This window comes from Durio zibethinus, chromosome 6 (assembly GCF_047325235.1).
Source record: "Durio zibethinus cultivar Kanyao isolate XHJ-2024 chromosome 6, ASM4732523v1, whole genome shotgun sequence".
Taxonomy (NCBI): Eukaryota; Viridiplantae; Streptophyta; class Magnoliopsida; order Malvales; family Malvaceae; genus Durio; species Durio zibethinus.
Genome location: NC_143167.1, coordinates 8291242 through 8357573, shown reverse-complemented (window position 1 = coordinate 8357573; position 66332 = coordinate 8291242). Strand labels below are relative to the sequence as shown.

The following is a 66332-nucleotide window of genomic DNA, read 5'->3' as shown; positions in this document are numbered from 1 at the left end:
CTTATATTAAATCTCGTTAACCTATTGGGTGATTTGCATCAAAGTAAATATTGTTAAACTATTGAAAGATTTTACTAATTATTTTCTTAAATAAAAACATATTAATGAATCCGATGATGGAGCTTCTTCTGAGTGAAACATTAGTCTCCATGAAACTTTTGAGATGAAAGAGTTATCTTAAATTGCTACCAAACTATTAGAGTAATGTTAAGATCAATTTTCAATATTAAATATTTTGACAAATCATAAATATTGTTAAGGCTTGGATAATTTAAAATCAAATTAGTACCATATTTTTTATAGGTGCTGTGAGGGTGTTATAATTTTTCTTACGCATAATCGTCTCCTAAACTTAAAATTTGATTTCGTGGACTAGAATTTATTATTTAAATATACCTAAGTCAATCTTAAGACTCCTCTTTAAATGTGATAGATTCTATTAGGTGATCAATCACACTCAAACAAAAAAGATTGTGATGATTCTATTAATCCATATCTAGCAGTAAGTCTATGGATTTATACGTAAAAACAGTTTGATGACTCTATTAAGGAAATAATGAGTCAAGCCAGTAAATGATTTATAGTTATCCAAGCCTACCTTAATAAATTCAAGATTTTTTTGCTTATATTTTATTTTTTTATTTACTTATTCATTTTTATATATTTGCCACTTATTTGCATGTGCATAACATAGACTCTACACCTGAGTTCTGTCCTTATAAGGAAATAAAATACCTATGCCTTCATTTAATTTCATATCTCTGTATGGGCTAATGAAATCCTCCTACTTAAATTAAACCATTTTCGCTTGTAGTGTATAATAGGCAAGGATTGGGATACATTACTAGTCTGTGATGGACAATGATGTAAAGAATAATTTGGGAACCTTTTAGAAGTGACCCTAGCTACATATAGTTAACCTTATGAGCTTAGCTTGTAGATAGAGCCATGTTCCTTTATCCTTCATAGTTAATCGAAAACTTAGAGTCATATTGTTGTTGTATTCTATTTGTTTTATAATGTTTATTCTTTATTTTATATCAAGATAATTAATCGATTTCTTTATTTTTTTTTCTTTTCTTACATATTCATAAACATAGATATAGATTGTATATTATTCATGCTTTAAAGATATATTCAACAAAAGCTTTCATGAAACCCATAGAATGTTAAGTTTGCGCTTTGTCTGTGTTCTTCAAGTGTAAGTTACCTATTGATGTGAAGGTGGAGTCAAAAAAGAGACAGTGAGAAGAAAGAGATTGTTTGTTATCTGGTTATATTTCTACCTTGCCTAATGAGATTCGATTGTTCCTTAAAATAGAATGATTTGAAAGACCTGGTAAACATATAGAATAATATGGTTCATTCAAGACAATAAGCATTTTGTCAAAAGTTTGGACATGTTGCACATTTCATGTTAGTGAAAGTTAAAAATTCACTCATTAAAGCTATGATACAATTTTGGGATCCCTTCTATCATTGTTTCATTTTCAATAAAGTTGATTTGATATCGACCATATAAGAGTATTCGATTTTGATGGGTATGCATATCTATTATCTAAATAGGGTATACGTGAAAAAGCAAAACCCAAGGTATCATAAAAGGTTAGCCCATATTTTGAGGATTAAAAAAGAGCTCATAGATTCATATGTTTAAGAGAAAGGGACATAAAGGTATTCCATGGGAATTTCTCTAAGATTTCATTGTTAAACACACTGATGATAACTAAGGAATTAGTGTGTTTGCTCTAGCAATATATAAAATAGTGATCTTTGTTTTAGTCTTAGGCTATATTGAGATAGATGTGATGAATTTATTTGAACAAATTGAAAAAGTATGTAATCTTTCACTGGTGATATTAACTAAAACCATCAATTCTTTGAATTTTTACAAACAGAATGATAAAGCACATTTTCTAGGTTGCACACCACTATTGTATTTATGAATAAAAAGCCATCTTGAATACAAGAAAAGTACTTTCTTCAAACTTTATTTTCGTAATCAAAATTCAATTAAGAAATTTTGTCAGAGTGAATAGCCAAAAGCAAAGACCTAAAAAAAATGAAAATATTTGCTGTAAAAACTCACAGTTTGTCAGGTAAAATGGTTAGTTTCATGGATGAATCGAGAAACCATGCTGTATCAATGTGGAGATGAGATAAGGGTTCCACTTTTAAGCTTATAAGAGTCAACAAGTTATGCACCGCTAATCGTGAAAAAATAATATAGAGCTGAACAATTAGTTTTTATAACACTCTGGCTCAACCAATTTAACTATTTATATGAAAAACCTAAAACATTTCAAAAAATTGATAGTATGATCAAGGCCTGGAAAAAGCCTAAGAGAGTGAACCCGAGATCATTTACTGATAAAGTCATTCATAGATATTTGGTATGGAGAGCCAAGAGAGGTAAGGAGGTTGTGTTTACATTCAAGGATCATTGTCAGTTAGTAAATCAATAATCGGATGAGGTACCTTCAAAGTTAGAATTTGCAAAGAAAGAATTTGAAGCTAAGAAAGATAAAATGAAACAAAAGATTCTAAGGTTTCAAAAAGAGAAAAGGTAATGGAAAGATAAAGCAGAAAAGTTTGAAATCCAAGTCCATGAGATTTTCAAGGAACATAATACGATAGTTGAGGATTTGGCTAAACTTCGTCAATAACACAAGGGATTAAAGGCTAAAAACAAGGCTCAAAAAGTTGTTAGGGAGTGTGATAATGCCGTTAAAGAATTGATGGAGCTGTAACAAGAGTATAAAAGACTATCCGTACAAGTGAAAGCTAAAGAAATAAACATTACTGATCTAACTTGTGAGAATGAAAAACTAAAAAGAGAATGTTCCCTAATGAAAGATGATTATGTAAAAGCTCAATAAGAAAATGAGATGCTTAAAATGTACATCTAGGCACTAAAGCAGAAATTAAATAAGTAAAAAGATCATATCATGGCACTTACAAATAAGCATAAAAAGTTACCTTATCATGTATGGTTTGACAAAAAAAAAAGGTTAGGAAGGTAAAGGTACATAGAGCATCTTGTAACCCAGGTAAGCAAGGCAATGATTAAGGTAGAAGAAATGGTGGAAGAGGCTGAAACATTAAAAACTTTTATCGCACCAATAAGAGAGCATAGGTAACATTTGTTAAACTTCATTGAGAAAGCCAAAGAACAATATGAGCAAAATATTTTTTACAAGTAAAGAATATTAGACTTGATGTAAAACAAACTTTTGTAAAATAAATGAAAATTCACATTTGTTGAAATCTTAAAAAGGATAAATTTTTTTCTTTTTTATTTTTCATGCATTGCATCTTTCATTCATAATTAATTCTTAATCATGTTAGTTTATAATGAGATCACTAATTTTAGATTATGTTACATAAGGTTCAAAGCCGTGTTGAGAGATTGAAAAAAACTCAAAAGAAAATCAAAAAAGAGCTAAGTAAGATCCTTGAAGCTTTGAATAAGCTAAATAATGGAAAAATAGTGGAGAAAGATGTTTCACATAAAGTTACTGACTCATTATATCCTCTAGGTTATGACCTGTACTAGGCCCAATCCACCCAAAGCTTTTCGTCGCAACAACCTACATTCCAAGCTATAATTATTCAAGAATGCCAACTGGCCCACCCAAAGAAATGTTCAAAATTACACTAATCTTGCTTTTATTAAAAAGATAGTTAAACCAATCCAAATTTCTAATCTAGATGAATCAAAGGAAATATTGAAGTTAAAAATGGTTGAAGACCCTAAAGTTGATCATGTGATGAATATACTCAATGAGAGATTGCAAGTTGTAGAAGGTATCGACTTTTATGGGTTTATAGATGTGTTGGGCTTTGCTTGATATTAGATGTGATGATACCCCCAAAGCTTAAAGTGAGAGAGTTTGAGAAGTATGATAGCACCAAATGTCCCATCACCTATGTCACGATGTACTATCGTAAAATGATAGCCTAATTCAGTAATAAAAAATTACACATACATGTATTTCAAAATAGTCTAATAAGATTTACTACAAGATAATATGTCCAATTAGATAGGACCTATATTCGAACATTGAAGGACTTGACTTATTCATTCATCAATCAATATCATCATATTATAGACATAGCTCATGATCACTTTTCTTTACAAAGTATGACAAATAATGCAACTGAGTCATTTAAAGAATATGCTTAAAATAACGGGATATGGTCCCTCAGGTTCAGCCACCATTGACAAAAAAAATAACAGTTCTGTTTGTGAGTACTCTCAAGTCAACTTACTATAAAAATATGATAGAAAATATGATTAAAAATTTTACTAATATGGTGATCTCGGGTGAGATCATTGAAAATGTCATAAAAATGATAACTTTGAAAGAGGAAAATCTTCAGTAGTTAAGATAGTGTCGAAGAAAAAAAGAGTGAAACTCAAGCTGTGAGTTTTGAAAGACAACAATTTAGAAATTATGCTATTTATCTATAACCTATCTACCTAACATACCATCACATCATAAATAATGCTTTAGCTTCCCCATACCCATCAATGTTTCAATTTGCTTATCCACCCTTTTATCAACCATTATTATAACCATCTGCCAACACTTACTACCCGAGTACTACTCCTAGAGTAAGACCTTCTATATGTCTATCTAACTTAACAAATGGTCTAAAAAAACCATGAAATAATAAGGAAAAGCCCACTTTTGACTCCATTCTTATGACCTATATAGAGTTATACCAAAAACTCTATAAAATCATTTGATTACTGCTCTCCGTATAAAACTACTGAAACCCTATTATCCTAAGTGGTACGATCCTACTGTTCATTGTGATTATCATTATAAAATTATGAGCTATTACACCAAAAATTACACTACCTTGAAATAAAGGTGCAAGGTCTGATAGAAAAAAGAGCTGGTTAATATAGATATCAGTGAAAAAATAACACTCAATGTTAATGGCAATCCATTACCAAATCATACAGTCAATGTTTTGAATGAAAATAAAAGATGTATGAGAAAAGAGTGAAAAAGATCAAAATGCCATTTAGTCAGCTATATAATATTTTATATGAAGCTGAGATGGTACAATTAGTGGACCCGTACACCTATCATGAGAGATGTGTTCCAAATCAAAAGTGTAAGTACCATAGTAGGGTTCCAGGTCATTCTATTGAGACTTGCAAACAATTTCATGAAAAAAATACAAAAATTAATGGATTAATATCAAATTGAGCTATATGAGGAAAGAGAAGCCTCAAAAGATGCAGAAATCTCTATGAATGACAAATCAAAATTGGCATCAAAATCGATAACTATATATTATGGCAAGAAGCCAAAGATAGTCATAAATAAACCTATCATGAAGTTGATGACTTTTAAAGTCTCGAGTCAATTTCTCTACGAGAATGAGAAGGTTGTACCATAGAGGTATGGTTGTGAAATGACAATCTAAGGGTAAGAGGAGACTACGCCCAAACTTGATGCCACCAACATAATCGGTATAGGGGGTACAATTAGAAGTGAAAGATGTTATATTCCAGAGATGCTGAAAAGGGCAAGAAAATATAAGATAATAGTGGTAAAAAAATAGGTTGAACCAAAGCTAATCCTAGAAAAGGATAACTTAAAGCCTATGTCTAAAAAAAAAAACTTATGAGTTTTTAAAGTTGACAAAATATAGTGAATATTCTATGGTGAAACAGTTAAATAAGATGTCGGTTAGAATCTTTTTATTGTCATTACTACTGAATTCAGAGTTGCACCATAATGCCTTATTGAAGGTGTTAAATTAAGCTTATATGACACATAATATGTCTGTAGAGTATGTGAATCATCTAGTAAAAAATTTGATGGTACTACACTACATAGCCTTTAGTGATTATGAGATCCCAACTGAAGAAAAAAGAAGCACGAAAGCTTTACACATTACTATCAAATGTAATAGCCACATTATAGCCAGGTGCTTATTGACAATGGCTCTACTATAAATGTTATACCCATGTCCAGATTAGCATAGTTATCCATTGATATGTCTTATATAAAAAGTAACCATATGGTCATCTGAGCATTTGATGAAACCAAGAGTAAAGTATTAAGAGATATTGAAATACCATTACAAATCGGGCCCTACACTTTTGATGTGAAGTTTTAGCTTATGGATATCTCTCCATCATATAATTGTTTGCTTGGCAGACCTTGAATTCACATGGTAGGTGTTATTCCCTCTTCCTTACATCACAAAGTCAAGTTCAATGTTGAAGGGTAACTTGTGATCGTGGCTAGAAAAAATGACTTACTAGTGACCCAACCCATAAATACTTCTTATGTGAAGGTAGTAGAAGAATCTTTGAAATGTTCTTATCAATCATTTGAACTTGTTAACACTGTGGGTGAAGAATCTAAAATATATTGACTAAAGTTCAGTAGAAACATGATTAGCCAGGTTGTTGATCAAGATTGGTATCTAAAAGTTGGGTTAGGTAAAAACTTATAAAGAATTAAAGAGTCTTCAACAATAATAGACAATAGTAACAGATTAGACCAGGGATATGAATTCAAAGAATAGGAAATGAATAAGTCTTCAACAATAATAGACAATAGTAACAGATTAGGCCGGGGATATGAATTCAAAGAATAGGAAATGAATAAGGTGTGGAATAATAGGATAAAAAGAAGAATATGAAGAAATATACCAATTATCGTACCACATCTATATAAAACTTTTAGGCTAAGAGTATATATGTATCCAAGGATAGAGAAAAATGTTAGAAACAAATTGAGCATGGAAGAAGCTTTCGCTGAGATGTCCATTTAGATGGTATGAGGAGAATTCCAAAATGAAGATGTGTTTGTTCATTCATATTTTCCTAGCTTTGAACTTACAAATTGGAGCATCATCAAAATGCCTACTATCTTTGATATCCTTTCAATGTAATTACAATTTTCAATTATTTATGTCTAAAAGCATTGGGATAATCTTTTATGTATGGGCCTCTTATTAATTATTATCTCAATAAAAGCATAGGGTTATGCATCTCTATTCTTTTCTCCTATTCAATTTCTATTTTTCCTTTTTAGTCAAAGCATTTTGAAATATTTTCCATTTCATTTCAAGTCCTAAAATGAATATAAAGATAATCATGATAATAATCATGGATTTAATTTTAAAAGTTCAATTAATGCTAATGAACTCGACACTGAATAAGACTCTGAAGAATATACTTTAACTTCAGATCAAATGAAATTGATTGAATATGAGAATAAATTCATTGAGCCTCATCAAGAAACTATTAAAATAATTAATTTAAGGGATAATAAGAACAAAAAAAAAGTTAAAGTTGGCATGCTGCTTCTATCTGCTAATAACAAAGGTTAGAGAATCTGCTTCAAGAATTTGTAGATGTGTTTGGTTGGTCTTATTAGGATATACCTGGGCTTAAAACTAAAATATTAGAACATATGCTACCTTTGAAGCTCGAATGTAGGCCTTTTTAGCAAAAGTTAAGAAAGATAAAGCTTGAAATGCTGTTAAAAATTAAAAAAAAATGGTAAAAAACAATTTGATGCAGGTTTTTTACAAGTGGTCAAATATCTTGAGTGGGTGGCTAATATTGTACATGTTCTTGAAAAAGATAAAAAAAAAAAAAGCACAAATGTGTATAGATTATCATAATTTGAACAGAGATAACCCCAAAGATAATTTTTTTCTACCTCATATTGATATATTGGTGGATAACATGGCTTGACATTCTGTGTTCTATTTTATGGATGGATTTTCAAGTTATAATCAAATAAATATGGCCCAAAATGACATAAAAAATCACTTTTATAACTATATGGGATACCTTTTATTACAAGGTCATACTTTTTAGATTAAAAAATGTTGCGACAACATATCAAAGGGCTATGGTAACACTTTTTCATGACATAATATATAAAGAGATCGAGGTGTATATGGATGACATGATCATAAAGTCCTCTGAAGGAAAAGACCATATAGCTAACCTTAGAAAATTATTTGAGAGATTAAAAAAATTTTAGCTCAAGCTAAATCCATTCAAATGTACATTCAGAGCCAACTTAGTTGCTAGGCTTCGTGGTTATTGAAAAGAGAATCAAAGTTGATCTAGACAAAATAAGAGCCATTTAGAATTTATCTCCTTTAAGTATGCCAAAAGAAGTTTGGGTTTTTTTAGGTAGATTGAACTATATTTCTAGCTTTATTCCCCTACTAACCTCCAAATGTGACCCTATTTTTAAACTTATTCGAAAGATCAATCTTGGTGAATGGAATGGAGAATGTTAAAAAGCTTTTGATAGAGTTAAGCAATACCTATCAAATCCTTCAATGCCAGTACCACATGTTCTGAAAAAACCATTAATTCTATATTTGATTGTACATAAAAAGTCAATGGTGTGTGTATTAAGGTAACAAGATGATTTCGATAGAAAAGAAAAAAATATCTACTACTTAAGTAAGAAGTTCACAAAATATGAGTTAAAGTTTTCATTATTGGAAAAAATGTGTTACGCTTTGGTTTAAACAGTAAAGAGACTCAGACAGTATATACTTTACTATACCATTTAGCTTATAGCTAAATTGGACCCAATCAAGTACATTTTTGAGAAATCATCATGATCAAAAAAGATTGCAATATGACAAGTAATACTCTCGAAGTATGACATTATGTATATGAGTCAAAAGGTAATTAAAAGAAATGCCATCTATTCCTTGCAGAACGTGCTTTTGAAAGCTACGAGTCAATGAAATTCAATTTTTTAAAAGAAGAGTTAATGGCCGTTTCAAAACTAGAGGAAGAAAAGAATGATAAGTCATGGATAATATACTTCGATAAGGCCGTTAATGCCTTACGACATGGAATTAGAGCAATTTTGATATCTTCTAAGGAGCTATTATCTTGTCATAGCAATGTTAAACTTTAATTGTACCAATAATATGACTAAATATAAGGTTTGTGTTATGGGTTTATAATCTACTTTAGATAGAAAAATAAAGCATTGAAGGTGTTTAGGGATTTAGCTTTAGTTATCTATCAATTGAAAGAAGAATAAGAGATAAGATATTCAAAGCTTATCATGTATCATAAATACATTTTAGAGTTGCACAAGCAGTTTGAAGTACTCTAATTTAAACATTTACCTCATGAAAAAAATTAAATTACGGATGTATTGGCCACTCTAGCTACGGCAATTCGAATTGATAACAATACTGAGGTTCAAGCCATCAAGTTAAATGTCAACGACATACCAGTATATTATGCCAATATGAAAGATGAAAAAGATGGAAAGTCTTAGTATCATGATATCTTACAATACTTAAGGGGTCAGCAATACCCAAATTAGGCAATAAAAAATGATAAGAGAGTCTTGAGAAAATTGACTATGGGGTTCTTATTAGACAGAAAGGTTCTTTACAAAAAAAGTATAGATTAACTGTTATTACAATGTGTAAATATAGCTTAGGCAAAAAAGATTATTGAATATGTGCATGATGGAGTGTGTGAAACACATGTAAACGGGTACATGATAGAAGTATTATAATGTCATATTTATGCTTATAAAATACATGTTTCGTCTATTACTTTACATGTTTTGACACCACTTTGGCCATTCTCTATATAGGGTATGGATGTCATTGGGTCTATTACTCCAAAAGCATCAAATAAGAATAGATTCATTTTCGTGATGATTAATTATTTTACAAAATGGGTTGAGGTAACTACTTATGCAAGTGTGACACGATTAGTAGTCAGTAAGTTTATCAAGAGAAAGATAATCTACAGATAGGGACTACCTGAGAGGATTATCTCAGATAATGCTAAGAATCTAAATAACAAAATGATGTAAAAAATATATGTTCAGATCAAAATTAAGCACCATAATTTAACAACATATCCCCCAAAGATAAATGGAGCAATAAAAGCTACGAATAAGAACATAAAAAAGATTTTGGAGAAAATGATTGAGACGTATAAAGATTAGTATGAGAAATTACCTTTTGCTTTATATGCTTATCAAACATCAATACGTACCTCTATGGGGCAATTATGTTTTTCTTGGTTTATGAGATTGAGGTTGTATTACCAGTAAAAGTAGAAATCTCATCTCTGAGAGTCTTATAAGAAGTAGGGTTAGAAAAAGCTGAATGGGTTTGAGATCACTATGAGCAATTGAATTTCATTTAAGAAAAAAGATTGACAACCTTGTGTCATGGTCAACGAGCATTAATCGTAACGAAGATAGATGGAGATAATCTTCTCAATCTCATAAATTCTGATACTGTAAAAGGTAATTTGCTTAAAAAAAAAGAGTTTAAATTAAAAATCTAAAAGGACAGTTTGAACTAAATTGGAGTTTATCTAAGTTAAAAACTTGAAATGACGACTTGGATATGGTGAGTACAACATTATTTAAGGATTGCAAAATCCAAAATGAAAATGAGTATACTTCAAGAAATTCTGAAGTGTTGAAGGCATGGTATGATTAAGTTTTTGAAAAGAATCTGAAACTCATTATTATGATTATTTAGATGTTTATCTTAAGGCATTATTATCCTAAACAATAACCCTTGTTTACCTTTACCATATCCAATTAACAGAATTGTCCTAAATGGTCATCATTTGTAACCTGATTTTTTTTCCAAATTAAAATGTTCATTATTTATATCTCACTTTCGATCTATGCGTTTTCTTTTTAAATGTTTTGCAATGAATAGGAGAAATGCATGATTTGCATTTTATATGTCATGACTTTGGGATAATGATTAGTAATTGACTAATATCATGAAACTTTGTGTATTACTTCAGAAGAGATGAAAGATACGCAAGCAAAGGATGAGATTTTCAAAGCCTGGTATGAACTTTGATTCTGAAATATGAATGCCAATTTTGAGAATGGAGTTGATTTTATTCCTATTGTTGGAAACTTGAAGGGTTTTGACTTAAAAAAAAAAAAGATTTTTGAGAATATGTATACTACAATTGATAATTTATTTGCACTACATGCATTGCATACATGCACATTCATTTCATATAAAAACATCCCAAATCTAGCATAAAGAAATGAATGTAAAGATTTTGATCATGATGAAGAGAAAATCTATAAGGTAGGCTTTTCTAAATCCTTGAGCATCGCATCTGGTTATAAGGCCATTTTAAAGTTGTTTAGCCTCTAGATAAATGAGCCCATTTCCTAGTTTAAAGTTGTTTAGCCTCTGAATAGAGGAATCCATTTCATATTTTAAAGTTGTTTAGCCTCTGAATAGATGAGCTTATTTCATTTTTTTAAGTTGATTAGCCTCATAATAGAGGAGGCCATTTTATTTTTTTAAGTTTAGCCTCTATTCAAAGGAGCCTGTTTTTATATTTTAAAATTGTTTAGCCTCTATTCATAGGAGCCTGTTTTTATTCTAATTTCATTTGCCTTTATTTAGAGGATCTCTGAGTTGAACCGGACTCAATGGTTATCTATATTTTTGTACAATTCTTGTTTCATAGAAAATGCACAAAGAGGGACAACTATAGCACCCATTTTGTCCAAGAATTTTTTCAAAATCAAAAACGAACTTTGGCTGTAAATTGGACCCGTTTGGGAAACTTTGGGTCCAATTAAAGATTTCTATTTAATTTAATTTGTTTTATTTGTTTTTAAAATTCATTTGTTTAAAAAAAAATGGAAGAGAATCAAATTCAACCAGGGTATTTAGAAATCTCGTAAGAAAGGGATTATTTTTGGGATTCATCTGTGCTAATTGGAAGTTACAATCAATTAGTAACCATTGACCTCCATTAAACAAGATTAAAATCCTAAGATTTAAGGATTGATTGGGATTGAATCTATTTAAAGACAAATTCTGTCAATCCCTAAAAATTCTATTGAAAAAGCCTATAAATGGTGCCAAAAAAATCACATCATGAAGGGGAGAGATCTGAACACAAAAATGAGAAAAGAGTTTTGGTTTTTTTTTTTATTCTATATTTCTGAAAATTTTAGGGAGATTTGATGGTTGGAAATTTTAGCTCTAGTATTTTTTAATTTAGGTTTTAATTCTAGAAGTCTTTAAAAGTTTTGTAAAATTCTGGTTGCTTTTCTGGGTTTAAGGTGTGTTCTGAGAATTTCTTTTGATTTTCTGGTTTAGGATTCCAATTCTGAGATTTATGAGGTTCTGTGGGTAATTTTTGGGTTTGAATAATTTTCAAGTTGAATCTTGGAAGTTTCTGATGGAAGTCATGGCAATCGAAGGGTTATAGTAGGGGTTGTTTTTTAGATTGTATAGGTTTTTTGGAAAATTTGTAGTTTTTGGTGGCTAGTTGAATTTTTCGACATTAGAACTTGGTTTTTTGGTTGGAGACGAGGATTTTTTGATTTTTTTTCAGTTGAAGGGCTAGAGAAAAATTGGAGTGAAAAAGGCTAGAAAGAAAAAGAAGGAGTCTGAAGTCTAACAAACAAAGCTTAAGGATTGGATTTTATACCAATTCAAAACGATGCCATTTTGCAATAGGAGGCTGACTCATGTGACCCGTGGATATACGCACGTGACCCTCTTCCAAGTCCAATGCGTTTTACAGGTTTTTCTTTTTTTTTTTTCATTTTCATTTATTTTATTTTTAAATTTTCTTTTCTTTTACTTATTATTATTATTATTATTATTATTATTATTATTATTATTATTATTATATCTTCAATTATTATTTTACTTATTTTGAATTGAACAATTTATTATTTTGTAAATTAGCTTTATGAATTTCATTTTACTTATTTATTTTATAAAAATATCAAAAAATATTTTTAAAATAAATTTATGAATCCTACCAAACTATAGGATGATTTTTTATAAATTTAAATTTTTTATGAATTCTATTAAATTATTGTAAAATTTTATAAATCAATTTTTATAAAAAAAAATCTATTATTAATAAAATATTTTTTTAATCCTACCAAATTATTAAAAGATTTGCATTTTAAATTAAATCTCTCAAATTATTGGGAGATCTGCATCAAAGTAAATTTTACCAAACTATTAAAAGATTTTGTTAATTATTTTTTAAAATAAAAATATATTAATGAATCCAATGATAGAACCTCTTTAAAATAAAATACTAGTCTTCATAAATACTCATGAGGTGAAAAAATTATCTTAAATTGCTACCAAATTATTTGAGTAATTTTAAAATTAATTTTTAATATTAAATATTTTAATAAATCATAAATATGGTTAAAATTTAGATAATTTGAAATCAAACTAATACTATCTTTTGAATTAATGCTGTGAAAATGTTATAAATTTCTTACATATAAACATACTCTCAAACTTAAAATCTGATTTCGTGAATTAAAATCTATTATTTAAAAATACTTAAATCAATATTGAGACTTTCTTTTAAATAAAATAAATTTTGTCAAGTGATTAATTATACCTAAATAAAAAATATTAGTGACGATTCCTTTAATTCATATCTAGCACTAGGTGTATGTATCTATATGTAACGATAAAATTTAGAACTGCAGTGCAAATTGGCAGAATATCATTCAAATAAACTGATTCATGATTATGCCTTGGCCAGCTTCTCACCAATCAACCTTTTTAGAACTCCATGACCAGGATCCAGCTTTCATATGAACCAAAATGGTCAAGAAAATAAAACAATAACACCTGCAGACTTCTAAAATTAAGTGGTGAAATGGGACTTCCTTTTATGTGAATCGGGTGAAGAACAAGAAAACGAGCTGTTTTGGTAAAATGGGTCCTTTTACTTTTTAAAGCATGCAAAGAAAGAGGGGGTGAGTTCCCGGGTTTGATAAATTTTGAAGGAAACCATAAATAGTATTTCATTTCTCTTACTTTGCAGTAAAAAAAATCTTGACTTTCTCTATCTCTAATCCCCTAAAAACCAACATCTTTGTCTTTTCATGTGTATAGAACACAAATCCAGTTTCAGGCTGTTCTGCTTCGAAATGTCAACAAGACACCTAGACAAAGCAGCAAGATGCTAATGGTTTTAGCTTTGCTTTCAGCTTCTACTACAACTCACACCAACTTCTGTTCTTTATATGAGAAGACAAAGCCCACCGAGACCAGCATCACTCTCTCCAATGACAACACCATCACGGCAGCCATCATAGCAGCCATCATAGCATCACAAGACTCCATTTTCAAACAATAAAAAAGAAGAATGGGCCACAAAGCTTCAAGAGATATATCCACTACCTCCACTACTTGCTCCATTAGCTTCTATCCATGCCTAATAGAGCATCAGGAAGCAGGAAAATTGAGCACAGTTTCCAAGAGACAAGATACCAGTAATGCTAATTATCATTCCTAATTTATGTTAGGCAATGACCACATTTCCCAGAGGAATATATCTACCTTGTAATATTCCATGAGTACACAACATAGAACTTCATGTTTAGATTTGCTTGAAGTAAACTGGGTCCATATCACTATTGGTGAAAAAAACTTCATAGATTCACTTGTAAGCTTTCCTCCCCAAGGCAAAAGCTGCATGAAAACAGTGTTCAGTCACCATGGCATAAATTTTAGAGAGCATCAGTAAACTGATATAAACAATTTTCAGGATTGGGATTTACCATAATGTGCCAGTTCCAAGCATCTCATTTACCTCAGTATACTTGAGACCTAGAGAGATTAAGCTCTCATAGTACTTTTCCTTGTAATCTCTTCATCCTGTGACATCATGCAAAGGATTTAGGTCCCTACAAACGAATAATCAATGGTAAGTTCCAAAATCTTAAGTGCTCATCATATTCCAAAAAAGAACATTTTTTTAGGCCTTCACGAATTATGTGTCAACAAACATTTCATGTCATCCAATGAACAGAATTGTTAGATATATAAACTTGAAAGTCTAAGAAACAAAAAAGGCTACACTTAGCAGGCAATATGAATATTGTATGATAAAGATGTTGGTCTAGCTTGTTCTCTTGCCCTCCCTTTCTCTCTCCTTTCAGACAGAAGGAGGCAGATGCCTGCTCAAAGTATCAGAAATACCAAACAAGTAATTAAAGGCAGACACATACACCTGGTGGTTTCAGTTGCTATTGCAACATATTGCAATGCCTATAAAATTTTTCGACTTCCACCATGTTCCTTCAATGTGTCTAATTAGGACTCACTTGGTGTAAATCTAAATCTTAACAAATTGAAGAATTTTGAATTCACATTCTATTCAAATTGACTTCATCACCCTTTGATGTGCCATGTGTATCATTAGAATGTCAAGTGATGAGGAGAAACTACTGACCCAAGAAAAAGCACAGAAATGAAAATCAAAACTAGATATCTTTATCTACAATGGACAACCAAAAAATCTCATTCCAATGCGCTAGGTGGATATATTTTCTGTAAAAGAATGACTTGAGTACTGAGCACTTAATTAAATAACGAAAAAAAAATAAACAAAACTTACAATACAACCATGTTTGTATTGATAGCCATGAAGAAGTTGCCACAGAATATAGGTAGATCAAATTCTGGTTATGGAAAGGCAGCAGAATCCAATACCTACCAAGAGAAAGACCGAATAGAGTTTGTATAAAGAAAAGCAAATACCGTGTAACATACCAAATAATCTACAAAAAAGCATGGCTTTTACTAATGCAATAATCAATAGAACTAACTAACTAGGTCAAAATAAAAGATCTCAACAGCCAAGACATAGAGAGAGCACGTCTTTTTTTAAACTCTGAATCAACTTGCTCTATGAGTTGTTTCTTGTTCTACCTTCTGGACCTCGACCAGTTTTTGGCACAAATTTCATTCACTAATATAAGAATATTATGTCTTAAGTAGTTTACTACATTATGCCTTCAGAGTTTAAATCTTGCTTTTAATTGCTCCTTGTTAAAAAGAATGGACTGTGACATTTCTAGAGACTCCACAGATCAAGAATGCAATAAAATACAGCATGGAAAGAACAAATCATTTAGACAACTAAAGGATAACACTTTTATCAAAACTCAAGAGAATAAGATGCATTGGCTTGTCTGCTTCTAATGAACTATATGAATAACTTACTACAATTATCAAGAGCAAAATGTCACGAATCAATCTGGGAAAATACAGATAATGACAAGTTCTAAGAACTACAAATAGTTTAAAAAGAGAAGTATATAATTTGTTTGTCAAGTTATAAAACCCAGGACTAGCTTAATTATTTTGCTAATTTAACAACTCAAAACATTAAAGGTAACACATTAGAAGATAACACCTGCATAGCTTCACCCTCAATGCTCATACTTCAAAGTAGTCTGATTCTAGGAGCCTCAAATGACATTGAACTATATCTTTAGCCTCGTTTGTCCATCCAATGTGATCATAGAATTATATCTTTCCTAAAGCCGCAAAAATATTTATATTGCAATTAAAGCATGACAAGCAACATTAAATCATGAATTCATATCATACCACAAATTTTTATACATCAGTATGTCAATTGTCGCAATGCTCACATCAACTAAAAATACAAAAAATATTGTGGTAATGGCAGCAAGAAATGGTGGATTAGCCCAAAATCCTTCCATGTCTAGTTTGGCACAAAACCTAATAACCCTTTGTTAACCTGAGAACCTAAAAGTTGAACTTGGCTATGATTTTGGGCTAGGGCTAATCTAATGATAATCTTCATTGATAACTGCCAGTAATTGCACCATGCTTCAAAAGAAAGACCCTAAAGAAGTCTGCCCTTCATGTGTTCCTCATAAACAGATAACACACTCATTTTCATCAATAAAAAGGCATGGTGGATTGCAAGTAGCAACGGTATTGATGCTCCTGATGAGATGTTATTGGATCCTAAAATATTTCTGCTATTTTTCTTTTCAAGCACGATGAACAGGAATACTGAATGGTAAAAAACAAAGTACATTCCTAAACTTGGTCGAATTTCTATGACAATTAATGGCCAGTCTAAACTAGAGTAACCAAGATATATATATATATATATATTTTTTTTTTGCCTATGGATAAGCGAAAGATCAATCCTTTAGATGAATGAATTAAGAGTAGCAATAATTTGTGAAGATATAGCCAAAATTATGCTCATTTCAGTTTAACTCACAATGTTCAATAACTAAACCATTAAATAGACACAAAAATTACTCTTTATATTTTATTTTTATAGTAAATTTATTTTCAACCTGGTACTTGGATAAAACTTAAAAGTAACACTAGGATTCATTCACGTAGCATTAGTAACTCAGATCTAAAAATCTCAAACATTTAAACAAAAAGCTCAAAACCAAATTGGCAAAGAAGCAGGACACTAGAAAAACAAATATATATTAAAAACAACAGCAAACCCAAGAATAATCATATCAGAACAACCAAAAAGCCATAAATTCTCATTAAAAGGTTAAAAAAAAAACAGAGAACCCATTACCTGGAAGGAAGAGGGAACCAGAAGGGTATGTCTTTAGGTTTCATTGAGAGCAAAGTGAATGAAGTTTTTGTAAGAGATTGCAGAGACTTGAAGCAAGCAATGCTTTCTCTTCTTCCTCTTCCTCCAGTGAGATTTAATAGCTATTAATGAAGGAAGAGGTTTTAACATCGAGCTTAACCCGTCATTTTTTAAAGGAGAAATAATAATGAAATGACTTATTCAAGCGAAACTGCAAACTCCAACATTTTTAGTTGAGTTGGTGAATTTTTATGCTATTTTCTGGGACTGGGGAAGTGTTTTCCGTTGAGTTTAGTAGACGCTTTTTTTTATCATTTTCTTTTATCAGTTTTAACTTAAAAATAATAAATAATATATTAATATTAATAAATTATTCACATTTAATTCAAATAAAATATAATTTAATTATATTAAATAAATTTAAATTTAAATAATTTGATTATCAATAGAATGAAATTTAAATATTTTTATATTTAATTTAAATAATTTATAAATTTAATTAAATTTTTATATATTTATATATTTTAATTAATAAAATATTTTAAATTCAATCTTAAATTTGAATATAAATAATTAAATTTTTATTAAATAAAAAAAATTAAATAAATTTAAATAATTTAAATTTTATGACTTAAGTTAAAAAATAAAATTTGAATTAAATTTCAATAATCAAACTCAAATTTAAATTTAATATCATAATGATTCGAATTCGATTATATGCGAACAAGAATCTTCTTCTAAAAAACCTACAAAAAGTATCTTAGTGCTTTGTGTTTAGGTCACGTGGGCGGAAACCTGAACCTTGCAGAAAGAAAACCCATCATAGCTACACATTAGCTCTGTTACTAGTTACTACAAACCCAATGGATTGGGCGTTGAATCCGGCCCACTAAGGCTTTTTTTTACTCACTTTTATTTTGATTACCATAAGTCTCCTTCAATTTATTATCTAATCATTTCATTTTTGTGCTGGAATACGAGTGATAAGCTCTGAAGTAGAGAAATACCAGTCCTCCAGAAAATGACTTTACAGCATGAACAAATGCTCTTGGGGTGAACATTTGATTGCTTTGATGGATCAACATCGGGCTCATTTGTGTGTTTATCTATTAACCATATCCTATCAGAGGTAGCCGGATGTTTTGAGTATTGGCTATAGCATGTCCACCACGTTGACCAATGTCGAGTCTTTTCGTTAATGTCATATTTATTTTTATATATATTAGATGGTTAAGATATTATCTCTCAAAGCAAATAAACATGATATAGTGTGTATATTATACTGATAATGATATTAGTATTGAATATGAAATTTATCGTAAGATTCTTAAGTTTTTGGGTATAGGGTTTTAGAAATTTCAATTTGTAAAAAATTTTGGGCATGATTTTTAAAAACTTTTAAAAGCTTTCTGATATACATTTTTAAAAGTTTTTCAAATTTTTTGGAAATGAATATTTGAAAATTTTTTTAAAGTTTTTAAAGATATATTTTTTTGAAGTTCTTAAAAATTTTCACAAATGTATTTTAGGAAGTTTTTCTAAATTTTCAAAAATGGATCTCTAGAAACTTAGAAGCACCGATTTCAGCACCAATTTCACTCAAAATTTTCAAAATTAAATGACCAAAATCAAATGAAATTAAAACAAAAACTAACGAATTATCTCTTATTAGAAGTTTTATAACTTGATTTTCTTTGATTTCCCTTGAATCTATTTAGATTTTTAGCTTGATTTTTTAGGGAAATAGGTTTGAGAAAAAAGAGAATTAACAGGGGTGTAAAGGAGGAGAGGATGGGGTGTGAAAGTGTTTATGAAAAGTTGAATTTAAAGTGAAGGGATTCTATTTACACCCTACCAATTAATTAATACACCCAAAAATTTTTTTTATAAATTTAATTTTTAATGAAATTTCTTAAATATCTATAGTCAATATCTTTTTTTTTTCATACCCATTTCTTCTTATTTTCTCCTCTTCTTCTTTCCAAATAAGCAATAGTTTTATTCTCTTATTATTTCCAGCAAAAAGTCATATTGTTGTCAAAATTTATAACAAAAATTTATAATATTTTGTATATTGCCAAAATAGAAAATGAATTTGAGAGAAATAACTACAGCAATGAAAATTTGAAGATGATAATCTAGTAAGTAGATTTTCAAAAATGGATATTCAAAAGTTTTTAAGAATTTTTGAAAATCTATTTCTAAAAGCTTTTAAAAACTTCCGAGTATCTATTTCTAGAAAACCTTTAAGAGCTTTTAAAAATCTATTTTTGAAAACCTATAAGAGTTTTCAAAATTTTATTTTCGAAAGCTTCAAATCATATCGAAATAAAATGAAAAAACATAAAACACAAATAATTTACCTCTAATTATTAGCTTTCTAACTTCAAATGGGTGAATTTTTATTTGAATTTAGCTTCAAATTTTTAGGGTTTATGATTGGAAAGAGAGAGAGAAGAGATGGGTTGTGAAGAAAAAGAGATAAAGTGTTTGGGTATTTTGGTAATTTTTTAGTTTTAAGTGTGAGGTGTGATGAGTAAAAAATGAGATGTTAAAAGTAATGAAATGTATTGAATAAAAGGGTAGGGATGAGCAATTGGTCGATTCGGTCTGAAAAATCAATAACTGAATTAATCGACTTTCATTCTACAAGTAATCGAATCGACCAATAAAATTTTAAATAATCGATTTAAATGAATTGTCCAAAAATCAGTTTGGTTCGATCAATTTGGTTAAATAACCAAAATTTTCATTATTTTTTCTTTTATTTTGAACAATTATTTAGTTACAAATTTAATTCAATAAAACTCAAATTTAAGTATTATTCAAACTAAATCACTAAAGAATTTAATAATTTCAAAAACACTTTACAAGAAAAAAGACAAATAAATACTCATCTCAACTTGTTTAATCAAAATAAATTAAACAATAAGTTAAAAAGTATTACTCTAACATATATCAAATAACAAACAAAGCCAACAATATATAATAATTGTCATTTCAACACATAAATAAGTTTTCAAGTATCAATAGTCATAGGCCAACTTAAAAAAGTATATCAAGCAAATACAACTCTCATAACTTTTGTGCAAAACATAAAATACATTTTAAGTTGGCAAATTGAGCTAATAACTCATACAAAGCATAAAACAAACTAAGGACACTCCAAGTTCGCAAATGGATATAAAAGTTTATAAAAAATATAAAACAAGCTAATTAAAGGATATTCTCAATTCGAACAACATTCTTCATACATAGATCGCATAACTATGATGCACATTCTTCATTGTTTCCTAAGATGTTAAAGAGATTGTTCATAGAAATTAACAATAAAATCATTGCAAAAGGTGTATACACCTTTTTCTTAATCAATTACCAGATCTGAGGTAATTTTTGACAAATTTAAAAACATATAAACAAAAAATAACAAAAGTAAGCATTAAACAATTAAAAAAATTCAACATAATAATACTTAAAAAATAAATGACGGTATAGATAAAATATTACCCAAATCCATTTTGTCAAGCTATGTCAAATCATTTTCAAGTTGAAATGAATCAAGATTATAAGATCTACGTAACCAATCTAGAGCAAAAATAAAGGCTTACACAATTTTATGAGTTAAAGAACTTTTATATGCATCAAGCACATGACCACCAATGCTAAAAGCATATTCAAAAATAACTATGGATATAGGACTAGCCAATACATCACGAGCTAGATGAGAAAGGATAAGAAACCTATGGCTATTAAGTTTTCACCAAGTTAAAACATCAAAGTCATCACTATCATCATTATTAACCTCCTTACTCAAATATTTAGCCAATTTTGATTTATGTTCATCTTTGTCATGTTCAATCCTATACCTCTTGCACTTGGACTTAAAGCTTTGTTTCCTTTTTGTCATTCCATTTCAACTTTCATCATCAGTGGGCTATGACATTTGGCTTACTTGACTACTTGCACCAATTTGTATAGACTGAGATTCTAACAATCTGTTGTATTTATTGAACAAGTCATCTATTGCTTGTTGTGCTTTCTGATCATCAATGAAGCCTCATCAGAAGAATACATTTTCATATAGCAATATTCAACAAAAGGAAGCTTTTTTGAAAGATCAAGAAGAGAAGCAATATAAATCAACATATTCATCTTTTTTGTATTTTCCCAATAGTTATCATATTTATGTTTCATTCTCTTTGCCATTGCATTCAACTCAATATCAGGATTTAATTACCATTCTCATAAAGTGGAATAAACATTATTGCCAACGAATTTACAGTCTGTCCCTATTAATCGCTCGGGCATCAACCAAGGAAAAATCAATTCTAGGTCCATAATCAACTTTCTTTTGTAGTACCTTACCCTCAGGGGAAGTCGAATCCCCACTACCTCATTGAAAGAGAAATATCCTGACATATTTGCCTGACCGTCATCATACTATGCTTACAGTATGAATAGTTTTTGAAATTGTTAATATAATAGAATGATATGACTAGATCCGAAAGCTTTTTCCATCTTTTATGATTTTTCATTTTTGATTCATGATTTATACTCATAAATCATTCATTTGAATTGCCACTCTATTCTATATAAAAATAAATTAGATAAATTCAATATGATATATGAATGAGAGAAAAATCTCTCGATCAAACTCTTACCTTGGGTCTCTTTACTTAGGCGACAGAGGGATAAATTTTCTAAATATCATCAAGAAAAGTGTTAGATGTGACATAAAAAATACCTAAAACTTTTATGGTGAGATCATAAAATTATTGCAATAAAAGGTAATACTTTATAATAATTACCAAATCATTTTGATTAGGCACCCCATCTCTCATCAAATGCTTTCTTTTATAATAAAGATCAAGATCATTAAATGCATCAAATGCCTTTTTTAAACTTTTGAGCTTCATCCAATATCAAGTAAATAAAATTTCATTTAGTGCTAATATCCACACACAATAAACTCTTACTCTGAATATAGTTATTTACAACATACTTTTTAAATTTGACTAACCTAAAAGGTGATTGTTACACATATCTTATTGCCCTTTTAACACGAGCAATTGATTCATTTATTTTCTTCAATCTATCACAAACAATAAGATTAACAATATGTATAATGCATCTCAAATGAAGATATTTACCTCCCAAAATACTAATTCCAGCATGGTTAAATTTTTTTTCTCAAATATGCAATTACAACATCATTAGAACTATCACAAACAATAAGATTAACAATATGTATAATGCATCTCAAATGAAGATATTTACCTCTCAAAATATTAATTTCAGCATGGTTAAATTTTTTTCTCAAATATGTAATTACAACATCATTAGAACTAGCATTATCAACTGTAATAGTAAAAATCTTATCAATCCACTAATCACACTAACATTTCTCAATCGCTTTACAAATGGCTTCATCTTTGTGACTAGAAATAGGACAAAAATTTAATATATTTTTGTTTAGTTTTCAATATTTATCTATGAAGTAAGTCATAAGACATATATAATTGATCATTTGTAAAGAGGTCTATGTGTCAGTGGTGAGAGATACTCTTATAGAAGATGATTTCAGGAATTATTTTAAATGATTTTTTTCATTAATATAAAGTTCATAGTAATCCTTAGCAATTGTCTGTTGTGATAGTACACAAAATCTAGGACATGCAATTGACATGCAATATCTAAATCATTTTGCCTCTGTAAATTTAAAGGGCAACTCATCTAAATGATCATTTTAGTTACACCTTTCCTAATAGCATCTTAATTAAATTTTCATGTGTTTAAAGATTTCACTCCTTTTGACGGCAACACCAATTCTGTTTGAGTACCATCATCTTCGTTAGAACAATAAATCTTTTTACAAGAATTCATGTGATTATTTAATGTAGTGGTTCCATTCTTTTTAGGATCTGCTAAAAATTTTTTATCATAATAATTACACTTAGCTGTACGATTACCTTTCTCGTTGACAAATTTGGTGAAGTTGTCCCATACCTCTGACCATGGCTTAGATGCTTGTCTCATCACTTTAGAATTTGCAACTTCATTTCTTGTTACTTCATCACATGCAGAAAGTTGAAAGGTTGATTGTGTTTGATTAGGTGTAAAATCCAAAGTCATATCATTCACTTTATTTGGCATCTTAAAAAAAACAATCAAATTATATCCAAATAATAAATAAAAAATAATTAAATTATATTCAAACAATGAATAAAAGTAAAATTATACAAAAAAGCACACTCACTTATATCAATTGAAAGTGGGCAGTTTAAAGATAAATTGCATTTAAAGCATACTTTATAATTATATGAGGGTAAAATTAAAAAAAAGCAAACATACTAAAGTGCAATATAATTGTGATGGTACTCGTATCAATTGTATGCTTAATTTAGTTCAAAGAATAAACAAATGACTTAAGTCTTAAACAATAGACTAAAGCCCTAAGCTAAAATAAACAATAATAATATATATTTTTTACAAGCATAGTAAAAAAAGAATTCTTATCCAGAAAACAAATGACTTAAGTTTTGAACAATAGAATTAAGCCTCAAGTTGAAATAAACAATCGTAATAATTCTTATCTAGTCTTTTCAATAGCAACAATAATATTTGCCAAATTAATTAACTAGGCTTCAGTAACAGACATTATATATGCAAACTTAAGTAACAATAGACTTAAGCACCAAGCTGAAATAAATAGACATTACATATGCAAACTTAATTGACTAGGCTTCACTTTTTGCTAGCTTCCTCGTTACATTGCTACTTTCTATCACGTAAAATGTCTTTTGTAGTTTTTTTTTTTTTTTTGGTATGGGAAATTGATTGGAGATTATATACTCAGGCTTTCAAAGGTAACAAGTCATAAAATTAACAAGAACATACAATTTTTTTTCTTGGATTAATTGGTTTTTAAAACATTTTTAATACAATATTCAATCTTTAATTTTGCCTTTTGATTTTTTTTTTCTAATTTTTACTCAAATAACTACACCAAAGGGAAATGTAAATTGATGGATTTAAAATTATATTCTCATGTGTTTGATGTTTTTGGTTAATTAAAAAGATGTACCCAAGAACAAATGGCTTTAATGAAACAATTTATCAAGTTGAAATAAACAATAGTAATAATTCTTATCTAGTTTTGAATAATAGTAATTTTTGTACAGTAAACAAAGGAATTCTTATCTAGAATACCCACAAAAAGAATTCTTATTTAACTATCTTTAAATGGATTAATCCAAAACTACATCTAAAATCCAAGAATACCCACCAAAGGTTCAAGCTTTTTAAGAATCTAAGAATACACTCCAAAGGTTCAAGCTTTCTAAGGATTCAAAGAGTAGTTCTTGGTGGAAGAGGCAATTTTTACCCAAATGTAGTTCGTAGAAACATTCCTTGTCAGCTCAATTTTAAAATGGGTAAGTTGATTTTTTTTTTTTAAATTGTTTGGAGTTTAACATTGATTCATTAGAGAAAAAGTTAAAGATTATTGTGTTTATAATTCAATGATAAAGAAAAATATGAAGGTCATCAGGACATATGGTGGTTGTAGGTCTTGTACAGCAAAGAAATATTTTTGCAAACTCTGATCTTGTTGTAGATATCCTAATTGATTTGGGTCCAAGCCCATTGAGCTTGGCCTGAAAGTGTGAAAATTTTAAGCCCAATTACTTTTTTATTTTATATTATTTATTTATTTATATATGTTTTTTGATTATTCAGTTATTTTGTTTTATTTATCTTTGTTTTCTAGTTGATTTATCTTTGGTATTTTTGTTAGGATAATAAAAATAATTTTTACCGTGGATGAGTGTTGGTAAAGTTTTAGATTGATTTAATCTGCAATAGATAAATCTTATGACTTATGATGATATAGAATTCCTGTCAACTATGGGCTCATAATCAAAAGGAAACTCTTTTGATTTTTTATCCTATAAATATAAGACCTAAATCACACAACAACAAAAAGAGAGAAAAGAAATTAGAGAGATCAACACAGATAAAATACACAGAGAAACAGGGAGAAAGGTAGTAAAGATCCATGAAAATAGTCTGAAGATTTTGAAAAAAATTTTGGGTTACAAAAAGATTTTTTTTGGAATTTTTTTTTTAAAATTTTCAGTTTTCGATGAATTTTCTAGTGTCGATTAAATTTTTCAACAAGTTTTTCGGTGATGATTGAAGATTCTAACACCGGTTGAATTTTTCGATGAACTTTCGATGAATCAATCCAGATTATGATGAGATTTCTAAAATCTGATAAATGATTCAACTGGAGTTCATTGAAGTTAGAGAGAGGATGAGAGGAAAAAAAAGGGAAAAAAGAGAGGGGAAAAAAATCTGATGGAAAAAAACCTAATTCAGGCTTTTATACTGACTCAAAAATGATGTCATTTTGGCGTTTAAAAGGTCCCAAGATCCCCGTATTTTTATTCGGGCAATCCGACCTGATCGTAACCTGATCCATTGACCCTCGTCCCTGCTAGACCTTATTATTGAGTCGAGTTGAGCCGATTTCCCCTCGAGCTACGTTTCGAGCCGATGTTTGTGCCTGCAGCTAAGCTAATCTCTAATTGCCCAGCCAAGTCGAGATGAATTTTTGGTACTTTATTTTATTATTGTATTTTTATTTATTTATAGTATTTATAGTATTTTTATATGATTAAGTTAAAAAAAGGGAGAAAAAAATTAAAAATTAAAATATTTTTTTAGAATAAGTATTAATTATCCAATGATGAAATTTTTTAGAAGTTTAAAATGATAAATTTCTATAAAATTCCTAAGTGAGCAATTTTGTCCCAAATGGTGAAATAATTTAGATAAAATTTCAATAACAATAATTAATATTTATTTTTAAATAAAAAATAAAAAAAAATTTTTGTTGAAAATATTTGATAAATATCTAATGATGAGATTTTTAGAAATTTCAAATGATAAATTTTCTAAGAGATCTCTTGGTGAAAAATTTCTTTAAATTTGTCCCAAATGGTGGAAGAATTTAAATGAAATTAAAAAAAAATAATTGTCATATTATTTTCTTTCCAAAAAAAAGGAAAAATAAAAGAGATTTCTAAATAAGCCAAAATGGTGAAGAATTTAAAAATTTAAAAGAGAAAATATTTCTAATTTGTCTCAAATGATGGAATAATTAGATATATTTTCAATAAAAAAACCAAACCAATAAAAAATAATTAAACTTTTTGCTAACGACGGAGCCTCTTCAAGAAAACAAATGAGATTCTTGAATACTCTTGAGGTGAAATAATATTTTTAAGAATTCTACTAGATTGATGGAAGAATCTTAAAAGTTATTTTCAATGTTTGAACAATAAATTTTAAAATCATTAAAATCAGAACCTTAAGATAAATATGGTACCATCATTTGGATAGGCATGTGGGGTGCTATAACCTTCCCCACATGTAACCGAACTTTCGAACATTTTTCTAGTTAGTAGACCCGAACATATATTTTTTAGGGACCCTTAGTCAAACTTAGGAGTTCCTAAAGGCAGAAAAGGCAAAGATGTGAGAGAGATAGAGAAGCAGTTAAGCATAGATAGAGAGAGGTAGAGAAACAGTCGAGCAAAAAAAAGGGCACGAGCATTAGGCATGGGTGGGTTTCAGTAGGGATTAAAAGTAGTGAGTTAAGTTTAGGGTTATTTTATGTGGGAATAAACATATTTACCCTTAGTTATTATACAATCGGTTAATTCTATCTGTTTGGTTATCGGTTTTAAGAACTTATAATCGATCGATTAACCAATTTGTTAGTTGTTTAGGTGAGATGGTGATCCAAGAGAGGGTGAATTGGATTTCTCCAAGTTCTTCTCAAATAATGATTTCAAAATATAATTGAATTGAAAATTAAGACCAATATCAAAATATGATGCAAATAACAATAAATTGATAATTTTTAAACAAATGCAAAATAAAAAAATAGGGATAGAGCAATCAAACATAATGATTTATAGAGATTCGGTCATTCTCCACAAGGCACTAATGTCCTATTTTTTTAGTTGTCCACACCAAAATTTCAATCCATTATTCTTGAATTGAAATAACAACTATATTTTTTTCTTAAGGCTTAGGTAGCAACCTAATACTGTTGACTTTTTAGGCTAAGTAGCAACTTTTTAATCTCAAAAATTTAAGAGGATACATCACCTCTTGATTACAAAAATACTTAAAAGAAATACAAACTTAAAACACTTCTCAAAGGCTAAGTGTTTATCAAGTTTAAGTACAAGAAAATCATGAATGAACAACAAATATGATTTGGATACAATAAATACAAAGATATAGATTTTTAAGCTCTAACAATTCTTGATTCTTTGAGAGAATGAAAATATAGCTTATTGGTTCTTACTCTCTTGATTCATCATTTTTTTTGGTGCGTTGGAATACCCAAGATATAAAGAAATTGAAGAACTAGCATTGGGGATGGTTTGAAACAAGAAAATAGCCGTTGAAGCTTGATAAACTAGCCGTTGGAGAAGTTTATGAGCATACTTGATCGATCCTTTCTTTAAAGAGATCGATTGGTTCATGTTTTGGATGCTTTTTACACCTTAAAAATATACAACTCGATCGATCCCTTTATGTAAATGATAGATTTTGTCAAGGGGGTGATCAATCTTTTTTTCAATCCTAGAGCAAAAAATTTGTTCTGGGTAAAAAATCAATCAATCCCTTTTTAAGGGGATCAATCCTATCCAATTGGGTAGTTTTTTTTGTTTTGTACTCTACTCACTAATTTGATTATATCTTGAGTTATACAAATCCAAATTAAAAATTGTTTGAAGATTTAGAAACTAGACTTAAAGCATCACCTAATTCATTGTACATGAATTATAGTGAATTTTCAAAACTATCATTTGTGCAATTTTTAGATAACTGTAAAATGTTTAGTAAAAATTCAAAATCTTTTCTTAGAAAATTTAGATTTAGATTTTATTTGATCAATTAAAACGTAGACTTAAAAAGCTTTCCAACAGTATAAAATTTAAATATTAAAGCTTTGTGAATTAATATAGAAAAATAAAACAAGCTCAATGTTGAAAAATTTTGTTCTAGTAAAACAATTTTCTTAAGTTAATCTATTTCTCAAAACCAATATTATCAAAATTCTATTAAGTCCAAAATGAATAAGTTCACTTTAAAAATAACAATTCAACTTTATTTAAGCTCAAATAAATAATGTTTAAAGATAGTTTTGATTTGAGAAATAAGAAAACATAAAGAAATGTTTTAAACTTTGAAAATCATATTATTTATTTAATGCCAAAAATAATAAAACTTAAAAACTTGTACTAAATAAATATTTTTCAAAATTTTAATCAAGCTTATTTAGCTTATTGTTTTATCATTTTAAAATAAAAATCAATTCAAGATTAACATAATTTAACCAATCCCAAAATTGACTATAGCCGAAAATTGACTAGATTGAACTGAATTGACCATATTTCATTGGTTTTAATCGGTTAAATAGGTTTGAACTAATTTTTGCTCACTCTTATAAAGGAAAATTTTATTTACACCCCATTTTTACTCTATATACCCCATTACTAAATACATCCTAAATTCAAAATTAAATTTTTTATTTTTACTACATACACCCCATCCCTTAACAATTGATTTTTCTTTTATACCCCAATATTTTTCTTTTTTCTTTCTTATTCTTTCTTTAATTTCAAGCCCAAATTAACCCTGAATCCATCAAATTAGCCTCAAAATTACATTTTTTAAAGTCTTCCATTGATTAAAAGTAAGATTTTGAGATTTATTTCATTTGTTTTGATTTAAAATGCATGTGAAAATATGTTAGAGTTTACGAAATAGATTTTGTAGAATTTGAACTTCTCAAAAATAGATTTCCAAGAAATCGTTAAGACTCTTAGAAATTTATTTATGAGAAGCTTTTAAGGTTCTCGAAAATTTATTTTTAAAAAACGTCATTTTCAAAAATAAAATATAAATTTTAAAAATTCATTTTCATAGATTTTTAAAAATTATGTTGTATTCTCAAAAATAGATTTTTAAAAATATAAAAAAATTAGAATTGATTGAGTATAAGAGAAAGAAGGATGAAAGAGGAAGAAGAAAAAGAAAGAAAAAGGAAAAGAAAAAAAAAGAGAGTAAAATTATAATTTATTAAAAGATAAATTTGATATTTGTTATATGAATATTTTTGAAAAAAATTGATAAAATATATAAAGAAATTTATGTAATGTATTTAAAAACTCTCTTGAAGTGTAAATAATAACCATATTTAAGTATGAGATGTAATAAATGAAAATAAGATATTAAAAATATTTTATAGAATTTCTCAACTACATATTCTTTCTAATTCTAGATAGTTAAAAATGAAACATCCTTTTTTTACCCTATTAGGCTCTGCCAGTCCCCGACGCTCAAGATTTCGATTCGCCCACCACCGGCTTCTGCAATCTCCCTATCACATCAACCGAAAAAAAAAACAATTGCCAAACCTTTCACTACAAGGGCCTTTTGGTCACTTGCATAGTTTATCCTCCTCCACTACTGCACTTGAATGGAGAGGCCCTTCATGAATTTCTTTTCAACCCTCCACCATGTCCGCGTGCACGTACGATTAAACATCCAAAATCCCCAACACATCCATCGCCACGTGGCCTCATCGTATTCGCTGGGGACAAATAAGAAACGAAATTAGGGAATTAAACAAAAAGTAAAATATTTGCTAACTCTGGTACTAAAGAAATTAGGAAAATTCTGAGTAGGTTCAAGTCATTTTGATTTAATTTTAGATCAAATTTATTTAATTATTTTTTTAATTAATTAAGTAATTAATTTAATTATTCAGTAATTTATATAAAACTTAATTATATTTGTAACTTATATTTGTAATTTCATTTAATTTTATTTGAAATTTTAAAATAAATAGAGTGTGTTTTTTAATTTATTTTTAATTTTTTGAAACTTTATTAACTTAATTCATTTACAAAATATTATAAATTTAAATTAAATTTAATAATTTATAAATTTTTATTATATCTATTCATGTCAAATATATAAAATAAAAAAATTATTATTTTATAATTCATGTTTATATACGTAAACACAACATATATATATTTTTTCAAAATCAAATTTTAATTTGTGATATTCAAAATTAGTCAATCTAACTAAAAAATTTCAAACTCATAATCGAGCAATATACTTGTCTAAATCTCTATTTATTTAATTTATCTAAAAATCTAAAAAATTATTATAAATATAAAACATAAAAAAAAAACCAACAAATATGCCATACGAGTTAATCCAGTTGACGAGATATAGTGTTTTTATATAAACAAGTTTCTCCATAGGAAATTAACCCCTCTTATATCGCATCTAAAAACTTTATTTTTTCCTTTGATTATCTTTCTCTGTCTAGAAAAAACTTTCTCTCTCACTTTTTTTTTCTTTTTTTCCAATCGGACGATTAATCCAAAAAAACGCATCGTCTTCCTCATTTGGAATCGGGACCTCTCACCTCCCACCGCCGCCGATTAAAAAGACCCGAACCACCCTGAAACCTGTAGACCCGAGAGAGACCCGAGTGAAAACGGTCTCATTGTTTTCAAAAATTTGGCGGCCGGTTGTGTTTCGTTTTCCTGGCGATTTAAAAGGTGCGCATGATTATTAACCTGCGCATCATCCATTTATACCTAACAAATTTCTTCTCCTTATTACGCAAAAAACTCTCATTTATTTTCATAAAGGTCAGGCCCTTTTTTTGAACAATAATTGGCTTTTTTGGCGGTCGATTTTTTTTTACTCAATTTTGTCCACGACGCTATGAATTTAGGGTTTTGGATTGTGAATTGTTGCTTTATATTATTAATTTTAGGGTTTTTTAATCGGAGTTTCTAGTGTTCGATTTTTTTCGGTTTTGTGTTTGGGTTAACGGATCTATTGTTTGCTTTGTTCGATTCACGTTTTTCTTCTAATTTTTGCATTAGTGTTATCTCGATTGTTTGGATTGATTTGGTTATAATTTTGATCGTTTTTATGCTCAAATTCACTTGATAAGTGTGTGAGTTTGAATTTCTTTTTGGTTTTAAGCTTGACAACACTTTCTTGTTCCCATTTTCGTGTTTCGTAGTTCTGTGGAGTTGTATTTGATTTAACGAAGTAATTGTTATGTCGAATTTGCAGTTTTATGTATTTTTAAGTTTTCGTATGGTCTTTCACTCCTTGCAACTTCAATAATGACTGAATTTGCATTTAGCTATGTTTGCTCAACAAATGCACCAAAACTGAAAGAGTTTTAACGTTGGATATTAAATTTTTTATTATTCAGATAGGTGGTGGTTGTGTTTTTTTTTTAGTAAATTGTATTCTTTAATTAAGATTATATTCTTTGGCCTTGAGGCTCTTTGTGACCCATACTTTTTTTTTTCTTCCCTTTGTATTCTTCTGTGTCAGTTGTGTGTGCTGTGTTTATCTCAGAAGGTCTAAAGGTTTTGGCTGATTGATTATTCAGGTTCTCAGCTGAGATTGGGAAGCTGATTTGTTTCCCTTAATATTTTTGCATAGTTGTTAAAGAAGGGAGTTATTTGCATAGGATTTCCATGTGAGAGGATGGCATTTTTTGGTAACCATTCGGATGACACAGTCTCACATGGTGTCTTGGAAGAGAAAATCCAGGGACAAAGCATTGGTAGGATTCACAGCTCTGCAGGGAATGAGGACGTGGATGGGACTTATAGCGAACGAGAATTTGATGGTAACATGGGTGGACAGTATCAAAGTGATGGAGAGCCAGATGATTCTGTGAGGCTGCATAATGATGTGGCTGCTAATAATGGTGCTGGTGTTTCAAATTTGAATTTTCAGACAGCAGGAAGAAGAATACCTCCTGGGAAATGGGGTTCAACTTATTGGAAGGATTGCCAGCCCATGGACCACCAGATTGGATCTGATTCTGGGCAGGATTCAAAATCTGACCAGAAGAATTTGGATGGTTCAGAATATAATTCATCAGATGACAGGGATGGTAGGTTAGAATCGGAAGATGATGAGGCCCATAAAGAAGTGGGCAAGGCTCAAAGGGGTCAATCTGATGTCCCTGCAGATGAGATGTTATCTGATGAATACTATGAGCAGGATGGGGAAGAGCAAAGTGATACTCTGCATTACGGAGGCTTTAGCAATTCTGTTGGGTTAAATACTAGGCCACAATCAATGCCTATTTCTGTCAGTACTACTACGTCCAGGAGTTCAAGAGCTTTAAATAACCATAACTATTATGATGAGGATGATGACAACAACAATGATGACGCGGATGCAGATTATGAAGAGGAGGAAGAGGAAGATGGTAATTTATATCTTCCTGTCTTATTTTCATTTTTCTTCCTTATTTCTTATTACAGCGTTTCACATTAGGTCACTTAGGTTGACTAAATGAGTGCCTTGAATTTGATGGATGATATATGTTTCTATTCTTTTAACTATACTACAGTTTTTAAGTACTCTTAATTTTGAGATGCTAAGATTTTGCTGTCTTATTTGCAGAAGATGACCCTGATGATGCAGATTTTGAACCTGACTTTGGTGTTGCAAGTGGTCATGCAGGGAATAAGGTCATTAAATTTGTTTTAATTCTCACCTTATTTTGTTTTGATTTTAACTTTATGATTTTTATTTTCTACACATTCACATTAGTAGTTTTCTGAATGCATATGTTATTCTATCCATTCTTTGGCCCAAGTAAAAGATAACGAGGAAGAAAGGAGAATGTGAATAAACTGCTTTATTTAATCGTAGGACTTGAAGCATGTAGATCTATGTTACATGGTTTTGGGATAGGGTGTTGACACGGGTAGGTTACATTTTTGACAATTTTTTACTTTAATTTTGAGGATCAAAGTGTCATACCCGTATGATTTGTGAAGTGTCCAATAAGTGTTAGACACTGGTATTTTAAAGTGAAGAGTCCGTGTAACATATTGTAGATTCCTCTCCATCCTTTTCGCTGGGTTTTAAAGGATGGTTGGCTCTAGAGTAAAATATTGTATTCAAATTTAAGCAGCCCTGGACCTTCTAGTGACAAAAGGAAACTATTCTAACCATTTGAAGATGGAGTTATTTAGTACCATGAACTGCATAGCACTGCACATGGGATGAGAACATATTCATCATTATGCTGGGGGATGGATGTTACCAAATTTATACCCTTTTTGAATGTAGAAAATAGGGTTTTACAAAGTGTTTCTTTTTACTCCAGTGGAAATGGCGACGAATAACACCAAAACTTGCATTGTTTTAATGCTGTCACACTAACCTATAAATTATAGTCAGGTTTTGGAAGGTATATGCTATAATAGTCAATTATAGGGTCAGGTTTAAGAGAATTGAGGATAAAATAATGAAAGATATTCATAGGCCTTTTTTTCTGTTACTATGTTCAGCATATGGTGGTGCTTGGAGATTGGTAATAGAATGGCCTATATTTGAGTGATATGTAGGGTATATTGGTTTAGCTTATCTGTAAAAACTTTCAAACTCTTGATTTTCTTGTTTTCCAGCTTGAGCTGGCTGGCTTGTATGGCAGAATTAAAGCTGTATTTGGTTAATTGGGTTAGACAGATTTGATCCTCTTTATTGCACTGGAGAGTCCAGTCCATCTTAATGAATGCCACATCACATGCCTAGCTGGGCATCTATGGATGAAGTGGAGTCTATAATGGACTTGGGAGGAGTTAAACTTGGTTGGATAAGCAATTAGCATAGATAGTTATAGTTATTGGTTGTTGAAAAATATATCTAAGCACCTGAAAAACATTTTATCTTCCTCTCTCTTGCTGCTGTTTGTTGAAAGAATTATTGTTGTACCTTGCTATCTAAATAATGAATGATTGGCATAATTTAACCAGTGGTGATGTCGGACAGCTTTTTTGGTGACTTTGGAAGGAAGTTAGAATGGAAGCCTGTGAAATTCTAGTTTGTAGGTTTTGGGCTTCAACAATATAATGAAATAACTGTTAATACAGGTGTTTATTTGATGGGCAAATGCTGAGACAATCAATGAGTTTTAGGGCAAATTTAATATATAAGGAGAAAAAGATTCAATTACATTTCTAATAATACTGAACATATGGACTGCAACTGAAGTTGGTAGTTTCATGGGATTGTATTTTATCTCTTAGATGAGGACAGGAACCGATCTTATTTATATAGATTATTTGAAGTAAGAATTTAAGGTCTTATTGCATGGCTTCAAAGGAAATTATAGTTTGAACATAATTCTGCTTGTTAAGGTCTACTTAGGTTCTTCGTACTTATGTACTGTTAAGCACTAGTTTTTTGGTTTTCTCCAAAGTTGAGCTTGAATCTTTTATACTGTGGTAGATTGTTTGGAATTGCATCTTTACTTCTTAATTGACTGTTCTATTCCCTTGCCTGGCCTCTGCATTGTCATTTTTTAGTCATTTATTATTTCACTTCAGACTGGTAAAATTAGTTTCAATTTTCCTCGTTTACTAGTTTCTTGGGGGAATAGGGATTTTGGAGGATATGTTTTCTTTGATGAAAAATATATTCTACGGTGAACATTAAGCTTGACCCATCATGACTGTGTAGCTTTTGCCTTATCGTTATCCTGGTAATTCTCCCCACTAATATAGTTCTTTCTGAACAGGATAAAGACTGGGATGGTGAAGATTCTGAGGAAGAAGACAATAGTGATGGCAATATAGATGTCTCAGATGAAGATGATTCTTATTATAGAAAAAAACCTAAGGCTGGACAACGGTTTAAAGTAGGACGTAATGTAAAACCCACTATAGAACGTAAATCCTCCAATCGACAAAGAAGAGGGAGATCATCATTTGAGGAGGATGAATACTCAGCTGAGGATTCTGACAGTGAAAGTGATGAGGATTTCAAGAGCATGGCAAGGAGAGGTAGAAATCACCAAAAAAATAATGCTCGTTCTAATATGTTGACAAGCATGGGAAGAAACAGTGAGGTTCGTACTTCTACTAGGTCTGTTCGGAAAGTATCATATGTTGAGAGTGAAGAAAGTGAAGAAATTGATGAAGGCAAGAAGAAAAAGATGCTAAAGGTAAAGTCTTCTTATCTTGTTTTGGTTATTATTCCCTACTTTATATTTTTAGTAGATGTGTTTGATCTTTCATATTTGATGTAATTTTCTGCTTGTAATTTCGAATTTTGTGATGTAGATTATGCATGTTGGTATTTATGTACTTTGCAGATAAAATGTAATATTGACTCTGTAATCAGCATTCAGTTGCATACCTTTCTCTGTATGTGTTCTTGATTAACAGTTGTGTGGCTAGGATCATAACATGTATTTTACCTTTAATTCATTGTTATTATTTCCTACTTTGTATTTTTAGAAATTGGATCTTTCATATTCATGCAAGTATTTGATTGTAAAATGGACTTGTGAGATGTTAATTATTCAAATTGGTATTTATCTATTTGGCACATAAAATGTAATATTGACACTGTAATCAGCATACCTTTGTCTCTATCCATTTTTGTCTGAACCTGTATTGTTCATTCTTGATTAACAGTTGGCATGGTTAGGATCAATGGGTCATAACATTTCCTAGTAGTCTTTGTACTCTAGGCGTTTAATACTTAGGAAACTTGAGGTTGGAGTAAGTACCATGGCACTCCTACTTTCTCCAAGTATTTTATTTGGCTTTGTCCTTTAGCTTAGTTCAAATTACTGTTACCAAAGATTCCTTGTTTAAAATGTCTTTACTTTCAAATTTAATTCTTTAAGTTGGCCTTACTGCTGTTTGTTTTTATGCGTGTTTATCCTTTGTGTTGGTTTTATGGGATAAGCCTTGAACTTTGAACTTGCATATATAGGATGGGAGGTGCATGGACTTTGCATACCTTAGTGGGCTTGTGAAGCTCTGTTAATTTTTAACATGTAGTGAATGTGAGCAGTTTACATAAATGTGCATCTTTTTTTCTAATTTCGATCCACTATCTTGAAACATCTAAATCTTATGATACTTTTTGAGTATTATTATTCTCTTTTAAAAGTTTTATACTGCTTGTTTAGGATGAAGCTGATGAGGAAGATGGTGACTCAATTGAAAAGGTGTTATGGCATCAACCAAAGGGCATGGCTGAAGATGCTATTAGAAACAATAGATCGACGGAGCCTGTTCTGTTAAGCCACTTGTTTGACTCTGAACCAGATTGGAATGAGATGGAATTCCTCATAAAATGGAAGGGCCAGTCACATCTTCATTGTCAGTGGAAATCGGTTTTTGAGCTACAAAATGTATGATTTTATTCTTTTTATTATTTTTACGGTAGTGCATGTGTCTTTTAAGAAGCATTATATTTTGATGGTTTATTTCTAGTGCTCTGGGTTTCTCTCTCGCCTTCCTATGATGACTTGTTCTTTTGTTTTCATACTTGAGTTTGCAGCTTAGTGGTTTTAAGAAAGTTCTAAATTACACAAAAAGGGTGATGGAAGATGTTAAATACAGGAAGATGCTGTCACGTGAGGAGGTAATTTTTGCATATAGAAACTTTTGTTTCTGAAATTTTCATTCCAAGTTGCTGAAGATCAACTGAAAATACTCTGGAAATTTTACTTATTCTGGGTTACTGAATATATTATCTATCTAAATTCTTTTGCAAACAAATTCATACCCTATGTATATTTTGCTGTGTGGCAATTATATGGGTCATTTTCATGGTAAATGAAAAGGAAATAAGTGTGACAATAGGTTAGGATTCTGTTGATGTCTTCTTGAAGTCTGACTGTCAATTTAGCTAGATGTTTAAGCTAGTTCATTATTTTAAAATTTGGTTATATTTTTGTAAATTGACAATTTGTAGATTCCCTAGGTAGTGTATTAAGTCTTTGTTGGGTTTTAGTCTTTATCTATATATTCCTGAGGGCCTTCTCTTTCCCGTTGGGAAACTGGATTTGTTGCATATTTTGTGGTGTTTGTTTCATCAATCAAAATTTGCCTATCTAGCATATGGGATAGCGGCGGTATATGGTATTACCAGTAGTGTTTATTTATTTATTTATTTTTTTTGTATCTTTTTCAATTTTATTCTCCTCACTTCTTGAGGATATCATAAAGCCTATTGATCTTAAAGTAAATTTTGCATTTATTGCTGGCCTGGAATATGTGAGACAAGTTATTCCTGCCTTGGCAGGGAGAGTAAACAAGAAAAAGATAAATACACTTGCATTAAACAGATTGTAAAACAAACTTTTTTCTGGAACTAGCTCATATTTATTTATTTATCTTTCTTACCTGTTAGATTGAGGTCAATGATGTAAGTAAGGAAATGGACTTGGATCTAATCAAGCAAAATAGTCAGGTTGGTTTCAATCAATCTTTGTTCCTTTCATTGTTATGATTGTTTTTCTTGGTTGTACTCCTTAATTTAATTGTATTGGTTCACCATGTTTGTTTTCAGGTAGAGAGAGTAATTGTTGATCGAATCAGTAAAGATGCCTCTGGGAATGTGATGTCAGAGTACTTAGTCAAGTGGCACGGATTGTCTTATGCTGAAGCTACCTGGTAATTGTCTAGATTGATAGTTCAATAAAATGTAAAATTAGTGTCTCTATGCCTCTGATTAACAATGTGTCTATTATCGTATGGTGCTATTGTCTACTGTGTCCTCTTTTTCTTCTTTCTGCATGTCCTGCTTAACACAGCTGCAGTATTTATGATTGTGGGAATGTATTTGTTGTATCAGGGAAAAGGATACAGATATTGCATTTGCTCAAGATGCTATTGATGAGTACAAGGTAACATGTCCTGCAAATTGTGTCTGTGTAATTTTATTATTATTACTTTTGTCTGTAATAGCTACCATGGTGCTGTTCATAATTTTGCATTTCTGGGCTGGTGTGTGCATTTGCAGACACTATGCCCCTATTTATTATTCAGGATGATATGATTAAGACCTATCCTTGCCTTTCCACATAAAAATTTATTGCAGCAAGAATTGCTGGCATGGCCCCATGTTGCCATACTAGATGTGTTGCAGTGATGTATTGGATTTGATTATTAAGTAGGTCAAAGCAAATGAATACTAGCTGGTTGTATGGAACAGAGGGTGTGTTTATTGTGCATAGATAACGGGTCTTTCATAGCTAACTTCGGTATTAGAATAATAGGTAGCGTACTACCTAAATTACAATTTTGACTTCTTATTTTCCTTCTTAAATATCCCAATGCAAACCAGGTTCATTTTTTGATGTTTGCAGTCTACTTTATTTTGACTTCTTTGGTTTCAGGAAATTAAAGAAGTCTATATAATTTGTTAGATGTTGTAGGAGATTAATTGGGGCTTAATTAGTCAAGGGTATTGGTGAATTGAGCATTAGGTGCTATGTCTTATCACATTACAAGCATGCATAAATAAGCCACGTGGAGGCATTGACATTTGAAACTGAAATCGGACATGAAAGGTTGAAACTTATAATGTCCATTCTAATCCATTTTATGTTATTACCTTGTCCAGTTATTGGAGTTTCCTGTTATTTTCATATAGTTTTAATATTTCTTGAATATGCTCACATAAATGAGTAAAACATACTGTCATAGCTATTCAACGCATCTATTTCTCTTTCTATAAACAGGTTCGTGAAGCTGCAATGGCGGTGCAGGGGAAAATGGTAGATCACCAGCGTAAGAAGGGCAGAGGTATGCACTACTAACACTGTACTCTCTACATGTATAAATTAGAGTTTTGCATCATACAGCTCCTGACCATCTATGCCTCTTCTTGAACTTGCTCTTAGTATCTGCTAGATTTATTGTTAGTTTCACATTTCGTTATGTAAATGGATTACTTAATTGGGGTGCATTTTTAATCTTTAGCAAGTTTGCGGAAACTTGATGAACAGCCAGAGTGGTTAAGAGGAGGAAAGCTTCGTGATTATCAACTGGAGGGTTTGAATTTTCTCCTTAACAGGTATTCATGTTTCTGTTGCTTTAGGTTAAGCATTTTATTTTGCAGAAAATGGTTGTTTAATCCTAAGCTTTCTGATATATCCATTAATGTATGTTTTTCATATTCACATAACAGTTGGAGAAATGATACTAATGTCATCTTAGCTGATGAAATGGGTCTTGGTAAAACTGTCCAGTCTGTGTCAATGCTTGGCTTCTTACAGGTACACTGCTGGTTTTTTAAGAATAGCTGCCTTTTATTATTTTGAAGTTTTAAGGGCTTTTGATATATTTATTTTTTCAGAATGCTCAACAAATCCCTGGCCCGTTTCTTGTGGTTGTACCATTATCAACCCTATCAAACTGGGCTAAAGAATTCAGGAAGTGGCTTCCAGATATGAATGTTATTGTATACGTTGGTACTCGTGCAAGCCGAGAGGTGAGTCATGTTTTTATTGTACTTGTGCTCCTTTCATTCAAATATATTCGACTTTTATAGTTGCTTTAATATATTTTTTTTATGTCACCATTTTGTCACCATGCAAATATTTTCTTGGTATATAGCCCCTTTTTGTTAACCTTTATCTGCCTACTGAAGTTATACTTGTGTATCTTACATAAGGTAGGTGGTAGCTCAAATATTTTTAACCCTTCCCCACCCTGTTTTATGCTTGTTAAAGTTTTCTTTTCCTCTTTTGTTGGCAGGTTTGTCAGCAATATGAATTTTACAATGACAAGAAAATTGGTAGACCTATAAAATTTAATACCCTGCTGACTACATATGAAGTAGTTCTGAAGGATAAGGCAGTACTGTCTAAAATAAGGTGGAATTATTTGATGGTTGATGAAGCTCATAGGTTGAAGAATAGTGAGGCACAGTTGTACACAACACTTTCAGTATGTCATGCAATCACTTTAGCTTTTTGCCTTGTATAATCGTATTGATTTTATTAATTTGTTTAATATTGAATGATGCCTTTCTTTTTGCTCAGGAATTTAGCACTAAGAACAAGTTGCTAATTACTGGAACTCCATTACAAAATAGTGTTGAGGAGCTATGGTATTTTTTTTTTCTATTCCTTGTGCTAATATGATTTTGATCTTCCAGTCTTTTCATACATGTTAAAAGAAAAGGTTTTATCAAAGCTGAAAATTTCTTCTGATATCAACATTAACATTATGTTGCATTAAGATATGGCTAAGTTTCTTTGCCTGCTTTTCATTATACTTTTTAACCAAAGTAAGTTTCTTGAGGATAAAATTCTTCGGCCTAAATTTAATTTTATTAATATTGGCACTTTTATTTGTCTAGATGTATTTAGACATGTTTAAGCCTTCTCTAATTTAGAGACCAGAAGTGACTACTATATTTATAAAAAATAAATATCATTCTTTACGGGAAGAGGGTTTAAATTTATATTGCCGATAGTTAAATGAAGTGTCTTCTTATGCTTGAATAATTCTGCATTTGGTTTTTTTTAAACAAATGAAAGAGTTTAGTGTTAATAAGTTATTGTGTTATTATCTTACGTTAATCACTGATCCCATGCTGCTCTATGTTAGTACATGAACCTTTCAAGAATTTCTTGTTGGTTCAACTGTTAGCAACTGTAATGATATTGATGCTGATTTGAGCTAATTGCTTTTACCATAACTGTTTTTTTATGAACCTTTTTCCTCATTACTGCTTGTAGACTGGATGATATGCCTTTATATGTGTCTTTTGTCTCTCTTGTGAACTGTTAATGGGATAGCGAATCTGCTGACTAAATCATTTTATCATAAAAATTTTCTCCACCTTGTCGGAGTCCATAATTCTACTCATTTCAAATTGGTAAACAGACTTGTGATTCCTTTTTCTTTGACTAATGAATAAATCTTGTATGCTTCTTCAGCTACCATATTCCATCATTAACATTCCTGAAAACTGTTTTGACAGGGCTCTCCTTCATTTCCTTGATCCTGACAAGTTCAGAAGTAGGGATGATTTTGTTCAAAATTACAAGAACCTTAGCTCGTTTAATGAAATTGAGGTATGCCATAACAAGTCATTGCTTCTTTTTATCATGTTTCTTAGGTTGTTAAGTTAATTGTTTGACTTGATCTAAAACCAAAACCTATATTGAATTTGCACGTAGCTTAATAATCTTCACATGGAATTGAGGCCTCACATTCTTCGAAGGGTTATCAAGGATGTAGAAAAGTCTTTGCCTCCGAAAATTGAGCGTATCCTTAGGGTTGAGATGTCCCCCCTTCAGAAACAGTAAGAGCTATAAATTGCTTGTGAAGAAGCTTTACATTTTTCTATCGCATAAAAACTGATACCATTTGTATTAATGCAGGTACTATAAGTGGATTTTGGAACGTAATTTCCATGACTTAAACAAGGGTGTTCGTGGCAATCAGGTTAGTATCTCTTATAATTTGGCTGCTTGAAGATTTTATTGGTGCTGCCTTATGTGTTGTTTGTCTTCTTTTCATCTGTTTGGTTTTACTTTATTTTATTACCTATAAAAGTATGCAGTATACAGATGAAGTATGTATTTCTGTAAAAAAGTTTACACAGTTTTTCTTTCCTTTCTGTTATTGTCAAGCAGTGCTACTAAGTACCAATTATAGAAATTGAGGCAAGTCTTTTTCTTTTAAATCGCAGGTCTCACTTTTAAATATTGTAGTAGAGTTGAAGAAATGCTGCAATCATCCCTTTCTGTTCGAAAGCGCTGATCATGGTTATGGTGGGGACACTAGCATGAATGATATTAGTAAACTGGAGAGAATTATATTAAGCAGTGGGAAGCTAGTTATACTTGACAAGTTGCTAATCAGGTTGCATGAAACAAAGCATCGTGTTCTAATCTTCTCCCAGGTTTGTATTGGATTCTTTTACATACTTCTCTGCCCTTTGTTCACTTGAGTCTTTTATGCTATGTCTGGGAACTTATAGAGAAAAAGGTAGGAAACTAAAGGAGGAGAAGAAGAGGGAGAATGACAGGTTGTGGTTTCCCTTGTCTGGCTTGTTGAATTTAATGGAAGGGAAGAGAAAGAGTGTTAATGTTATGTAACTTGTTTGGTTAAGGAGTGGAAAGGAAAGGGGATGATAACTTTTAATATACTTTTATAGTTGCATCCTTTATGAGCTAAAAAGAAAACAAACATGAGGTTAATTTCTTTGCTCAACGCAAAAACTTTTAACGAGGTAACAACCCCCCTCCAAATTCTCTCAATTTGGAGGAATTGCAGAAAATGGTGGTTTGGCTGTACAGGTATCTCTCCTAATCCATTTGCTTTCATTAATCCTAATTAAGGGAAAGTGGACGACTCTCCCTGTTCACTTTCCTTCCCTTCCTCTTAGTACAAACAAAGCTTATGGTTGCTGTTATATGCGTATGTGTGATAAATACACACACTTGTACAATATATGTGTTTGTGGCAGGAAATGGTGTTATTGTCTTTGTGACATAGGTCAGCTGGGTCATTAGGTTTATAGCAATTATCCAATCTGAACTCTTGAGGAAAACAGGGCAAACTGTGTAAAAAGAGGTGTTGTGTGTGTTTTGTAGTTTAATTTATTTTCAAGTCTTTCTATGTTTTGTTTATTCTACATTTCTATTTGCATCATGGATGGGGGCTGAGTTTTTGAGGAAAAAAGGGCAAACTAATAAAGAAAAAGTGTTGTCTGTATGTTTTATAGTTTAATTTATTTCTAGTCTTTTCATGTTTTTTGTTTTTTCTATATATCTCATCCCATCATTTATGGGGTGTTTGACAGTTATCTTGTGGATATTAGAAGTCTGTGCTAGCTGTTATTTATGTTTTTAATGGAGGATGAGTCTGATTGAGTTTTGCGATATTGTGTTTTACATATTCATGTTCTGCTAAAATGGTAAAAATTTCCAGATGGTTAGAATGCTGGATATACTAGCTGAGTACATGTCACTCCGAGGATTCCAATTCCAGAGGCTTGATGGTAGTACAAAGGCTGAGTTACGACAGCAGGCTATGGATCATTTCAATGCACCTGGAAGTGATGATTTCTGCTTTCTTCTTTCTACTCGGGCTGGTGGCCTTGGTATCAATCTTGCAACTGCAGACACTGTTATAATATTTGATTCTGACTGGAATCCTCAGAATGACTTACAGGTCTCAAACTTGACATCTTGTTTTCACCCAGCATCAATTTCTATGTTTCCAGTGAAAATTTAGTGGTCTTTTTATTTATGCTTACTGTTTTATTTTGCTTCAGGCAATGAGTAGAGCACATAGAATTGGGCAACAAGAAGTTGTCAACATTTACAGATTTGTGACAAGCAAAAGTGTTGAGGAAGACATCCTGGAGCGAGCTAAGAAGAAGATGGTCATTCACCTTAACCTGCATGAATTTGTTCATATACATACATAAACGCACATATTAGTGTAAATTATGTGTGTATGTGAAAGGAGCCTAATTTAATTTTCCTGTTCTGCATTTGAAGCGAATAATTTAATGTGCTTTCTTGCATGGTGCTTTCTATAGGTGCTCGACCATTTGGTGATCCAAAAATTAAATGCAGAGGGTAGACTGGAGAGAAAAGAAACGAAGAAAGGGAGTTATTTTGACAAGGTAAGGACATGCCTTGAAGTAATTATTCATGTAGTTTTAATATGTTGTATATCTGGCTTTTGATTGTTGTAATTGACCATCATGATTGACCACTTCTTTCCCGGATGCGAATATTGTATGGTGTTGCTCTGTAAATTTTTAATGCTTTTGGTATTTAACACAATTCAACATTTTTTACCATTCCAGAATGAGTTATCAGCTATTTTGAGATTTGGGGCTGAAGAGTTGTTCAAGGAGGATGGAAATGATGAAGAAAGCAAAAAAAGGCTGTTAAGTATGGATATCGATGAAATTCTTGAAAGGGCAGAGAAGGTTGAGGAGAAAGAGAGTGAAGAGGAAGGGAATGAATTGTTGAGTGCTTTTAAGGTAAGAAACTAATACTTGGTTATAGTGGTGGAGTTTTGTTATAATAGGTTTATAGATTCTTTCAAGTCTTATTTAAACTGGTTTCTATTTCTTTCATCATTCTCAGGTTGCAAGTTTCTGTAATGCTGAAGATGATGGGACTTTCTGGAGTCGTTGGATAAAACCAGATGCCATTGCTCAAGCTGAAGTATGATCCTGATTTTTTTTTTTTATCAATCTTATTCTACCAAAAGTTTCTTGAATGTTGCTTGTAAATTTTTAAGTTCTGTGTTAACATTAGACTATTAGTTGGATCCATCTACTTAAATTATTCTTCTCCCATTAGGAAGCTCTGGCTCCTCGTGCTGCAAGAAATACTAAGAGTTATGCTGAGACAAGTAAACCTGAGAGAAGTAACAAAAGAAAGAAGAAAGGCTCTGATCCTCAAGAGCTTCAGGAGAGAGTACAAAAGCGCCGTAAAGCAGAATACTCTGCCCCCGTAGCTCCAATGATTGAGGGAGCAACTGCTCAAGTGAGAGGATGGTCCTATGGTAATCTGCCTAAGAGAGATGCATTGCGTTTTTCTCGAGCGGTATAGTTTCTTAGTCTTATGGAATTTGTCTAGCATATAAAAACATATTCCTTTATTCATATTGTCTAAGCAATCTTTCAGCATTTTATTTATATTGATACTTAAACTATTATATGTGACACATTTTTCTCTTTTATTGCATCCTTTGCATCATGAAAATTCTCTAAAGTCAATTTATGCTTCATATGCATCCCACCCCATGGCCTTTTTCTTTTTTTTTTTTAAATTTATTAAAGCAATAGGCAGTAACTTATATATTAGTTAACCAAAGTATAGTTTTAATTTTTAATTTTTAATTTTCGTAGTTACATGTTATTAAGTGATTCTTAAACATTGAGACCGACTTTTGGCCAAAAAATAATTGAGACCAACTTTTCTTGTGGATAGCCGTTCCTCTGTTGTAATCATGTTCTGGCCTCTTTTCAATCTTTTGTTTGATTTTATTGGGTTATTTAGGTCTATTGGCCTGCTGAAGATGTAAAGGAAAGACCTATAACCCCTACAATTGTTTCTTTGAATTACTTATGGGAGCATATTTTCCACATTTTTTGCTGGTATTTTGCAATATGAGAAAATTACTAGATGGAAATTATTTTCATTGGGAAAAGAGCATTAAGATTAAATTCTGAACATAATTTGCCATTGTCAAAAGTGCGAGTTGATTTCTTGAGTCAGTCTTAATTTCTTCTGCAAGAAGCAACCTTACCAGTTTCTAACTGCTTTCCACCACTTAACTATAATCATTTATCAATTTTCACACTAGTCCTTGTTTGCTATGTTTACACCAGTATCAGGCATGAGTGCTAGCGTGCAATCACACTATAAGTTTACTGAATCACATCTAGTTTGGTTACATGTGGTTTGATTTTTTTGTTTATTATTTTAGGACTGCTGGGAATCTTGTTGCCTAGGTCTTAGCCTAAATTGTTCTTAAACTTTTCAACTTGCAACTTAATGGAAATTATTCATATGTCCTATTGTTCTGATCCTGGAAACTGGTTGTCTCCTTTTATGTTTGCATGCTCTATGTCAAAGGTTTTTTTTTTTTTTTTGCTCTTTTGATTTTACTTTCTAATAACTTTGGTTGCACAGGACAATGCTGGATAGCTGAACAATATTGAGTTTTCTTTGGCCGTAGCTGAGCTGTGGGCCTATTAGAGGCTTAGTAAGGTCCTAGATTTGGCTAGAAGAAATCTAAATCAGTTAGGATTAGACTAATTACCTATTCTACCCCTATAAGTACTTGAATTCAAACAAGCCTACTACTGAATTTGCAGGAAATCATTAATTCTTCTTTAAAAAAAAAAAGATTCTATTACCAGCTACTTAATATTAGTAGCAACAATCTGTTTTAATAGACTCCTGGCTTTTGTCAGATGTTTCCATTTTTGAAGTTAATTTAGCAACAAAGACAGGGGAGGGGGGTTTAAACATAAACATTGAAATATAAGGGATTAATGTCCTTCTAACCACTTAAATTTCCTTTTGAGCCTCTTGTACATGTTCTTTTTTTATCAGCCCATTCCCCCCAAGTAGAAATGGCATCCGTTCTATCCTTATGCATGTCTTTTCTAATTTGTAGCATTTACCTCTTCGATTATCGTAGGTCGTGTTGAGCAATTCTCTGAGCTTTTTTTTTTTGGAAATTCCTTTATTGCTCCAAAATCAGGTTATGAAATTTGGGAATGAGAGCCAAATTACTTTGATAGCAGAGGAAGTTGGTGGTGCTGTTGCAGCAGCTCCACTTGATGCACAGATTGAGCTTTTCAAAGCTTTAGTTGAGGGATGCAGAGAAGCAGTTGAAGTAGGAAATGCAGAACCTAAGGTTCGTTCAATGAGTTATAAGTTGTATTTGGTTTTCCATTTCAATGAGTTATCTATTGTAATTCTAAAGCCTTTTGTGATTCTGGTATTTTATTTGGTAATTACCTTCAGGGACCATTATTGGATTTCTTTGGTGTCCCTGTTAAGGCGAATGATCTTTTAAATCGTGTCCAAGAACTTCAGCTCTTAGCAAAGCGAATAAGTCAATATGAAGATCCCATAAAACAGTTCCGTGTGTTGACGTACCTTAAACCCTCTAATTGGTCTAAAGGTTGTGGGTGGAATCAGAGTATGTGTATCCAATTTATGTTGTTCTCTTTTCTAGGAATGTAATCAAATGAAAATTGCTATGGTCTTATCATATCTATCTTGTTATTGTCATTAGTTGATGATGCAAGATTGCTTCTGGGAATATACTACCATGGATTTGGAAATTGGGAAAAGATAAGGTTAAATGAAGGGCTTGGCCTCACAAAGAAGATTGCTCCTGTGGAACTTCAACACCATGAAACCTTTCTGCCTCGTGCCCCTAATTTGAAGGAACGTGCTAATGCACTCTTGGAAATGGTATTACTTGTACTTGCAATGTTAATATAATCTGCAGTAATTCTTACTGTTTTGGCCAGATTTATTCTTACTGTTTAATAGAAAATGAATTCATCTTAGAAAAAAGATAATATATATTTTTAATAAAATAGTAAATCTATTGGGTTTGCTACAGTTTCCATTCTGTTAGAAAATTCTTGCTATATATACTTAGTATGAAAAGTTTTTGTTTTTTTGTTTGTAGTAGAGAATTGACAAACTGTTTTTCTTCTTTGATCTCATATTTGGTTTTTGTTACCAGTGAGTGGAAAGTTTCTGGTTGACGGTTCTCTGATGGTTTTGTTGCATTTACATGTGTGTTTTTGGATGCTTGTGTGCTAGGCTGGGACCTTTCATATGTGTCCTCATCATGCATATTTAAACTGACTGGGACCTTTCTCCACAGGAAGTTGCCGCAGTTGGTGGTAAGAATGCTGGTATCAAAGCTGGTCGTAAGGCTTCAAAGAAGGAAAAGCAGAATCCTCTAAACTTATCAATATCTCGTGGCAGAGATAAGAAAGGAAAACCGGGTTCTCCTAAGGTCAGTTTTAAAATGAGTAGGGACAGGCCTCAGAGGCCTCAGAAAGTTGAACCTTTAGTTAAAGAGGAGGGTGAAATGTCAGACAACGAGGAAGTATATGAGCAGTTTAAGGAAGTGAAATGGATGGAGTGGTGTGAAGATGTTATGATTGATGAAATAAAAACCCTCCGTCGTCTCCAAAAATTGCAGACTACGAGTGCAGATCTTCCCAAGGATAAGGTTTAGCTATTTTTGTCCCCAATTCCTCTTTTTACGATTCTTTTGTATTTGGTTATTGTTTTGTGAGCTGCAGTTGCATTAAAAAGTTATATTTTTTTCCAGGTGCTTTCAAAAATTAGGAATTATTTGCAGCTTCTTGGAAGGAGGATAGATCAAATTGTCTTGGAACATGAAGATGAGCTTTATAGACAAGATAGTATGTGGTTCTTCATGCTTTTTAATGAAGTTTTATTTTTTTTAATTTAATCACCTTTTTATCTGTACATTTGGTCACTCTCGTGCACATTCACATTTTAGAAGTTTAACGATTTCAGACGTTTGATAATTTATTGCAGGGATGACAATGCGTTTATGGAACTATGTCTCTACATTTTCAAATCTTTCTGGTGAGAGGCTGCATCAGATTTATTCTAAGCTTAAGCAGGAACAGGAAGAAGAGAGAGGGTTTGGACCCCCCCATATCAACGGCTCTGTACCTGGTCATGTTGATAGAGATGGTGATCCTAATTACTTCCCTCCTTTCTCACGTCCTGTTGAGAAGCAACGAGGGTACAAGAATGTCATGGCATATCAAGCATCACAACCAATTCACAAAGGCATTGATGCAGCCAAGTTTGAAGCTTGGAAACGACGGCGGAGAGCAGAAGCAGATATTCATCCCCAACTTAAGCCCCCGACTCAAAGGCCTATGAACAATGGCACCCGTGCAATAGATCCAAATGCCTTGGGGATTCTTGGTGCAGGACCATCAGATAAACGTCTTGTTAATAACGAGAGACCATATCGGATGCGTCAAACTGGATTTCCACAAAGGCAAGGTTTTCCCTCAGGCATCAAGTAAGCTTTTAGTGCTTTTGCTGGATGATAGTCAGATAGAAGAGTTATGCTGATTCGCTTTTACCCTGTGGCATTGACTGCTTCAGCCATTGAATATTCTCTGGGATTCTTTTTTCACCATGGGAATAAAAGGTCGATGCTTCAATCTGACTGTTTGTGTCTTGGATCAAAGAAGTTACCCATCAGATGGCAGTTGCATCCTTGTAAAAAGATGGCCGAGGAAGAAGGCAAAAGATCGACTAACATGAGCAGGGCTTGCAGGGGCCTGGCAACAATTTTTTTTCTTTTACCTTTTTTGGCTTTGGAAGTGAGTCCAGTATTTGTTTACGTATATAGCACAAGAATAGCAGAAGAAAAAAATCTTAATTCAATTTCAAATATAAATGCACGAGATGTGTACGATGCGCAGAAAAAAGTGTACATTATCAGTTTTGAATTTTTGCTTTAACAACTTGCAAATTTTGTTAGCAATAATATTGGCATAAATTTGCTCATGATGAAGAGTTGAGGCCTTGTATTTTTAAGTAACAGCAATTTCAGAGATCTGAATTTGGCAACACAACTTAGACCCATAATTTTTGACAAGTTTCACTAACGAAGCAGGTCCCACGGTGACTTTATAATTTACTGTTTGACATTTTAATTCTCTCAATGTACTTGGTGGATTTGATTTGATGATGTTAATTTAAAGTAAGTATTTTTAAACTGTTTAAGAAAAACTTGTACAGTAGATAAAGACATATTTTATCTCAGTTTTTTTGATGTCAGACTCATGAACTTTGACAATATCTGTAAGATGATGCTGAAAGCCCTCTATTATCAAATGGTATATGGTTATGAACTTTAGTGATATCTATAAGATGATGTTGAAAGCTCTTCATTATCAAATAGCTTATAAAATTCAAGATCATATTATGAACTTACCTTTTTCTTACTCTAGTAAAGTTGTATTTGTTAAGATGCATGCAGACATGTTCACACTCACACTCTTTCTAAAGTTATGTACAGTAAGTTATCAAAAGATTTAAAAAAAAAATAATTAATTTAACATTTTGATTTAACTTACAAGTCAAAGATAATAATATGACAATTGAGTTTGATCATAGCAAAGAAAAAGATATTCCTTATCTAACAATTTTTTTAACATAATTTATGATACAAAGATATCAAACTGAATCTTGAATATTGCTAGAATACTTTAATTATATGTTTGATCTATGTATTGTTTATGTTTGATATTATTTTATTAAGGCAATCAATCTCCCACTGTTTTGCTGATAATTTTGTTAAGACTCTAACCCTAGAGAGCCCATGACCTTAGAAAGCCCACAACTGAAATAAGTTACTAGAGTTTAGAACATCATTACCACGTGTCTAAGAAAGAACTTAAAGGCATCAGTTACTAGAGTTTAGGACATCACAACCCCTACTTCTAGAATTTTTTTAGTTTGTCTTCTTTCTTTTCTTTTGTGCTTAAATTTTTTTTTTCTAAGTTAAAATTACTATATGAAATAGATTATATCTTAAAAAAAAAAAAACTCAACACACAGTTCTTCCACTTATAAATCTTTATATAATTTTCTCAAATTCTTCCACTTCCTTACTAGATATCAAAACTTTTTTGAAATCAAAATATCAAGCTCCAAAATAATATATTTAAGTCACAAAATTTAATCAATATATTCTTCTAACAAAAACTCAAGAGCATTTTATTACTTTTTAGATCCTAAAAGAATTTTCTCAATTTATGAATAAATTTGATTTTGTTTATTAAATTTAATAAATTATTATAAATAATATTTTAAAATTAATTAATTAATGAATAAATCATAAATATAAAAAATTTTATTTATATTCCATTTGTTTATATCTAAAAATATGATAAATATTTATAAATTTAAATTTTATTTATTTATATTCGTTTATTATATTTAAAAAATAATAATAAACATCATTGCAAAATTCATTAATATTATTAACCTTAACAAATGATAATAAACATCATCGCAAGATTCATTAATATTACTAGCACAACAAAATTAGATCATTTAGGTTTCCTTTACACCCTAGAAATTCCTAGTTAAGGTGGATTTGATTAAGGTTGGTACTTGCTGTATGCACTGCTTCTTATGAAGAGCCTTGTTGATGATGATAGTGAAAATGTGGATATTCTTGTTCTAATCTCAACAACTGGTTTCTGGTTCTGAGCTCGGGAAACTTGCAAATGTTAATAGTGGCAAAAGTGCATGTTTATTAGGCGTCCTGTCAACGGAACAAAAGCAAGGCTTTTAACAAGACAACTATACTGTTGAAACTTAAATTTGTGTAAATCTTTATTCTGGGTATGGCGTTTTTCTCTCCTTTCTGTCCTGTAAGGTAGTTTTATTATGGTCTTCTTTTGTATCTTCACATCTTGTATGGTTAGAATTTTAGGACAAATTGGAAAAAAGGGGAACAAATATGCAGCCGACGAGTTTGACAGGCAGCCTCAAAACAGGGGATAAAAGATCAAATTAAGAATTGGAACTGAATAGAAACAGGATGGAAAACAGGGGGTGGTGTGTGGTGTCGGTCGCAAAAGGGGAGAGTGTGGTTGACAACACTTTATCACATTATCTTTTGAAATTGCTCTCTCAACCTCATAATCCCACCCCAAATATCTGTTCCATGTCTATTTCATATTTCTGTAAAATACAACTATTATTTTTGTATGTTTTTTAAACTACAAATACCATTTTGCATTTTCCTACGTTGGCCCCCTTTTCATTAAATTCATTTCATTTGTGCCCTTGTAATGTACTCAATAACCATGTTCTAATTTTTATATTTAGTATAAAGTTTTGATTAAGTAGATATGATAATTTATATATTTATATTTATTTATTTATTTATTTTATATTTAATAAATATAAAATATAAAAATTATCGTATTATAATTTGTGTCAACGTATCAAACATAAAATATATTTTTTAATTTTTATCAAATATATATTTTTTATTAAAATTTTAAATTATATCATTTTTATATTATATCATTATAACATATTTAAAATTATTAAATCTCCGTTTAGGTTATTGCTTTGTTTTGTTTTTCCCATTATTCTATTTCTCATTATCTAGGTTTTATTTGGTTGCTAAGCTATTAAAGCAAAGGAAGATTAAAAGGGTTGAAAAAAAATTGATGTTCGTTTTTCAAGATTTCATTATTTGTATATAAAAAATTTTAAAACAAATAAAAAGGTTAACCTACAAAATATTTTTAATATAAAATTAAATCAAATTTATATATGCTATAACTTAAGATATCAAAAATGAAAATATACAAAGAAATGATTACCTATATTTAAATACTTCGTTAACTTAGTAAGAAGAATGAGAATTGATAAAGAAAGTGTTGGTGCGTGTTAATGTCAAGAACTCCATGTTGATAAGAAAAGGGAATGATTTTAAACTTATAAATTATAAGTTTTTTTCTTTTAATTAATAAATATGTGTTTTGTATTGAAAATACGTATATGTTACCAGTGATATTAAAGTAAATTTAACTCTTCGCTAACATGCTTTCATAAGAGATATCAAAATCGAGATGAATCCGAACCGAAGTGGATCTCTCTTCTTTATGGTGAAAGAGCTAGTAGTGCATTATGTGTTGATAAGAGAAGAGAGTAATCTCGAGCTTGAAAACATGATCGGGATAGTAATATGCATAAGATTAAGCTGAATGGGAATGGAAGGAAATTCACCAAAAATAGAAGACTACAGATGCAAAAAGAGATGTATCCCAGCTCAGTGGTTCATATTCACAGGATTCGAAATGGTTTCTCCCTTATCTGCCACGTTGAGCCACTTGGGACCTACATTTATGTTGATTGGTTCTCCCGCGCTCCTATAAAACTAAAAGCCTCTCTTTGGCTTCTTTATATATTAAGAGGCAGCTACAGCCTGCAATCCCTCTCTCTGCCGAAACAGACTTCATCCAATTTTATAGGCTTTGGAGGTATGCCACTTTACCCACATATGTTTTTGGACTTTTACAGTTCTGGGTATGGTCTCTTTTTGATTGTTTCTCAGTTTTCTTTTCATTTATTGACAATTATGTTTCTGTTTCTCAAGTTTTGGAAGCACCAAATTCATCAGGAAACACAAATAAAGGTTTATCTTTGTAACGATTAATCACAAAAGGGTTGGTATTTCTGTACTTAGAAATTGAGAAAGTTAAAAGGAAATATGCAAAAGATCGAAAAAAATGAAGAAGGAAAAATGATCACAGTTGTTTAACCGTTAGTGTAATGCAACTTTCCCTTCTTTTGTTATTTATTTATTTGATTGAAAGGAAAGTAGTCAGTTCATTAAGGATTTTCTTCTTAACTATCAATGACATTCACGACAAGCAAAACTTTTATGTCTTTTATCGTTTTGATGGACTATACCTTCGTGGTTCAATGAACCAAGTGAGCCGCTCAAAATTTTAAGCTTTTGATTTTATTATAACTTGTAAATTATAGCCTTAAAGTTAAAAAAAAATACTTTAACCCTGCAGTACATAATACTAATAAAAAATAATGGTGACAATTCTAATCCTATTAATGAATGAAACCCATCTTTTTGGTATCCTAAGGGACGTTGGTTACACTGCTTTTGCTGTTTGTCCACTTTTTTTTCCCTCCATGTTGTATATTTACTTAATAGACATAGTAATTGCAGTTATTTTTCTTCTAGTTTTTTTTTTTTGGCTTCACGCTGTACAAAAATTAATTTTTAGACAAAACTACATGTCATCAAATGAAATTGAGAGTGAAAGAGTGACTTTAGTATCCAATCAACCTAGTAAATGTGCACTAGAATCCATGTATTTATATGATTTTAAGCTTATAGAATGAGATTATAGATTAATTTTGTTATTTATGATTTTCTTTTTGTTGCAGCAGAGAAGTTTTGACGCTGAGAAGCGTCAGGAATTAGTGGAAATTTAAGTTATCAGTGACATTTCCGGGAGGGAGAAGGATGGACTATGTATATGGACCGGGAAGGAACCATCTCTTTGTTCCAGGGCCGGTTAACATCCCAGAACCTGTTATTCGGGCCATGAACAGGAACAATGAGGATTACCGTTCCCCTGCCATTCCTGCAATGACAAAAACTCTTCTTGAGGATGTCAAGAAGATATTCAAGACTACTACTGGAACTCCTTTTTTGATCCCAACTACAGGTATTCATGGTTTCAATTATGCTAACAAGTTTTTAGTTATCCATCTCACATGTCAATATTTAAAGATTAGTCAACTTGAGAACTAAAAGTTATGTTCCTTCGAATCATATGAAATGTATTGTTTGTCCATGATGTCCGTCTGCAAATCCTTCTTGGTTTTTTGAATTGAAATAATCAATAACACAAGTATAATGTTTTTAATAGTAGTATCTGAATTGTTTCGGTTAGTTTGTGAAGTTAATGTTGCTGTTTGGATTCAGGAACTGGTGCATGGGAGAGTGCACTTACTAATACCCTGTCCCCTGGAGATCGAATTGTATCTTTCCTTATTGGACAATTCAGTCTGCTCTGGATTGATCAGCAGCAACGCCTCAAGTTTGACGTTGATGTAGTTGAAAGTGACTGGGGTCAAGGTGCTAACCTTGACATTCTGGCAGAAAAACTTGCAGCTGATCACACCCACAAGATCAAGGCTATTTGCATTGTTCACAATGAGACTGCAACTGGAGTCACCAACAACCTGGCTACAGTGAGAAAACTTCTTGGTAAGTGTATATTATGTTCTTTTAGCAGCGGACTCGTTCCAATAAGAACACCCTGGTCTGCTGAAACTAGCCAAACTGCCAATGCCACATGATACATTAATTATTTGGATGTTTAGGTAAAATCTTTACTGATTTCACAACAAGACAATACCTGAAGCAAATAGCTGGAGCCAACTTACCCAATTAGATGACTCCTTTTCCCCATCACATAAAAGGTTCATCTAACAAGGTTTGAATTCAATTTATCAGATTACTTGAAAATGTCCAGTGTGTTGACACAAGGAGTTGGAACTGTTGTCTTTATCCTAGCAAAAGCCGTTATAAAGTTCAAATGACTAAAAAAATTGTTGCCAAATGCTTATGTAGTCCTTGGCATATAGGCTTTGGATCCAAATTATGTGTATTCAACTATTGTCCTGTTTTACTAAGAAACTTTTCTGATACATTCCTTTTCACTGTCTATTATGATAATCATTTTAACTTTTCAAACATAGTTCTTATGCCTTTATGTTTCTTCTCAGATCACTATAGGCACCCAGCACTACTTCTTGTTGATGGAGTTTCCTCAATTTGTGCCCTTGATTTCCGTATGGATGAATGGGGAGTTGACGTGGCATTAACTGGCTCTCAGAAGGCACTTTCTCTTCCTACAGGAATTGGTATTATTTGTGCAAGCCCCAAAGCTCTAGAGGCATCCAAAAGTGCAAAATCTCTTAGAGTTTTCTTTGACTGGAACGACTACCTGAAGTTCTACAAACTGGGAACATTTTGGCCATACACCCCTTCAATCCAACTATTGTATGGTCTCAGAGCAGCTTTGGATCTTATTTTTGAGGAAGGACTTGACAATGTGATTGCAAGGCATAGCCGTTTGGGCAAAGCAACAAGGTGAGCCGTGCTTTTCTTTCTTCTATGTCGGAATTTTCACCAAGTCAATTATATATCTGACATTTTCATTAACCTCCGGCACACCAAATCTATTAACTTCAGGACTCTATTAAGTCTTAAGAATGCCCCAAAATGTTCTTGTTTGAGGTCTTGTATGTCTTTTTTACTTCACTCTTTTGGCAATATTGTTGTGGTTGATTTGGTAGGTTGCATTATCTTGGAACAGGCTTGCTGTGGAGGCTTGGGGCTTGAAGAACTGCACACAAAAGGAGGAATGGTTCAGTGACACTGTGACTGCTGTCCTTGTTCCCCCATATATTGATAGTACAGAAATTGTTAGAAGGGCTTGGAAGAGATACAATTTGAGCTTAGGTCTCGGCCTTAACAAAGTGGCTGGAAAAGTATTCAGAATAGGACATCTTGGAAACCTAAATGAGGTAATGTCCTTTCTTGTTACTTGGAACAGAACAGAATTTTGAACTATATCATTACCTCAGATGAGTGTTTCACTACGGCAGTTGTGTCATCATTAATCTTTCATCTATTTTCAGTTGCAACTGTTGGGTTGTCTAGCTGGTGTGGAGATGATACTCAAAGATGTGGGATATCCAGTTAAGCTTGGAAGTGGAGTTGCTGCTGCCTGTGCATACCTGCAGAACAACATCCCTCTCATCCCTTCCAGGATTTGATAAACCTTCTATCCATGTAATTACTTTTCTTCTACCACCTGCTTCAGGCTACTCTGTAAAAATAAAAAAATGTTTCCCTACTTTGCTTCCCCTCTGTCGAAGCTTTCATAATCCTATACTTGACATGTTACTTACTGTATTATACTCAATTTCATATATGTTTATTTTTTAGTCATATTTTAAGCATCAAATTGGCTCACCAAGAAGTTGCATTGTTTTAGAGGGTACATAAATGAAAAAAAAAAAGAAAGAAAAAGTAAAACCACAGCCAAAATATTTGAAAGTTTGTAGCATTATCAATCAAACAATAAACATTATAAAAGACTCATCAACAAAATATTTGGTAGAGAACGTTCAACACTCGAAGCTTCTTTTATTTGAATGAATGAACACAATGGCCATATTTCCACGCTAAGAATTGAGATGTATGAAAATGGAAATCTGCTCAATGGTATTAGAGTTCACTCCAGGGCTAAAGGTCTCGAGTTTGAACCCAAGCCTAATCTAAAAGAACAAATATATATATATATACATCAGCACGAGGGAGAAGCTTTTAGAATTGCTTTAAAGAGCATCTTAAAAGTGGTCATGGCCATGGATATAGCCTTAAACATTGTTTCTTGCCATTAGTTAAAACTGTGTGCTACTGCAACTGGTTTGATGAGAAACTTTTAGCATTACAAGTTAAGCATAATGTAGAGGGCATGGTCACACCTCAACATCCCAAGCAAGATCAGTTTGTGCACTGGAATAGCATTGGTCACAACACAAGGAATATCCCTCAATAGTTCAAAATAAGCTGAATATACTTGGATAGTCATAGTATTGATATTTCTAGATTTTCATTTTTGAAATCTACTTTGATATCTGATGTTAAATACTCTGTCACCAAACCAAGCTAATTATTTAATTGGCTACCGGTAACTACTACTATATGCTGTCAATACATTGGATTCATTTATATCCCAAAAATTTTCGGGTTATAGAGTTGTAAAAATTTGACTAAAATATTCAGAAAGTTCTTGAATTATTTTATTTTTTAATTAAATTTTTATTTTTTATTATGTTTAAATAAAATTTTATTTTTAATTTATATTTAAATAAAATTTTATTTCAAATAAAAAATTTGTTTACGTTGAGGATTTATTTAAATGTAAATTAAAGATTAAAGATTAATTTAAATACAAATTAAAAAATTAAGAGTTTATTTGAGTTTAATAAAAATTTATTAATTTATTTAAATAAAATAATAAATTTTAAAGATTTTTATTATTTTAATTTTAAATTTTAATAACTATGTTCAACACATCTCTCTAATAAAGGGGCTTGGACGGTGGCTTTCATAACCATGGGCCGCAATGGAACTACATTCCAACGTGAATCATAACTGTACATTTGTTATTATTTTTATAAATGATGTTATAATTTAAGAATAAAAATAGTTGAAAGTGCTATTTGAAATTTTTTATAAAAAATTTACAATTGGAAAATAATTGAGTATAGGAAGAAATTACGAGTGTTAAGATTAAAATTTTTAATTTATTAGATTTCATTTCTTAAATATAATTATATGAAAACAAATTAGTTAAGTTTCGTGTTTCAATTTTAAAAATAAATTAATTTTTGACTTGTACAAAGTATGAGATTTTTAATCTTCATAAAATTATTTTAATTAATTAAGTTTATAAAAATATTATCTTTTTTCAAAATTTAAATTTATATAATGTAGTCATGTCAATTTGATATTAAAGTATAGAAAATTCTTTATGTATAATTGTACTCAAAATTGTTGAACATATTTTATTTTTATTTTTTCCAATTACCTATAGATTATGTTTAAAAACTTAAATTTAAAAGAAGATATTTGGAGTGCAAAATTAGTATAAAACATATGATAAAGTACATGTAAATATCAAAATTATTTTATAATTGTTTTTTAAATTTAAAAATTTGTTGAATATCTATTTTAATAGTGAGTTTGAAATAATTTTACGTATTTATGAATTTAAAATTTATTTTTTTATATATTTCCAATTAAATCAATCATCATATTAAATTTTATTAATTTGTGAATACTACGTATATTTTATTTTTATAATATATAGTAAATAAAATCTAAATTCACTTTATTAAATTTATTTTTCTATGCATAGCAATAATGTTTTTTTTTATTAAACAATCACTTATTTCAAAATAAGTTATTTTAATTTTTTACGAATTTATCAAACAAAAGATATTAAAAATTTTATAATCCAAGAAATATATGTTAAAATTAATTTTAAAATTAATTTTTATCTATTAAAAATTTAATAATTTGATTGCAATAAACATATTTATATATATGTCAATTAACCATTAAATAATCAATTTAAAAAAATTTATTAAAAAGCTCATACTTGTTTTTGGCTACATTTTTCTACTTCTCTATGCACTAGCATTTTAATAGGTATCTTTAGATTATATTTTTTTAGTATTTAAGGTTATCAAAATTAGAACCCTAATTACTGTAACTAAGAGTTCAATATTATACCAATAATCTATGCGATTGTTGATTTTTTTTATATTATATTTGATGCTAAACTATAAATATAAAAAAAGCATAATATAAAAATACAATCAATATTAAATGGTACTAATTTAATGATAGGGGAAATTTGTCCAAAACAAAGTAATGAAATTAATAAATTATTTTTATAAAAAATATATTAATTGCTTAAATGACTATATCATTTCCAATTATTATAAGCTTTTGCTCGAATATCAAATAATTGACAGATAATAAGTTTTTAAAATATATTTTTTATATGGATTAATTAATTGGAAGTAATTTAAATTCTTTTTTCATATGGTAGAAAGTCTTTATTTAATGTAGTATTAGTAAAACATATTTTAAAAACTTAAAAGTCTTTTAATATCAGAAAGACTATATATAAAACTAAAATTTAATTTTTCAATAATAATTTAAATTTATATTAATTTCATTATTTTATTTAATTATATAAAAGACAAAGTCTTTAACAAAAAAGAAAAAGGTCCAATGTGAATGATTTATATTATTGACATGTAGACGATTTAAAAAAAATGTCATGTTTCTTCTAATAAGTATATTTCATTTTATTTTATGTATTTTTAATTCAAAAAATAATTTAAAAAACTAATTAATTACATTTATTTTTTATTATTTATCTTAAATCACTCTCATTAAATTCATATAAAAAGTGTTAAAACTTTGATTGCCATTATTAATAAATAAAATAATATGATCAATTAAAATTAATTTTAGCATGTCAAATCAAATTAATTTTATTATCATTATCACATTAATTTCAAAATCTCTTTTTTCATATCTCCCAAACCTATTGAATATACATTATACTTGACTATTCTAATTATTAAGTATGAATTACTCTCAATTTAAGTATCTTTTACTCTTGATTTAGTTCTTAATTTATTTTAATCAATTAATCATTTAAAAAGAATCATTTAATGTGTTTTATAATAATGAAAATAAGATATTTTATCATTAAATTTTAAATTTGAAATGCATAATTAATTTTAAACACATGAAAATTTTTTATGTTGTCCACATGTAAAAAGATGTAAATTATCCACATTAGATTATTTCTTTTTTGTTAGAGGCTTTAGTTTTTATATATTTACTAGCTTTAAGCTCGTGCTATGTATGGGTAGAGAATGTGATTATAATTTTTGTTATATATAACATTATTAGTGCTAAAAGAATTGTATGAGTAAAGAATTGGAAGGTTTATTTTGACATAATAAATATATGACTATATTTAACATACCTTGTGCTTTGTTTTTTTTTTTTTTTTTTACAATATTGGAAAAATTAAGTTTTGATTTTTATTGAATATTTAAGAATGTTATGTAACTTCAAAAAATTAGGTAAAGCAAATTGCACTTTTTTTTTTTCATTTTAAAAATTAATTGTCAAATATTACTTATTTAAAAATTTTAAATTTCATGGTTTTATTATGCATGGGGCAATTGTATCTATAATAATTTTTGTAATATAATATTATTTCAAAACTTAATATAATTATAAATTTAGAGAACAATTTAAATTTTATTTTCATGATTATAAATATATTGATAATGGTTGATAAAAAAACATAAATCACCCAATATAATTTTTTACCATCATTTTTATTTATAATTTAATAGATAACCTTAATTTGATTATTAAAACTAAAGCTATAAAAGTACAAAACAAAAAAGTGTGATATAGATCTTATTTCTCAATCAAAAAGATAATTTCATTTATAAAACCAAAGGATTACATAACTTAAGAATCTTATCAGAGAAGACTCCAATGCAAAAACATAAAAACAATTGTAATAACACATAATAATAAACATAATCTAATTTTTAATATATATATACACACACACACACAATCTAATCCCATTGGAGTCTACTACCAATAGGTATAAAATAATTATATTTTTTTCCACTCTTATCTTTGCTAACGAATTAACAATATATTTTGCTTCCCTAAAAGAATAGACAAAATCAAATCAACAATTTCATTTTTGCTTATAACAATTAAAAACTCTCCGCTCCTTCTAAGGATGTAAATTTGCATTGAATATTTAAGATATAATTACTACTTTAAATCAAATACTATATATATTCATCTAATTTTAAGGGGATATAAAAATAAATAATTAAAAAAAGTTACATGTTTTAAAAAATAATATGGAAATAAAATTTGATATTAATTGTAGGACATTTTTTTGTAATAATAATTTATTAAATTTAGAATTTAATTGTACTTATATTTTCTTCAAATGGATGGAGTTGTATTTATATATATATATATATATATATATATATATATGAGTCTTTTGCCAAATCTAAGTACTTTTTAATCTTAATTCCTTGACTAGAACACTTCTAAACTTTATTCCAAAATAGAGATACTTCCACTTAAGTAAATTCCACATCAGTGTTTTATTACATGTCAGCTTTTTCTTCCTGAACTCCTTTCTCCTGTCTCTCTCTACAAGGTTGCGTTTGCAAGCTGAAGTGAAAATGTATAGAAATACCTGAATCAAATGGGATTACAATTTTTATGAAATGTTCAAAATGTAAAGCATTAACTCTTCTAATTCCCTCAAATCCCTGACAATTTTTTGTCTGGATTTAAATCCTAAAAGATCAGTTCTATGTTTCACATTTCAACTCCAAAATGAAACTTAAAAATCTTTAATAAAAACCAAATTTTGCAGAGCTTTTTTTTTCAACTTGAAAAAGCTCAAACAAATGGACATAAGAAATGTCACAGGTTCCTTCCCTTTTTAAATCCTCCTTTTCATATTTTCCAGAACTTACAATCCTAACCAAAACTCATCTTAGAGAGCCTAAAAACTTCCGTAAATTCTCCATGAATGACAAGCACATTATCATCTTGTCCCATTTCAACCAGAACCCATACAAGTTCAAAATTTTAACAGTAACCTTATCTTCATATCCCATTACCACCACAGTCACTGCCCTCCGTAGTCTGCAATTGGTTCTTCAAAGTACTTCATCTCCACCATATTCACCCCTGAAAGAAACGAATTGAATAAGTATTTGTCTATGGAGAAGTTGGCTAAGATTTTTTTGAGTATTGATGAGATTTAGAAGCCTAAAAGGATGGATGAGTGCTTGGTATGCTTATTGGCTTTCTTTAGAGCAGGTCCAGCACGCTTGTGTTGATGTTTTTGTTAATTTTGAAATAGGAGGACTAAAGAGTGAGGAATGAAAAAGGTTTAGGTGTCTTTGCTTTAATGGTTAGCGAGAGATTATTTGTTTTTCAAGACTATGTATTTTAACACATTTTTTTCTCCAAAGATTTTTATCTGATTTGATTTAGTTTTTTGAATATTTCCAATTTTCAAGTGACCTTGCAAGGAGGGGTCAGAGAGAGGAGTGGAGAAGAAGAAGCTAACGTGCAATAAAATGTTCGATGTGGAATTTAATAAAGTAAAAGTACCTGTATTTTGGAATAAAGTTTAAAAGTGTTTTAGTTAAAGAATTAAGATTAAAAAGTATATAGGCATGAGAGAAAACTCATACATATATATATTGTATTATAAAGGAGTTGAACTTATATTAAAACCAAACCATTGACATTTTTATTTCAATATTATGTGTGTTTTTATTATGAATTAGTAGCATATCAATATGGCATATTGAAATGTCTATCTAAACAAAAAATTGGATCAAGAATGTCCATAAAAAAAGAAAATATAGAAGGATATAGAAAATTGGGTATAAGAGTGTTAATTGTAGTTTGGTTATGTCCAAAATTTTAGGGCTTGTTAAATGAAATAAATGGTAAATTTTAGAAAATCGAGGAATTTGTTCTATTTTTATAAGATTAGTAAAATTACAAACTAACATCCTTCCATCATCCTAAGCTTCATTCATTAAAAATTTAGAAAATAATTTCCATTTTCAATTGAAAGCAAGACATATTTGCCAGATCATAATTAATTATATCATTTTAGTTCAACTTGGCTTATAGTACAATATTTGAAAATCTTTATAATTTGGCTCCCAACCAATGCATAGTTGCCAAGTATGGTAACATCCAAATTAATCAATCATCATTGACATTTGATTATAAAATCTTGCAAATCAACATAATCTTATCGAGTAACGCTTAAAATAAAACAAAATCATTAAGTCCTTGCTTACCAATACCTTGCAGAAGAAAAGAATTATTTAGCGACATTACATTCAAAATATATATGGAAAATATTAAAGATTTTCCTTTAAATTATAAATTATTAAAGAAAAAAATTATACTCAAATATATAGTTGATAAAATTGTTATTCTAAAAATAAAACCTAACAATTGCACAGACAAAAATGAGTGAAATCTCAACAAATTTACAAAATAAAAGCAAGCAAGACTACAAATAAATTTTTTATAAAAAAAATACTGACCAAATTGCAGTAAAATAAAATTGAAGAATATTCAAATTCAATTAACTTAATTTTTTTTGGATGAATATTTGTATTCATATTTCTATCAAGAGATATTATCATAAATGTATTCAAAAGTTATTATTATTAATTGTATAATGTAATAAGCAATAAAATACATAAAATTAATGTGATTTTTTCTTCAAAATTTCAGATTTCTTAACTTTTACTTGATCTGTATTTTTAAAAAAATCTTCCCTAATTTATTGACATTATTATTGTTAACCTGTTAAATAGCTAATTTCTCTTTCCTTCTTTACTACATTAAATTTCATTTCATTTTTCATGAGTAATTAAAAGATATGAAAATATATTCATAAGTAATTAGCTTTTTATTTATATTGTTAACAAAATTAATTGTAAATAATTCATATAAGGTAAAAATATTGGATATTTAAAAGGTAATAAATGTACTTAATTTAGTCTGACTAATTATTTTTTAAGTAATAAAAATGTTATTATAAAAACTAATAGAAAATTTTTAAATAAGTAAAATGTATTTATTAGAAAATATATAGTGATTTTTTAAAACCATCCACATGTCAAAAAATGTAAGCTATTCACATTAAAGTATTTCTTTTTTTTTTTTATCAAAAACTTTGACTTTTATATATTTATATAATATATAAGATGTCAAAATTTTAGGACTTATTAAATGAAAAAAATGGTAAATTTTACAAAATTGAGGAATCTGTCCCATTTTTATAAGATTAGAAAAAATTACAAACTAACACTTTTACATCATTTAAAGCTTTATTCACTAAAAACTTAGAAAATAATTTTTTCATTTTCAATTGAAAGTAAGACATATTTGCCAAGTCATAATTAGCTATATCATTTTAAGTCGACCTGGTTGACAATACAATATTTGAAAATCTTTATAATTTGGCTCCCAATCAATGTATAGCTGCCAACTATGGTAGCAGCCAAATTAATCAATCATCATTAGCATCTTATTGCAAAGTCTTGCAAATCAATATAATCTTATCGAGTAAGCACTCAGAATAAAACAAAATCGTTAAGCTTTTGTGAACCAATATCTCGCAAAAGAAAAGAATTATCTAGTAACATCAAATTCAACATATATATAGAAAATATTAAAGATTCACCTTTAAATTATAAATTGTTAAAAAAATTATACCGAAATATATAATTGATAAAACGGCTATTCTAAAAATAAAATCTAAGAATTGCACAAACAAAAATGAGTGAAGTCTCAATAAATTTACAAAAGAATAACAAGCAAGACTACAAAATAAAATTTTTATAAAAACATTGACAAAATTGCAATAAAACAAAGTTGAAATCAAATTCGATTAACTTAATATTTTTTTGGAAGAATATTTGTATTTATATTGCTATAACGAGACATTATCGTAAATGTATTAAAAATTTACTATTATTAATCGTATAATGTAATAAGTAATAAAATATATGAAATTAATGTGATTTTTCCTTCATAATTATAAATTTATGAACTCTTGCCAAATTTGTATTTAAAAAAAAAAATCTTTCTTAATTTTATGACATCATTATTGTCAACCAGTTAAATGACTAATTTTTCTCTCCTTGTTTACTACATTAAATTTCATTTAATTTTTCATGAGTAATTAGAAAATAGGAAAATTTATTCATGAGTAATTAGTTTTTTACTTAGTTTCTATTTTTATTTGTATTATTGACAAAATTAATTGTAACTTATTCATATAAGGTAAAAATATTGGATATTTAAAATTTTATAAATGTAATTAGTTTAGTCTAACTAATTATTTTTTAAGTAATAAAAATGTTACTATAAAAAATAATAAATAAAATGCATTTATTAGAGAACATAAGGTGATTTTTTAAACCTATTCACATGTAAAAAATGTAAGCTATTCACATTAAACTATTTTCCTTTTTATCAAAGGTTTGACTTTTATATATTTATATAAGATATAAGATCACAAATTTTTAGAACTTGTTAAGTGAAATAAATGGTAAATTTTACAAAATTTAGGAATTTGTTCCATTTTTATAAGATTAGTAAAAATTACAAACTAATACCCTTACATTATCTAAAGCTTCATTTACCAAAAACTTAGAAACTAAATTTTCCATTTTCAACTTAAAGCAAGACATATTTGTAAGGTTATAATTAACTATATCATTTTAGGTCGACTTGGCTTATACTACAATATCTAAAAATCTTTATAATTTGGCTCCTAACCAATGCATAGCTGCAAAGTATGATAGCATCCAAATTAATTAATCATCATTGGCATTTGATTGTAAAGTCTTGCAATCAACATAGTCTTATCGAGTAACTACTAAAAATAAAACAAAATCATTAACCTTTTGCTAACCAATACCTCGTAAAAGAAAATAATTATCTAGCAACATTGTATTTAACATATATGTAGAAAATATTAAAGATTCACCTTTAAATTATAAATTATTAAAGAAAAAATTGTACTCAAATATATAGTTGATAAAATGGCTATTCTAAAACAAAACCTAATAATTGCACAAACAAAAATGAGTAAAATCTCAATAAATGTACAAAAGAATAGCAAGCAAGATTACAAAATAAATTTCTTATAAAAAAATTGAAAAAATTGTAGTAAAACAAAGTTGAAGAATAGTCAAATTCAATTAACTTAATATTGTTTTGGAAGAATATTTGTATTTATATTACTATCAAGAGACATTATCATAAATAGAGTTAGCAATGGGGTGAAGTGGGTCAGATTTTTTCTTTTCTCGCCTTCGACCCAAAGCTTTAATAATTTTACTCGACACCTTACCTGCCCTCACTCGGATGTTTTAGTTGAAAAACTTGACCCCAACCTACTAAGAATATTATTTCTTCGAATCTGACCTGACCCAACCCGAATTCAATCTATTATCAATTTAAATTTACTAAAAACTTAACAAATTATAGTCTAAATATATTACAAGCATTAACAAATTTAATCAATTTTTAATTAAAAGGAATTATTCAAGGCATTTTTGACCAAAAAATGCTTTGAATAATCTTTACAAAAAATTCAATGGGGTTATTTAAGGCCTTTGTGGTAAAAAAACGCTTTAAAT

General features: G+C 29.9%; 2 protein-coding genes and 1 pseudogene across 9 annotated transcripts; 2 read left to right on the top strand and 1 right to left on the bottom strand.

The window, feature by feature from the left end:
• Nucleotides 1-13714: 13714 nt before the first annotated feature.
• Nucleotides 13715-17684, bottom strand: LOC111284297 (phytochromobilin:ferredoxin oxidoreductase, chloroplastic-like; annotated as a pseudogene). Its single transcript, XR_016343320.1, has 6 exons — nt 17411-17684; nt 16241-16364; nt 15440-15534; nt 14633-14726; nt 14380-14511; nt 13715-14254 (listed from the first exon to the last, which is right to left on the bottom strand). The product of XR_016343320.1 is annotated as a phytochromobilin:ferredoxin oxidoreductase, chloroplastic-like (transcript).
• A 13153-nt stretch (nt 17685-30837) lies between these two features.
• On the top strand, nt 30838-49421 carry LOC111285957 (protein CHROMATIN REMODELING 5-like). Of its 4 annotated transcripts, XM_089762063.1 has the most exons (32): nt 30838-31092; nt 31950-32783; nt 32981-33048; nt 35106-35531; nt 36510-36734; nt 36884-36967; nt 37739-37798; nt 37898-38001; nt 38183-38234; nt 39072-39135; nt 39313-39406; nt 39521-39608; nt 39689-39823; nt 40090-40281; nt 40377-40444; nt 41324-41417; nt 41523-41647; nt 41727-41790; nt 42038-42250; nt 43282-43524; nt 43628-43738; nt 43898-43984; nt 44171-44350; nt 44457-44537; nt 44676-44921; nt 46591-46746; nt 46857-47034; nt 47131-47312; nt 47737-48090; nt 48193-48286; nt 48426-48927; nt 49014-49421. In XM_089762063.1, the coding sequence occupies exons 2-32, from the start codon at nt 32048-32050 to the stop codon at nt 49018-49020; spliced, it is 5313 nt and encodes a 1770-aa protein (XP_089618189.1). In that variant the 5' UTR covers nt 30838-31092; nt 31950-32047; the 3' UTR covers nt 49021-49421. The 4 variants fall into 4 exon arrangements, with proteins under 4 accessions (XP_089618189.1, XP_089618190.1, XP_089618188.1 ...); XM_089762064.1 differs by lacking the exon at nt 40090-40281; XM_089762062.1 differs by lacking the exon at nt 30838-31092 and having other exon boundaries at nt 32003-32783; nt 48426-49070.
• Nucleotides 49422-52785: 3364 nt separating this feature from the next.
• On the top strand, nt 52786-56433 carry LOC149518404 (serine--glyoxylate aminotransferase-like). 4 transcript variants are annotated; one of them, XM_089762066.1, is made up of 6 exons: nt 52786-52924; nt 53853-54136; nt 54397-54681; nt 55203-55569; nt 55796-56006; nt 56121-56433. In XM_089762066.1, exons 2-6 carry the CDS (start codon nt 53932-53934, stop codon nt 56256-56258), a joined length of 1206 nt encoding a protein of 401 aa, XP_089618192.1. In that variant the 5' UTR covers nt 52786-52924; nt 53853-53931; the 3' UTR covers nt 56259-56433. The 4 variants fall into 4 exon arrangements, with proteins under 4 accessions (XP_089618192.1, XP_089618193.1, XP_089618195.1 ...); XM_089762067.1 differs by having other exon boundaries at nt 52796-52924; nt 53856-54136; XM_089762069.1 differs by lacking the exon at nt 52786-52924 and adding an exon at nt 53042-53110 and having other exon boundaries at nt 53856-54136.
• Nucleotides 56434-66332: the final 9899 nt, after the last annotated feature.

Coding starts and splice junctions, on each gene's coding strand:
- LOC149518404 (XM_089762066.1), top strand. CDS start 53,932: ATGGACTATGTATATGGACCGGGAAGGAACCATCTCTTTGTTCCAGGG. Junction 54,682..55,202: donor TACAGTGAGAAAACTTCTTG/GTAAGTGTATAT, acceptor GTTTCTTCTCAG/ATCACTATAGGCACCCAGCA. Junction 56,007..56,120: donor ATCTTGGAAACCTAAATGAG/GTAATGTCCTTT, acceptor ATCTATTTTCAG/TTGCAACTGTTGGGTTGTCT.
- LOC111285957 (XM_089762063.1), top strand. CDS start 32,048: ATGGCATTTTTTGGTAACCATTCGGATGACACAGTCTCACATGGTGTC. Junction 36,735..36,883: donor CGGTTTTTGAGCTACAAAAT/GTATGATTTTAT, acceptor TTGAGTTTGCAG/CTTAGTGGTTTTAAGAAAGT. Junction 36,968..37,738: donor AGATGCTGTCACGTGAGGAG/GTAATTTTTGCA, acceptor CTTACCTGTTAG/ATTGAGGTCAATGATGTAAG.